Consider the following 71,732-nt stretch of genomic DNA (forward strand, 5'->3'; position numbering starts at 1 on the left):
TAGAGCCACTTTAGTACAAGTGATAAAGGGTTACTGCATTGTCTGGCCAGAATATATACCATTGACTACAGATTTACCTGTCATCTATAACGACCATTACAACTACATCTTATGTACTTATTCATAATGTATATGACTACATATCACTGATGCTATAATGTCTTATGCAGCTGTTATAAAGGCTTTCTGAATGAGGAATACAGTAAAGTGTTAGCCAGTACTGGCTGCATATTCGCTACACTAGTCAGTAAACAAAATGCTGTTTGTGTTCCTCAGATAAAGAAGGAGCTGAGGGAGAAGGGGATGTCTGATGACATCAAACTGAGATGGAAGGAGCAGCCCGATGGAAAGATCTTCCACAAGGAAGAAAAGGAGAAGAAGTTAGGAGGAGAAACTGAACCGAGTATCAAGCTGGAACTGTAAATACTATTACAGGAGAGACTAAGGGGACTTTTCTGACCAACATCCCATTGACAGTCAGACTAGCCAAACCCCTAAAACTAACCCTTACCGTAACCCTAACCTTAACCAACCCCTTAACCCTAACCCAACCTTAACTTCCCCTAATTTTAACCAATTTCGAAACTAAATAATGGCTTGCACGTTAGTCAAGTCCCTTTAGTTTTTCCCTACTACTACATAAAACAAATTAAAAAAATTGTATCCTGTTCTTTATTCTCAACAGCCAACAATATTTTAATATTTTTACTGACACATTATAATGTCAAATTGCATTTGGATTGTTTTGGCACTTATTGCTGCAATGAATTGTTCAAACTATAATTCCAAGAAACGTCTAAATGTTTCAGCTTTCTTGTTATTGATTCAATGTATTTATTTTTCTTGTGATTTCTCAGTTTCTAAGTGTAAACAACTATCTTAACATGAAAAGTGTGTGTTTGTATTTACATTATGTGGGTTAAAGGGGAAATAGATGTCTCTGTGTTTATTCAAGTAGGTTCAATGGGCACAGTCGCCACTGGGAGAACATGTGTAAGTTATAGATTTTTATGTAATCGATTAATTATATAATTCATTGATTGGTTGATTGATTGTAATATTATTTGCAGCATTTACAATTAATGATTGTTCAATTTGTTCATTATAATTTTTTTATTATGGTTATCTACACTTTTAAAATATAGCTTGTAATGTATTTTCTAACTCTTCTTACAGTACTATTATTATTAAAGTTATATGATTTAAAACAGTTTTACTATGGATATACAGTATATAAACATGCTAACAAATAATGTGTGTGTGCGTATGTATGTATACTACATGAGCAACAGAATGTGGACACCTTCTCGTTGAACACCTCATTCCAAAATCATGGGCATTAATATGGAGTTGATCCCCCATTTGCTGCTATAACAGCCTCCACTCTTCTGGGAAGGCTTTCCACTAGATGTTGGAACATTGCTGCGGCGACTTGCTTCCATTCAGCCACAAGAGCATTAGTGAGGCCGGGCACTGATGTTGGGCGATTAGGCCTGGCTCGCAGTCGGCATTCCAATTCATTCCAAAGGTGTTTGATTGGGTGGAGGTCAGGGCTCTGTGCAGGCCAGTCAAGTTCTCCACACCGATCTCAACAAACAATTTCTTTAAGGACCTTGCTTTGTGCATGGGGGTATTGTCATTCTGAAACAGGTTAAAGGCCTTCCCCAAACTGTTGCCACAAAGTTGGAAACACAGAATCGTCTAGAATGTAATTATAAGCTGTAGCATTAAGATTTCCCTTCACTGGAACTAAGGGGCCTAGCCCAGACCATGAAAATCAGCCCCAGACTATTATTCCTCCTCCACCAAACTTTACAGTTGGCACTATGCATTAGGGCAGGTAGCGTTCTCCTGACATCCGCCAGACCCAGATTTGTCCGCTTGTGTGGCCTATCACTTCACGGCTGAGCCGCTGTTGCTCCTAGACGTTTCCACTTCACAATAACAGCACTTACAGTTGACTGGGGCAGCTCTAGCAGGGCAGAAATCTGACAAACTGATTTGTTGGAAAGGTGGCATCCTATGATGGTGCGACGTTGAAAGTCACTGAGCTCTTCAATAAGGCCATTCTACTGCCAATGTTTGTCTAAGGAGATTGCAATACTGTGTGCTCGATTTTATACACCTGTCAGCAACGGGTATGGCTGAAATAGCCAAATCCACTAATTTGAAGGGGTGTCCACATACTTTTGTATATATATATATATATATATATATATATATATATATATATATATATATAGTGTAATTGTCTTACTCTTTAAACTAATGTTCATCAATGTTCCCTCAAAAATTCAGTGCAACTTCCGGCACACGTTTACTGTGAACACTGAGGCTGTACCCGCTTTAAGTTAGTTTTAACAGTGGTCAAGTAGGCTACTCTGGCGATTTGATCATAATGTAGGCCTACCAGAGTGGCCTACCTGTCACGGTTTCGGCCGAGGCTGCTCCTCCTCCTTGTTCGGGCAGGTTTTGGCGGTCGTCGTCCCCGGAGTACTAGCTGCCACCGATCTATGTTTCATGTTCGTTTGGTTTTGTCTTGATGTTGTACACCTGTGTCTAGTTAGTCCTCATTAGTGTCCTATTTAGTTCTCGTTGTGTGTGTATGCTGTTGTGTGTGATTGCTCCTCTGTTTGGTGTTCTGAGCTACGTATTCTTCCCTCCGTGTTTGGAGTGGTTTTCACACATGTTAGTGCGCCTTTTGGTTGACGCCTGTGTGTGCCTTTATTTCGCCTCCGGGCTTATTGTTCTCGTGTACTACGTGAATAACTCACTAAAGTCTTTTGGACTTAGCTTCTGCGTCCTGCGCTTGATTCCTGCACCACACCCACCTTCAGCACCCCTGACACTACCATCAAAAACAATGGAGAAAAATCATCTGATAACATTTTAACATGGAAATAGCTGTTCTATCATTCAGCCTACAGTAGCAGCCAATGTGTGGTGTTCATTGTAGGCCTACATTCCATGAGACTTTGAAAGAAAACATGCAGGGCTTGACATTAACCAGTTAATCCACTTGTCCTTCAGACAAGGAGGTGACTGAAAATGTTGTTGTGTTGTTTGATACAAGAAACCACTTTACAAAATAAAATACATTATTATTCCCACACCATTATTACAGAGAATCAGACAAATTATGCTACCCTCTGCCTATTGGCTACTTATTCAAGCTTGTCTCAAAATACAACACTGCCCCTTTAAGACAAAAAAAAGCTCTTTACCTGACTCGCTTTTCAAAGATGTCTAGAAATGCACACGATTCGTGCTCTTGTATGAAGCAATCACGTCCCTATTGCTGAATACAAATGATCTATAACTGGGCTAATAACTCACTAACTAGCAAAGAATATGAACAAATGTACAAATGTGCACACTTCGCAACGTGTAGCTCTCGCTTTGACCTCAAAACAAGTGCACCTACTCACGACCGCTAATGCTGTAAAAACAGTCCAGTTCAAAGTGAATGGCACAGATCCATATATGGCAATGGCCTATTTGCATATAGGCCTACTGCAGCTCTGATTGGTTATGTTGAACCTGTCTGTGTAGAGTACGGGCCTGAGTCGTGCCTGTCAATGCAATAGAATCCTACTCCGATGCGTTCTGCCTACAACAAAATCTCTTAATATAATAATATAATATAATATAATAATAATATAATAATATAATATAATATAATATATAATATAATATAATATAATATAATATGCCATTTAGCAGACGCTTTTATCCAAAGCGACTTACAATCATGCGTGCATACATTTTTTTGTGTATGGGTGGTCCCGGGGATCGAACCCACTACCTTGGCGTTACAAGCGCCGTGCTCTACCAGCTGAGCTACAGAGGACCACAGAGGACCACAACTCTTGCATAGTTTGTTTTGTTTCGTTATGTTGCACTGAAAATTGCTAATATTGCGTTGATTTGATCACAATTCCCACAGTAAAGGGAAACGTTGATAGTGTTAACTAAAGGGGAAAACTCTAGAAAGTTGAGAGAACTTCAATTTTCAGTCTGAAATGGTTGATTAGAAGTTGAGCGTCAGCAACTTTATAATACCATACTGTAATGTCATGTTTAATAAATAAAAACAAAGTACACTGAATTTAGCAACACTAGTCATCACAACCACAAAATACAACAGTGACAGAAGCGTTAAAATAACAGGGTATGAAATATGTTTTAAAAATATTTTTGTAGTAATATCCTTTGGCAGGGGCACAACTTTGGTTTTTAGAAGTGGGGGGAGGGGGACATAACTTGGTGGGGGGTCTGGGGGTCCACCCATTTCTGGGGCATCTAAAGCTCATTTCCTGCATTTCTACACAATCTAATATGACCCATGGCCCTTCTAGCTGTCTCTATTTAGAACAACATCAAGTAAGCAAAAATGCCCAGTCATCGAGCTAGGTAAGAGGATCATTATTAAATATATGTTTAAGTGATTGATAAGATTGAACTAGATCAATGATAATTAAATAATCAATATTGTGTTGCACATTTTACCAATAGCCTAACAAATGAACAACTCTTACAAATAAATTACAGACTTTTGATTGTCTTTATTAAGACATCCTCTACATCAAATTTCAGCCAGACCGCCCAGCCAACCCGAGCTGCCTGCATGCCCGACCCCCACCAGTCTAGTCAATATCTCAACTCTCTCCCCAACACAACTTCCTTCCCATCTTTTTTTTGTTTTATCTCTCAAGGAAAGGTTTGGGAAAACAAACGTTTTATGAAAACACACATACACCTACACATTAACACACAGAAACAGTACATCCTCCATATAATTAAATCTCATAGGTCTAATAGTACTGTAGAGCTCTTTTTACTTGCACACAATATAGCTGGGTCGCCCCGACCTGCCCCTAGGGGTCCACCACACTGCAGCGCCCCAACCCAACACACTCCACTCAGCTTTAGGATCTTAAGTGAAACATTCATTATTGATTTCAGGTGTGTTAGTCCAAGGCCGGAGTGACAACCAACAGTACGGCAGACCCCCAGGGCCAGGACTGAGCAGCCCAGCAGCTAGGGATAGCTTAAATAGGTATCTCTCCTGACGTGGGCATGTTTTCAATAGACGCCTTTTGTCGTACAGTATTCCATATAAGGCATCCAGACCTTATGAAAGTTGCATAGTATACCCTTAATCTTGTAATAAATCAAATCTAGCGATACATAACTTGACATTTCTTCCATCCATTGTGGGAGGATAACCAACCTTCCAATTAATGGCAATGCATTTATTAGCCACTATAAATGCTAGGTTACACATTTTCTTCTGACAACAGTTGCTAGTATCAACATTTCCAAGCAAACAAAAACAGGGAGAAGGGAGAATATGTAGATGTGCTGAGATAAAAGAACATACTCTTTGCCAGATTTCAGCCAGCCTCCACAAGACCATAACATATGCAAACATGTCCCCTTTTTTTTTTTACATCTCCAGCAGAATAATTACATAACTGAGTGTATGATATTCAGTTTCACTGGCATATAGCACGTTTTATGGATGGTCTTAAACTGCAGTAATTTATGTCTGAAATGAAATGAACATGACTGGGCATTCTAACATATCTGTATTCATTCTTCATCATCATCAATAGCGTCTCCCAAGACTTCCTCACATTTTTGTTTTACATGTTTTGTGTCATTGGGAAAATCCTCGATCAACCCTTGATACAGTTTGGAAATCACAGACTGGTCTTCCCTGGCTACCTGACCCTGATGAAACCCCTGTCACCATCTGATCGTGCTCAGATGAGGCTTGACAAATAATTACATTGGTGTACATTTATACATTATATTTACCATGAATAGAATCAATGGTTAAACAATTGAAATGACCATTATTCCCAGATCGCAGACTGTAGCCTACCCATCATCTCTAGATGGAACTTTGTATTTATTCACTGATTGTTATAATATACTGCAACATTTACCCGAGCTCTGTAGACTAATCTTCCCTGGCTGTCTGACCCTGCAGGGACACCTGTCACCATCTTATCCTGCTAAGACATGATAAGCAAAGTGTTGTGTACTGACTGTGCACCATGACAGTGTAGCCTGTAGAGCTGTTTATACTGTGTCAGCGTGAAAAGTAGGGAATTAGCTAGGGAAACTGACAGATCAATAACATTACATTAATATACAGACTAATAAAAACGTACATTGCGCTGAAAAAACGTCCGAATATCGGTCTTCAATCGTTTGGCAGCTGGTTTCATTGTTTGATTCAGGTCTAGTGTGATTGAGGCAAAACTAATAGCTAAAGTTAGTGAGCTAGCTCACTAACGTTAGCCTACTTTTAGCTAGCTCTGCTAGCTAATGGTACATCATCAAATGTCCTTCTGTTGAAACGGGACATAACAAAGGCTACAAAACATTTCCATACACCAACAACTGTTAGAGGCTAGCTAGAGCTGAATTGGCTGTGGTAGCTACTAGCTAGCTAACTAGCTGCTAGAAGTTAATTCACTTCAGTTGAGAGGGGATGAAACATTAGCTTACGTAACATGTCAGTTATATTACTAGCAGCACTGGGAATATTATTATTATTTTCTGTCAAAAAGAAGTTACCTTGCCAGCTAGATCAGTCAACTAAAGAACAGCCAGTTTCTGCTCTCCTTGTTTTTACAACTCTGAGAAAAAGCGCAACACAGACAGCAACTGCCTCTGTTCATCTCTCCCGTGCTGGTCCTATATGCCAGCCTTTCAGAAGCTTTCCCTTCACACATGCTGTCTGCATGCTCTGTGGTGGTCTGTGCAGCCCTAAATCCAGCTGGCTGAAACCGGAAAACAGCCTACCCAACCGCTTTGTGTTACAGTGCAATGACAAAACTGGAGGGGGAACAAATATGCAATTTCAGAATGTGGGGGGGGTCATGTCCCCCCCGTCCCGAGTTAAAGTTGTGCCCCTGTCCTTAAGATTAAGATGTTTTGATTTTTGGTCCTGTTTACAAAATTCGATAAAAATAGATTAAGAAACATAATTTTAAGACTCATCGGTCTTTGAACTGAGACGTATCAATCAAACATGTAAATAAAATACATTAATACATCTTCTTTCTCTGGAACACACACACACACACACACACACACACACACACACACACACACACACACACACACACACACACACACACACACACACACACACACACACACACACACACACACACACACACACACACACACACACACACACACACACACACACACACACACACACACACACACACACTACTCTCAGTCTACACCCCCCTGCTCACTCTCTGTCTGGCCCTCCAGTATAAAGTGTGACAGTAAATTGATGTCAGTCACTGTAGGATTACACTGCAGCACCAGAGTAACCATGCTATCCTGTCCTGGGAACACCTGGGATAGGCTCTCCCTAAGCCTGGAGGTCTCTGCTGCGCTCCTCTCCACCCCCAGCCCCAGCCCCTGCCCCGGCCCCAGACCAAGGCCCATCCCTGGGCCACCGCATCCAGCCCTAGCCTCCCCATTGCCCCTGGCCTGAATGGGATCTGGCTCCACAACAGCCCCTGGTGTCCAGTCACGGAACTGAAGGACCTCTGTCTGGGCCCTGGGAGCTCGGGGAGAGTGGAAGGAGGATGCCACGCCTGAAAACGAGTGAATGCCCGGGACAGGAGGCCTGAGAGAAGAGAAGAGAAGAGAAGAGAAGAGAAGAGAAGAGAAGAGAAGAGAGAGAGAGAGATGTTTACCTATTAAAGGGCAACTGCACATCCTGATTTGGCCTCGTTTTAGATGTGGTTTATTAAGAAATGCTAGCGGCCATGACTGAATTCAAACGTGAGTTGGTTTTGGGGTGTGCTTTGATGTGGGTGTCTCGTGTGTATTTGCAGGTGGGAAGAGTTTGCAAAATTATTTTGCCAATTCAGCCGGCTGGTGTGCTACTGTGGAAAAGTCGGTTTGACCGTCAAATAACACAATGTAAATGGACCAATATTTTAATGTTGCACATCTTTTAGTTGTCTCATTAAATGCCTTCAACATTTGTATATGAATTTCTACAATTGTGACCGGTTCAAGAAGCTAGGCATATGTCGCACGTCACTACTACACAGGAGAGGCATTTGAACGTTATATTTGCATTTTTTATCAAAATGTGTTTTCTGGCAGAAATGCCTTCTGGAACAAGTGAACTTTAATGTGCCCTAATAACAAACTTGTATGCCATCTGTAAATACAAATACAATTGTTGCCGAGTTGGTTTAGCCACGGAAGAATACAGGAACCTTCCAGCTAGCCATGATTGGCTGAGATAATGGATGGGCTGGACATGCCAAGAGATGAGTTCGGATTGGTCTGCCTTGTAGCATGCTTCTGTCTATAATATGAGTTGCTCAGTATGTGGGGATAGTTAATAGCGCTATCGCTATTCAGCGCTATCGCCCTGAAGTTAATAGCGCTATCGACAAAGATCAGTGGGAAAAAGTTGTGATGGACTACTTTCTGGAGGACAATCGTGCCATGCTGACACTCTCTGACTCTGAAAATGAATCAGACGATGAGGAAATCCCTGATTTAGGTAAGACATTCTTTATTGAACCAGACATTGTAGTCTTCCACAATCGCTGTCATCAGAAGAAACAGCGATCAACAGTGTTGTTTTCACGGAAGAAGTTGACCGAGTTTTGAAATCAGTGGAATGCCCGGTGGAAGCAGAGAGATGATTGTCAAATGTGGAGAGAGTCGAAAAAAGAACACAGGAGGCTGTTGTATAAAACACCTGTCTCCGGATTACATCTTCTAACCATTGACGTCACCAGACCCGGGCATTCGGGGCTTTAGCCCGAGTCTTTTGCCCTGCTGGGATGGTGTAAAACTAGCTAGGCTACACTCCAAACATGAGCCCCGGCCTGCCCAGCCTTTTTAGTGCTGCCTAAAACCAGCATTTCAGTGTACACTTTAGAAGGAGGAGTCAAAGTCATTTTCCAAAGCCATTTTTGATTCGTCCAAAGAAATTCTAGGAGGGAGAGAGGCAAAGATGAGAAAGAGAACCGGAGGTAAACTTTGTTAGATTGCTATTACTAATGCACATTTTGTTAGCCCATGATGATGTTATTCAGAGTTATTGACCTGACACTAAGCCAGATTTGAGTAACTTAGATTTCAACATGTTGACTCAAAAGCGGCACTGACAGATAACATTAAGCTAACTAATTAACGTGAGGGACTACCCAGTCTAGCTAGCAGTGCTGCTTCATTAGCAACCTAGCAAATGTTATGAGCAGGGTTTTGACAGTACAGTTATTGATTAGCTATCTGGACACTGAATCCAACTGCTGGAACTCTGTTCATCACCTGACAAAGTATCACTAACTCACCAATTATTGTCTAATCAGGTACTGTCCAAATATGCTAAAAATGACTAATAAAGATAGCTAGCTAACTTAAGGCTAACATGATGTTAGCTACTTTTGGTAACAGCAGTGCAATTAGCTAGCTATCTGTTGAAAAAAAAAAGCTGTATAGCTGAGTTAACATGTTTTCCAATTTATAGAAGATGGAAATACGGAATTTCTTCTTGAGAAAGAGGGCGAGACACGCAGCTCAGCAAACACAGAGACGGTTGTTGTATTTGCAAAAGTAAGTGAATAGATTCTGTGTATGTGTGTGTTTACAATACAATTCTTTAGCATCTAGCTACATAGATGGGTTAGCTGACAACGTCATGAAAACGATGTGCGCGCTTCCATGGGGCATAAATCAGCCTGTTGTGATTCTGGATGGCCAGATTGCTAGCAAGAATGACACTGCCATGTGGGGAATCGTAAGTGGCTTACTTCAGCATATTTCATCATGTTCTTGATACCATGTCTTGTTTTGAGGTGTTTTGACTGATTTCATGTCAATGCAAATATGGCAAAAATTCGCTAGCTAGCTAACCAACAACTGTAACGATGTATTTGAAACAACAAGTGGTCATTGTGCAAATGTATTTGTTTTCAATAAACATTGGAGACGAAATATAGCTTACATGTCAACAATCTAAGCCAACCTCATCTGTTTTGCCCTATGGTTGCACACATTTCGATTTTGTTGCTAAAGCGACAGGTATTGTGGTTAGTGAAGGGTATGACAGTTGAATGTTAAATCAGGTTTAAGATTGCGTGAACTGCTAATATCATTAAGGAACAGAATTATCTCAGATTTGACCTTTAGCTCAATTCAGGTAAACATTATTTGCCTGTTGTTTATATTGTGTGTGTCTGTGTGTGTGTGTGTGTGTGTGTGTGTGTGTGTGTGTGCGTATATTGCTTCTGTGTGTGTTTGTCTGTTCAGAATACTCCATATTGCTACGGCACTGATACTATGCAGTCTCTGTAATAATATAGGAGATCCAAGAAAGCAGAACTTCACACAGCAAGGAAGAGAGGGGAGCAGACAGGACAGAGAGAGAATACAGGAGAACATAGAGGGGAGGCCCACACAAGACAAACATCGCATATTCCTCTCAAGCCAGACGAAGTAGTTCTTGCTAAACATTACCTCTCAAGAAAAGAAAGATGCCACTTCTGACATGTCCTGTGCGTATATAAACTGTTAGGCCCTGAAATGTTCCTAATCACTAAAGGCAATCATACAGGCCACGCTGACCATCCCAGTCAGCAGCAGCGAGAGAGCTTTCCACTAGTGCATTAAGACGACTACATATCTGATTTAGGAGCCCAATGACCCAAGATAGAATGCATTTTGACAATTGACAAAGATATACAGTGCCTTTGGAACGTATTCAGACCCCTTGACTTTTTCCACATTTTGCTATGTTACAACCTAATTCTAAAATGGATTTAAAAAATAATAATCCTCTGTAAACTACACATAATACCACATAATGACAAAGCGAAAAAAGGTTATTCGAAATGTTTGCACATTTATTAAAATAAAATAAACATAAATACTTTATTTACATAAGTATTCAGACCCTTTGCTGCGAGACACAACATTGAGGTCAGGTGTATCCGGTTACCATTGATCATCCTTGAGATGTTTCTACAATTTGATTGGAGTCCACCTGTGTTAAATTCAATTGATTAGACATGATTTGGAAAGGTGGAAAGAATTGTCCGTAGAGTGCCGAGACAGGATTGTGTCGAGGCACAGATCTGGGGAAGGGTACCAAAACATTTCTGCAGCATTGAAGGTCCCCAAGAACACAGTGGCCTCCATCATTCTTAAATAGAAGAAGTTTGGAACCACCAAGACTCTTCCTAGAGCTGGCCGCCTGGCCAAACTGTGCAATCTGGGGAGAAGGGACATGGTCAGGGAGGTGACCAAGAACCCGATGGTCACTCTGACAGAGCTCAGGTTCCTCTGTGGAGATGAGAGAACCTTACAGAAGGACAACCATCTCTCCAGCACTCCACCAATCAGGTCTTTATGATAGAGAGGCCAGGCTGAAGCCTGCTTGCCAAAAGGCACCTAAAGACTATCAGACCATAAGAAACAAGATTCTCTGGTCTGATGAAACCAAGATTGAACTCTTTGGCCTGAATGACAAGCATCACGTCTGGAGGAAACCTGGCACTAACCCTACGGTGAAGCATGGTGGGAACAGCATCATGCTGTGTGGATGTTTTTCAGCGGCAGGGACTGGGAGACTAGTCAGGATCGAGGCAAAGATTAATGGAGCAAAGTACAGAGAGATCCTTGCTGAAAACCTGCTCCAGAGCGCTCAGGACCTCAGACTGGGGCAAAGGTTCACCTTCCAACAGGACAATGACCCTAAGCACACAGCCAAGACAACGCAGGAGTGGCTTCGGGACAAGTCTCTGAATGTCCTTGAGTGGCCCAGCCAGAGCCCGGACTTGAACCCGATCGAACATCTCTGGAGAGACCTGAAAATAGCTGTTCAGCAACGCTCCCTATACAACCTGACAGAGCTTAAGAGGTTCTGCAGAGAAGAATGGGAGAAACTCCCCAAATGCAGGTGTGCCAAGCTTGTAGCGTCATAACCAAGAAGACTCGAGGCTGTAATCGCTGACAAAGGTGCTTCAACAAAGTACTGAGTAAAGGGTCTGAATACTTATGTAAATGTATATTATTTTTAATACATTTGCAAACATTTGCAAACAAAACCTGGTTTTGCTTTGTCATTATGGGGTATTGTTTGCAGATTGATGAGGGGGGAAAAAAAACAACTTAATACATTTTAGAATAAGGCTGTAACCTAACAAAATGTGGAAAAGTCAAGGGGTCTGAATACTTTCCGAAGGCACTGTACATACTAACATGCTTGGGAAAGAGTGAAGTCATAGACAGGTTTGTGCCTACAGTTTCATTTTGTTTAATTTCTCAACTTTATGGATGGACTAACATCCTAGTACCGCGTAATGTAACTTGCAAACATTGTGAATATTTAGTTGGGGAAAGGATTGTATGCTGGTGTGTACATGTGTGTAAAATTGTGAAGTGTTGTTACTACAGGGGTGTTGGAGGGGGTGTATTTGTTTTTGTGTAATTAATTAGGTAGAAATATTGTCCTGTAGCTAATTGACCTTGGAATCTGGGATTTATTACCACAAATATCATAAAATCATGATTTAAGCGTGTTTGGTGCCTGCGTTTGTACATATTTTCTGCAAAAGTTGTGGCAGCTGTCGCTCGTTGTCTCTGATTGGGGACCATACTTAGGCAGCCTATTGGCACTAGTGGGTTGTGGGATCTTGTTCCGTGTTAAGGTCTGTTGTGTTGTGCTGCCTTGGACTTCACGTATCGTTTGTTTATTGTTTTGTCGTTGTGTTTATTCGTTAATAAACATGTATGCATATCCCGCTGCGCCTTGGTCCGTCCCGTCTGTAAACGAACGTGACAGAAGATCCCACCAAACAAGGACCAAGCAGCGTGCCCAGGAAGAGCGAATTGCCATGTCACAGGTGGGCAAATGGTGGTCATGGGAGGAGATATTTGCTGGGAAAGGGCCATGGGCAAAGGTAGATGCCCAGGCAGGAGAGGAGCAACGGCAGCACAGAGGAAGCCGGTCGAGGAAGAAGCCCGAGACACAGCCCCAAGAACATTTTTTGGGGGGGCTAAGAGGGTGGTTGGCGGAGCCTAGGGTTAGAGCAGAGCCAACTCCCCGTACTCACGCGAGAAGGCGTATGACTGGGCAAGCTCCATGTTATGCGGAGCTACGTACTGTGTCGCCAGTGCGCCGGCACAGTCCTGTACGCCCTGTGCTTGCACCACGCACGTGCCGTGCGAAGATGGGCATCCAGCCAGGACGGGGTGTGCCAGCTCAACGCTCCTGGTCTCCAGTACGCCTCCTTGGTCCTGCATATCCTGCGCCAGTTCTACGAGCTGTATCGCCAGTGCGCGTGCACAGCCCAGTGCGTCCTGTGCCAGCGCCCCGCACGTGTAGTGCGAAAGTGGGAAGCCAGCCAGGACGGGTTGTGCCAGCTCTCCGCTCCAGACCTCCAGTCTGCCTTCCCAGCCCGGCCCGGCCTGTTCCTGTCCCTCGCACCAAGCCAGTTGTGCGCGTCGCCAGCCCGGTCCGGCCTGTTCCTGCCCCTCGCACCAAGCCAGTGGTGCGCGTCGCCAGCCCGGCCCGGCCTGTTCCTGCTCCTCGCACCAAGCCAGTGGTGCGCGTCGCCAGCCCGGCCCGTTCCTGCTCCTCGTATCAAGCCAGTGGTGCGCATCGCCAGCCCGGCCTGTTCCTGCCCCTCGCACCAAGACAGTGGTGCGCGTCGCCAGCCCGGCCCGGCCCGGCCTGTTCCTGCCCCTCGCACCAAGCCAGTGGTGCGCATCGCCAGCCCGGCCCGGCCTGTTCCTGTCCCTCGCACCAGGCCAGTGGTGCGCGTCGCCAGTCCGGTACAGCCTGTTCCTGTCCCTCGCACCAAGCCAGTGGTGTGCGTCGCCAGCCCGGTCCGGCCTGTTCCTGCCCCTCGCATCAAGCCAGTGGTGCGCGTCGCCAGCCCGGCCCGGCCCGTTCCTGCCCCTCGCACCAAGCCAGTGGTGCGCATCGCCAGCCCGGTCCGGCCTGTTCCTGCCCCTCGCACTAAGCCAGTGGTGCGCGTCGCCAGCCCGGCCCAGCCTGTTCCTGTCCCTCGCACCAGGCCAGTGGTGCGCGTCGCCAGTCCGGTACGGCCTGTTCCTGTCCCTCGCACCAGGCCAGTGGTACGCGTCGCCAGTCCGGTACGGCCCGTTCCTGCTCCCCGCACCAAGCCAGTGGTGCGCGTCGCCAGCCCGGTCCGGCCTGTTCCTGCTCCTCGCACCAAGCCAGTGGTGCGTGTGTCCAGTCCGGCACGGCCCGTGCCTGTTCCACCGGTGCCTGGTCCGGCACCGGTCAGCTGCTCCACTCCGGAGCCAGAGCAGTCCGCTCCACCGGTGCCTGATCCAGCTCCGGTCAGCTGCTCCACTCCGGAGCCAGAGCAATCCGCTCCACCGGGGTCCAGTCCACCTCCAGTCAGCGGCTCCACTCCAGAGCCAGAGCAGTCCGCTCCACCGGTGCCTGATCCAGCTCCGGTCAGCGGCTCCACTCCGGAGCCAGAGCAGTTCGCTCCACCGTCGTCGGGTCCAATTCCAGTCAGCGGTTCCAGTCCAGACCCAGACGTCAGCCCCTCTCCAGGTTCGGGGTCTCCCACACCAGGGTCCAGACAGGGCTTGGTACTTCGTGGGAGGAAGGAGAGGGGAGGCAGCGTGCCGAGGTCCAGACCAGACCAGGGGCGCAACAGGGAGGCGGAGAATCGGTGGTTGTCACGCCCAGAGCCGGATCCGCCTCCGAGGCGGAATGCCCACCCGGCCCCTACCCTGTTATGTTTATGTTGTGCGGTCGGAGTCCGCACCTTTGGGGGGGGGGGGGGGGGTACTGTCACGCCCTGACTCAGGGGACGCTTAAATGTTGAGTCAGGGTGTGTATGTTCTATGTTGGGTATTTCTATGTTAGAATCTAGTATGTCTATTTCTATGTTGGCCGGTGTGGTTCCCAATCAGAGGCAGCTGTCGCTCGTTGTCTCTGATTGGGGACCATACTTAGGCAGCCTATTGGCACTAGTGGGTTGTGGGATCTTGTTCCGTGTTAAGGTCTGTTGTGTTGTGCTGCCTTGGACTTCACGTATCGTTTGTTTATTGTTTTGTCGTTGTGTTTATTCGTTAATAAACATGTATGCATATCACGCTGCGCCTTGGTCCGTCCCGTCTGTAAACGAACGTGACACAAATACCTTTTCCAACAATTTTTCTTCATGGAAAATTACGATATACACTACCGGTCAAAAGTTTTAGAACACCTACTCATAAACGGTTTATTAAATTGTTTAACTTGGGTCAAACGTTTCGGGAAGCCTTCCACAAGCTTCCCACAATAAATTGGGTGAATTTTGGCCCATTCCTCCTGACAGAGAAGGTGTAACTGAGTCAGGTTTGTAGGCCCCCTTGCTCACACATGCTTTTTCAGTTCTGCCCACAAATGTTCTATAGGTTTGAGGTCAGGGCTTTGTGATGGCCACTCCAATACCTTGATTTTGTTGTCCTTAACCCATTTTGGCACAAATTTGGAATTATGCTTGGGGTCATTGTCCATTTGGAAGACCCATTTGCAACCAAGCTTTAACTTCCTGACTGATGTCTTGAGACGTTGCTTCAATATATCCACATAATTTTCCTTCCTCATGATGCCATCTATTTTGTGAAGTGCACCAGTCCCTCCTGCAGCAAAGCACCCCCACAGCATGATGCTGCCACCCCTGTGCTTCACGGTTGGGATGGTGTTCATCGGCTAGCAAGCCACCCCCTTTTTCCTCCAAACATAGCAATGGTCATTATGGCCGAACAGTTCTATTTTTGTTTCATCAGACCAGATGACATTTCTCTAAAAAGTACGATCTTTCTCCCCATGTGCAGTTGCAAACCGCAGTCTGGCTTTTTTATGGCGCAGCGGCTTCTTCCTTGCTGAGCAGCCTTTCAGTTTACAGTGGGGAAAAAAGGATTTAGTCAGCCACCAATTGTGCAAGTTCTCCCACTTAAAAAGATGAGAGAGGCCTGTAATTTTCATCATAGGTACACGTCAACTATGACAGACAAATTGAGAAAAACAATGAATTTAATGAATTTATTTGCAAATTATGGTGGAAAATAAGTATTTGGTCACCTACAAACAAGCAAGATTTCTGGCTCTCACAGACCTGTAACTTCTTCTTTAAGAGGATCCTCTGTCCTCCACTCGTTACCTGTATTAATGGCAACTGTTTGAACATGTTATCAGTATAAAAGACACCTGTCCACAACCTCAAACAGTCACACTCCAAACTCCACTATGGCCAAGACCAAAGAGCTGTCAAAGGACACAAGAAACAAAATTGTAGACCTGCACCAGGCTGGGAAGACTGAATCTGCAATAGGTAAGCAGCCTGGTTTGAAGAAATCAACTGTGGGAGCAATTATTAGGAAATGGAAGACATACAAGACCACTGATAATCTCCCTCGATCTGGGGCTCCACGCAAGATCTCACCCCGTGGGGTCAAAATGATCACAAGAACGGTGAGCAAAAATCCCAGAACCACACGGGGGGACCTAGTGAATGACCTGCAGAGAGCTGGGACCAAAGTAACAAAGCCTACCATCAGTAACAAACTACGCCGGCAGGGACTCAAATCCTGCAGTGCAAGACGTGTCCCCCTGCTTAAGCCAGTACATGTCCAGGCTCGTCTGAAGTTTGCTAGAGTGCATTTGGATGATCCAGAAGAGGATTGGGAGAATGTCATATGGTCAGATGAAACCAAAATATAACTTTTTGGTAAAAACTCAACTCGTCGTGTTTGGAGGACAAAGAATGCTGAGTTGCATCCAAAGAACACCATACCTACTGTGAAGCATGGGGGTGGAAACATCATGCTTTGGGGCTGTTTTTCTGCAAAGGGACCAGGACGACTGATCCGTGTAAAGGAAAGAATGAATGGGGCCATGTATCGTGAGATTTTGAGTGAAAACCTCCTTCCATCAGCAAGGGCATTGAAGATGAAACGTGGCTGGGTCTTTCAGCATGACAATGATCCCAAACACACCGCCCGGGCAACGAAGGAGTGGCTTCGTAAGAAGTATTTCAAGGTCCTGGAGTGGCCTAGCCAGTCTCCAGATCTCAACCCCATAGAAAATCTTTGGAGGGAGTTGAAAGTCCGTGTTGCCCAGCGACAGCCCCAAAACATCACTGCTCTAGAGGAGATCTGCATGGAGGAATGGGCCAAAATACCAGCAACAGTGTGTGAAAACCTTATGAAGATTTACAGAAAATGTTTGACCTGTGTCATTGCCAACAAAGGGTATATAACAAAGTATTGAGAAACTTTTGTTATTGACCAAATACTTATTTTCCACCATAATTTGCAAATAAATTCATTAAAAATCCTACAATGTGATTTTCTGGATTTTTTTTCCACATTTTGTCTGTCATAGTTGACGTGTACCTATGATGAAAATTACAGGCCTCTCTCATCTTTTTAAATGGGAGAACTTGCACAATTGGTGGCTGACTAAATACTTTTTTTCCCCACTGTATGTCGATATAGGACTCGTTTTACTGTGGATATAGATACTTTTGTACCTGTTTCCTCCAGCATCTTCACAAGGTCCTTTGCTGTTGATCTGGGATTCGATTGCACTTTTGTCACCAAAGTACGTTCATCTATAGGAGACAGAACGCGTCTCCTTCCTGAGCGGTATGACGGTGTTTATACTTGTGTACTATTGTTTGTAAAGATGAACGTGGTACCTTCAGGCGTTTGGAAATTGCTCCCAATGATGAACCAGACTTGTGGAGGTCTACACATTTTTTTTCTGAGTTCTTGGCTGATTTCTTTTGATTTTCCCATGATGTCAAGCAAAGAGGCACTGAGTTTGAAGGTAGGCCTTGAAATACATCCACAGGTACACCTCCAATTGACTCAAATGATGTCAACTAGCCTATCAGAAGCTTCTAAAGCCATGACATTGTGATAGCACTTGATTGGTTTTGTGACTGCACTTGAAGAAAATAAACTTTCGAAGTTCTTGAAATGTTCCGTATTGACTGACCTTCATGTCTTAAAGTAATGATGGATTGTCATTTCTCTTTGCTTATTTGAGCTGTTCTTGCCATATTATGGTCTTGGTCTTTTACCAAATAGGGATATCTTCTGTATACCCCCCCGCCCTACCTTGTCACAACACAACTGATTGGCTCATATTCCTCAAATAAACTTTTAAGAAGGCACACCTGTTCATTGAAATGCAGGTGACTACCTCATGAAGCTGTTGAGAGAATGCCAAGAGTGTGCAAAGCTGTCATCAAGGCAAAGGGTGGCTATTTGAAGAATCTCAAATATAATACAGTTGAAGTCGGAAGTTTACATACACTTATGTTGGAGTCATGAAAACTAGTTTTTCAATCACTCCACACATTTCTTGTTAACAAACTATAGTTTTGGCAAGTCGGTTAGGACATCTACTTTGCGCATGACACAAGTAATTTTTCCAACAATTGTTTACAGACAGATTATTTCACTTATAATTCACTGTATCACAATTCGTATTCCTGGTCGTAATGCTGGTAGTTCTGGTGAGTTACCGCTGCGCTGATATCCAATAGTTTTTCCCGGCTGTATGTAATGATACAAAACCCTTTCTGAGCTAATAATGTAAAAAATGATACATAAAAAAACTAAATACTGCAAAGTTTCCTAAGAGCTTGTCGCGAGGCCGCCATCTTCGTTGGCGCCAGTGATCTGTGAGGTAATATTATTTGTATCTCAGAAAGCCATTTGCATTGCTAGTTATAGCCTGATGTTAGCTAGCTAGCTAACATCGAACATAGTTGGTTAGCTATTTTCAAATATTTTTTTATTTTTTTAGTTGGTTAGGTTTAGTTGTCTGCAGATTCATGCATAGTGCATGGTAGTATGAGTTTGGATTATGGTTAATTGTTTATCCATCTACATGTCTAAACAAAAGACTCCACTATGCAAGTAACCATTTCACTGTACCGTTTCCACCTTCTGTATCCTGTGCATTTGACAAATAAACTTAGATTTTATTTGATATAGTGTGTGTTTACCAGAGACGGTAATGTGAAGAACATCATGACATGCACCAAAGTCAGATTAGTATATAGGCCAAGGACTAGATAAAGTGTATTTTTACTACTACTTTCACAACTTTTAGTCTTAAAATCTTTTGTTGTTTACTACACTACCTTGCTCACTCTGTTTAGCACATGGCCTCACACGTGAATCCTTAAAGAGATGGGTGGGGCTAAGGCTTAAGAGGGTGTGAACGATGCTGAATGGGTGTACACAAAGAAGAGCTCTCCAGTAAGCGTACCAAAACATTCACGGGCCATTTTCTCAAAAGTGGTAGGGATATCGAATGTCAAACCAAATTGACCACGGGCATTACGATCGAGTAGCATGCAGCTGTGCTCCGAATTGATGATTACTTGGGTGGTGCCAGCTGTGGGCAGGATTGAAATAAACCTAACCCATGAAAAACTGTTACGGTACCCTTCATTCCATTACATACTATTTTTTCCTATCATCTCGCAAATCTAAATTTTGGACGAGACTGACTTTATGACCAAAATGATCCTATTTACACTTTGTAGGACATTTTAACACTAGAATGTTTCTGACTCATATCGATGCCTAATAGGCACATTTCAAAATGAGAAGTTTCTTTTTAGGGGCAGTCGCTCTTTAACGTGGGAGAAATGAAGAGAGTACAGTATAATGAAGGGTGTGTGTGTGTGTGCCTGTGTGTGTGTGTGGCTGTGTGTGTTTATGGCTGTGTGTGTTTATGGCTGTGTGTGTATGTGTGTATGTGTTTGTGTGTGTGTGTGTGTATGGCTGTATGTGTGTGTATGGGTGTGTGTGTGTGTGTGTGTATGGCTATGTGTGTGTTTATTACCAGTGCTGGGAGCGTAGGAAGTCATCTAGGTGGGGTCCTCCTCGGCCCAGCGGATCATCCGGTACCATAAAGTGATCCCCCACAAACGTGTACTGGAGGAGTCTGGGTAATAAACAGAAACTGAGATTATGGATGGATATGAGCTCAATTTGGCTGTATCAGTTTCAAATCAAAAGGGGTTTTGATTCATACACAAGGTTTACCTTAGTGGTCAAACCCACTAAGGGAATGACAATGATATTGTTGCAGTCTTACGCGAGGCACAAATCTATCCAAAATCTATTTATGAAAATATTTCGGATTTCTTTAGACAATTTCTAACATACTAAATGACAAAAAATATTCCATTGTATCCTCTCCTTCATTTCTTTCTTTCTTTCTTTCTTTCTTTCTTTCTTTCTTTCTTTCTTTCTTTCTTTCTTTCTTTCTTTCTTTCTTTCTTTCTTTCTTTCACCTTTTCTTGATGATGTCTCTCCATACATGAGACTCATCCAGCAGGTCTCTGAGGTTGTCGTTTGTCACGATCACTCCATCCGTCTTCTGGGCCAGCTGCAGCATGAACCTACAGAGAAGAGAGGTATGAAGGAAAAGAGGTATGAAGGAGGAGTGTAAAGGGGAGGTGACTTCATCCGTTTAGAGAATATTCACAAGCCTTCTACTGTAAATGTATAATTGTAACAAACTGTAATAATTATTATAAGTCACTTACTGCAGCTATCCGGTGAACATGACAATAAAAAAACAAAATATAATAATACTTTTTTATAAGCTGTTTATAAGCAGTTTATATGCAGATCGTCATGTAAAGTTTATAAGCAGTTTATAAGCAGATATTCAGATAACGTTTATAAGCGGTTTATAAGCAGATATTCAGATAAAGTTTATAAGCGGTTTATAAGCAGATATTCAGATAAAGTTCATAAGCAGTTTATAAGCAACATATATAGTTTAAGAGCAGTTTACAAGCTGATCTATTGTTTTGACAGAGGAGAGCAACTAGAACAACCTGTCGTCGTATGAGTTGATCCTCTTCCCCTGGACTTCTCTGGAGGGGGTGTAGGAGAGCAGACCCAGGTTCTGGAGCTCACTAAGGTAGTGCTGCTCTGAAAACAACAGACACACCAACCTCTCCTTTATAAACCTAGTACACACAGTCACACACATTTACCATCATTAATCAATGCCTTAGGCGGCTAAACAGGGTTGGGGGTCTATTCAGTTTTTTTGAAGTAACTGAATGGAAAACCGAATTGTTACAACTGATGATATGAAAGAGCTGGATAGATGTGAAGTCTGGGCTTCCAGACAGATAGATAGTGTTACCTTTGCCCCGGTGGTCTCTCTTCTGCCTCCACTGGGGCAGGAAGGTACTGATTCTGCGATGCCCGCGGTTCCAGAAGTGTTGCACGGCCAGGGCGATGCCTCGACACGAGAAGAAATGACCCAGCCCGTGACTATAGAGAAGGAGTGGGAGAAAACCTAATTAAATACTGTATAAATGTTTAATACTTTGTATTGTTCCGTTTGCTCTGAAGCTTTCTCTGGTGAGATAGTGTCAGCAGAGAGGAAGAGGCGAAGTGATACTATTAAGCTATATGGAATTGTTTTAAGAAGGTCATACCAAGGATTCCAAGATGGCGTAGCAGCAAGATACGGTCGCTTTTATTTTTCGTCCTGTGTAAATATCCCGTTTCTTGTTTTTTTTGTCTATATTTCTCAATTTTTTTACTTTCATTCTTTAACTAAATATACTCTCCTGCAACCCGCCTCACCCAACGTGGAAAGGATTCTATTATTTCTTTATAACTTTCATCAAGAACCGTAAGCTGAAACGTGTGTAGCCGCAATCTGAATTGGCTACCTGCTATTAGTTACCGTTAGCGTCTTCACCACTATCCACCAGCCAGCTCTAGCTAGCCTGGACAATTCGTCGGCCAGTCTGCACAGCGTGCTATCGACCCAGCGTGCTATCGACCCATAGCTTATTGGACTTTCTGCCGGAATCACTGGACCCTAGCGCCGGATCATCACAACCAGCTAGCTAGCTGCAACTAAATGGCTACCTGTTATTAGTCACCGTTAGCGTCTCCACCATTGTCCGTGGCCTACACTATCCACCAGCCAGCTCTAGCTAGCCTGGACAATTCGTCGGCCAGTCTGCACAGCGTGCTATCGACCCAGCGTGCTATCGACCCATAGCTTATTGGACTTTCTGCCGGAATCACTGGACCCTAGCGCCGGATCATCACAACCAGCTAGCTAGCTGCAACCTGTTGTTGGCTGATTACCATTGCCATATAGCAAGCACCAGTTAGCCTTGAGCTAGCCTGCTAGCTCCCTGCTAGCTGTGCTGAAGCACCAATTTGAACTGCTCTCGGACTCACATATTGCTGTTCACTGGACCTTATGATCACTCAGCTGCACAGCTGATGCCTGCTGGACTGTTCCTTTACACGGTACTCTGTCCTGTTTATTCTGTTTAGTCTTAGCCCAACGTTATCGCTATTTCCAGTTGTGTCTTAGCTCTCTCTAATAACACGTGACTGCTTTATGCCTCTCTCCCATGTCAATTATGCCTTGCCTATTGCTGTTTGGGTTAGTTCTTATTATACAATTTCAATGTAGAACCCCTAGTCCCTCTCAAACTGTCTCATATAGTTCCTTTGTTCCTCCCCCCATACACGCCGAGACCGGCTCAATCGATGCCTCCAATGACGCTATCTCTTTCATTGTTACCCAACACTTAGGATTACCTGAACTGTACTCATATCCTTCCATATCCTTTTCTGTACATAATGCCCTGAATCTATTCTACAACGCCCGGAAATCTGCCCCCTTTATTCTATGTACCCAACGCACTAGAAGACCAGTTCTTAAAGCCTTTAGTCGTATCCTTATTCTAGTCCTCCTCTGTTCCTCTGGTGATGTAGAGGCTAACCCAGGCCCTGCAGCCCCCAGTATCACTCCTACTCCCCAGGAGCTATCATTTGTTGACTTCTGTAACCGTAAAAGTCTTGGTTTTCTGCACATAAATATCAGAAGCCTCCTTCCTAAGTTTGAGTTATTCACTGCGTTAGCACACTCCGCCAACCCTGATGTTCTAGCAGTGTCTGAATCCTGGCTTAGGAAGGCCACCAAAAATTCTGAAATGTCCATCCCCAACTATAACATTTTCCGTCTAGATAGAACTGCCAAAGGGGGTGGAGTTGCAATCTACTGTAGAGATAGCCTGCAGAGCTCCATCATACTATCCAGGTCTGTGCCCAAACAGTTTGAGCTTTTACTTCTGAAAATCCACCTTTCCAGAAATAAATCTCTCACTGTTGCCGCTTGCTACAGACCCCCCTCAGCCCCCAGCTGTGCCCTGGACACCATATGTGAATTGATTGCCCCCCATCTATCCTCAGAGTTCGTACTGCTTGGTGACCTAAATTGGGATATGCTTAATACCCCAGCCATCCTACAATCCAAGCTAGATGCCCTCAACCTCACGCAAATTATCAACGAACCTACCAGGTACAACCCTAAATCCGTAAACATGGGTACCCTCATAGATATCATCCTGACTAACTTACCCTCTAAATACACCTCCGCTGTCTTCAACCAGGATCTCAGCGATCACTGCCTTATTGCCTGCGTCCGTAACGGGTCCGCGGTCAAACGACCACCCCTCATCACTGTCAAACGCTCCCAAAAACACTTCAGCGAGCAGGCCTTCCTAATTGACCTGGCCCAGGTATCCTGGATGGATATAGATCTCATTCCGTCAGTAGAGGATGCCTGGTTGTTCTTTAAAAGTAATTTCCTCTCAATCTTAAATAGACATGCCCCATTCAAAAAATACAGAACTAAGAACAGATATAGCCCCTGGTTCTCCTCAGACTTGACTGCCCTTGACCAGCACAAAAACATCCTGTGGCGTACTGCATTAGCATCAAATAGCCCCCGTGATATGCAACTTTTCAGGGAAGTTAGGAACCAATATACACAAGCAGTTAGGAAAGCAAAGGCTAACTTTTTCAAACAGAAATTTGCATCCTGTAGCACTAACTCCAAAAAGTTTTGGGACACTGTAAAGTCCATGGAAAATAAGAGTACTTCCTCCCAGCTGCCCACTGCACTGAGGCTAGGAAACACTATCACCACCGATAAATCTACAATAATCGAGAATTTCAACAAGCATTTTGCTACGGCTGGCCATGCTTTCCACCTGGCTACCACTACCCCGGCCACCAGCTCTGCACCCTCCGCTGCAACTTGCCCATGCCCCCCCCGCTTCTCCTTCACACAAATCCAGACAGCTGATGTTCTAAAAGAGCTGCAAAATCTGGACCCCTACAAATCATCTGGACTAGACAATCTGGACCCTTTCTTTCTAAAACTAGCCGCCGAAATTGTCGCAACCCCTATTACTAGCCTGTTCAACCTCTCTTTCGTAACGTCTGAGATCCCCAGAGATTGGAAAGCTGCCGCGGTCATCCCCCTCTTCAAAGGGGGTGACACTCTAGACCCAAACTGTTACAGACCCATATCCATCCTGCCCTGCCTTTCAAAAGTTTTTGAAAGCCAAGTCAACAAACAGATCACCAACCATTTCGAATCCCACCGTACCTTCTCCGCTATGCAATCCGGTTTCCGAGCTGGTCATGGGTGCAGTTCAGCCACGCTCAAGGTCCTAAATGATATTATAACCGCGATCGATAATAGACAGTACTGTGCAGCCGTTTTCATTGACCTGGCCAAGGCTTTCGACTCTGTCAACCACCGCATTCTTATTGGCAGACTAAATAGCCTTGGTTTCTCAAATGACTGCCTCGCCTGGTTCACCAACTACTTCTCAGATAGAGTTCAATGTGTCAAATCGGAGGGCCTGTTGTCTGGACCTATGGCAGTCTCTATGGGGGTGCCACAGGGTTCAATTCTTGGGCCAACTCTTTTCTCTGTGTATATCAATGACGTCGCTCTTGCTGCTGGTGACTCTCAGATCCACCTCTACGCAGACGACACCATTTTGTATACATCTGGCCCTTCATTGGACACTGTGTTAACAAACCTCCAAACGAGCTTCAATTCCATACAACACTCCTTCAGTAGCCTCCAACTGCTCTTAAACACTAGTAAAACAAAATGCATGCTCTTCAACCGAACGCTGCTTGCACCCGCCCACCCGACTAGAATCACTACTCTAGACGGGTCTGACCTAGAGTACGTGGACAACTACAAATATCTAGGTGTCTGGTTAGACTGTAAACTCTCCTTCCAGACTCACATTAAGAATCTCCAATCCAAAGTTAAATCTAGAATCGGTTTCCTATTTCGCAACAAAGCCTCCTTCACTCATGCTGCCAAACATGCCCTCGTAAAACTGACTATCCTACCGATCCTCGACTTCGGCGATGTCATTTACAAAATAGCCTCCAACACTCTACTCAGCAAATTGGATGTTGTCTATCACAGTGCCATCCGTTTTGTCTCCAAAGCACCATATAATACCCACCACTGTGACCTGTACGCTCTTGTTGGCTGGTCCTCACTACATATTCGTCGCCAAACCCACTGGCTCCAGGCCATCTATAAATCACTGCTAGGCAAATCCCCACCTTATCTTAGCTCATTGGTCACCATAGCAACACCCACCCGTAGTCTGCGCTCCAGCGGGTATATCTCACTGGTCATCCCCAAAGCCAACACCTCCTTTGGCCGCAATTCCTTCCAGTTCTCTGCTGCCAATGACTGGAACAAATTGCAAAAATCTCTGAAGCTGGAGACACTTATCTCCCTCACTAACTTTAAGCATCAGTTGTCAGAGCACCTTACCGATCACTGCACCTGTACACAGCCCATCTGAAATTAGCCCGCCCAACTACCTCATCCCTATATTGTTATTTATTTTGCTCATCTGTACCCCAGTATCTCTATTTGCACATCATCTCTTGCACATCATTCCAGTGTTAATACTAAATTGTAATTATTTTGCACTATAGCCTATTTTATTGCCTTACCTCCATAACTTGCTAAATTTGCACACTGTATATTAATTGTATTTCTGTTGTATATATTTTTTTTGGATTTTTGTTTTGTTTTACCCCATATGTAACTCTGTGTTGTTGTTTTTATCGCACTGCTTTGCTTTATCTTGGCCAGGTCGCAGTTGTAAATGAGAACTTGTTCTCAACTGGTTTACCTGGTTAAATAAAGGTGAAATAAAAAATAAAAGTATAGTGCAGTGCATTAGGAAAGTATTCAGGCCTTTAATTTTATTTGAAAATGGATTAAATAGTTTTTTCCCCGCTCATCAAACTACACACAATACCCCATAATGACAAAGCGAAAACAGGTTTTTCGAAATTTTTGCAAATTTATAAAAAATAAAAAACTGAAATACCTTATTTACATAAGAATTCAAAACCTTTGCTATGAGACTCGAAATTGAGCTCAGGTGCATCCTGTTTCCATTGATCATCCTTGGGATGTTTCTACAACTTGATTGGAGTCCACCTGTGGTATATTCAATTGATTGGACATGATTTGGAAAGGCACACACCTGTCTATATAAGGTCCCACAGTTGACAGTGCATGTCAGAGCAAAAACCAAGCCATGAGGTCGAAGGAATTGTCCGTAGAGCTCCGAGACAGGATTGGGTCGAGGCACAGATCTGGGGAAGGGTACCAGAAAATGTCTGCAACATTGAAGGTCCCCTTGAACACAGTGGCCTCCATCATTCTTCAATGGAAGAAGTTTGAAACCACCAAGACTCTTCCTAGAGCTGGCCGCCCGGCCAAACTGAACAATCGGGGGAGAAGGGCCTTGGTCAGGGAGGTGACCAAGAACCCCATGGTAATTCTGACAGAGCTCCAGAGTGCCTCTGTGGGGATGGGAGAAACTTCCAGAAGAACAACCATCTCTGCAGCACTCCCCCAATCAGGCCTTTATGGTAGAGTGGCCAGATGGAAGCCACTCCTCAGTAAAAGGCACATGACAGCCTGCTTGGAGTTTGCCAGAAGGACGCTCAGACCATGAGAAACAAGATTCTCTGGTCTGATGAAACCAAGACTGAACTCTTTGGCATGAATGCCAAGCGTCAGGTCTGGAGGAAACCTGGCACCATCCCTACGGTGAAGCATGGTGGTGGCAGCATCATGCTGTGGGGATGTTATTCAGCGGCAGGGACTGGGAGACTAGTCAGGATTGAGGGAAAGATGAATGAAGCAAAGTACAGAGAGATCCCTGATGAAAACCTGCTCCAGAGCGCTCAGGACCTCAGACTGGGGCGAAGGTTCACCTTCCAACAGGACAACAACCCTAAGCACACAGCCAAGACAACACAGGAGTGGCTTTGGGACAAGTTTCTGAATGTCCTTGAATGGCCCAGCCAGAGCCCGGACTTGAACCCGATCGTACATCTCTGGAGAGACTTGAAAATAGCTGTGCAGCGACGCTCCCCATCCAACCTGACAGAGCTTGAGAGGATCTGCAGAGAAGAATGGGAGAAATTCCCCAAATACAGGTGTGCCAAGCTTGTAGCCTCATACCCAAGAAGACTTGAGGCTGTTATCATTGCCAAAGGTGCTTCAAGACAGTACTGAGTGAAGGGTCTGAATACTTATGTAACTGTGATATTTAAGTTTTTATTTTAAATACATTTGCAAACATTTCTAAAAACCTGTTTTTGCTTTGTCATTATGGGGTATTGTGTGTAGATTGATGAGGGGGGAAAAAACAATTTAATCAATTTTAGAACAAGGCTGTAACGTAACAAAATGTGGAAACAGTCAAGGGGTCTGAATACTTTCCGAATGCACTGTATGTGCTTTGAATCATGTAAACTATAGCTCTGTCAGATAGAGCATAGCATTACCACTTATCCAGTTGTGGATTCAAGTAGGTATCTATGCCGCTGTTGTTTCTACACTGCTTTCAATGAAAGCGTTCACTAAATAACTAAATTAATGATTGCATGAATAACCTCCACATTTTGCCTGCTGTTCTTGTCTGTGGTTACATTTTCCACTTTTTGGGGGGGATCCCTTCATCCCCTCACCTCTCTCGTTCTCTCATTCCCTCGTACTTACCTCATGGCGATGTTGCTCCCGTCGATGATGACCATCCTGAGTCCCGGGTCTCCTGTTTGGTCGGTCAGCTTGAGGTCAAAGGGCGTCTGGAGGCCTTCCAGGAAGCGCTGTTGCCCTGTCACCACAGCCCCTGCTGCCATGGTCGGGAGACCCCGTCTATCAACAGCCACTGTTGTTAGGGCTGGGAGATCCCTTCCCTGTGCTGCTAGGGGAAAGAGACCCCGTTTCTCCTTCGCTCTGGTTGCTGAGGAGTTAATCACAGTAAGGGTGGGGGGTAAGGTGGTCTGGGTTGTCTGGGTGGGAGGGTAAACGAGTTGATGGGGAAACAAGGGAGGGTTGGTGGGTTGTGGGGGTAGTGTGTTGGGGTAGGTGGGCTGAGGAGGCCCTCTGACTAAAGGGGGGCTGGCTGGATGGGCGGTGTGTGTCTGTGTGGGGTTCTTCTGGTGACTGTGGGTCGGAAACGGAACCTGGTTCATCATGGTATTCCATTGAGCCAGATCTGGTTCAACCCTAACTGAACCATTGACGGTTCTGTTCGGCGCTTTCACTCCTCCTACCTCATCACTCTTCCTTTCACTCTTTCTTTCTTCTCCTCTCTTTTCAGTAGCAGTGGACTCCATCTCTCTACCGCTCTCCTCCTCCCTTCCTCCTGCTCTGTCCTTTCTCTGTACCTCTGAGACAACCTCATCCACCTCTCTTGGTTCGTCTCGTACCCGGTTCTGGGAATCAGCTTCTGTCTCTCTTGCGCCCTCCCTCTGTAGCTCTAGGAGTAGCTGGCGTGTGGACAGTTCAGGTAACATACTGTACACTTCTGCTACCTTCTCCTCTGTGTATCCACAACTGGCTGCAGCCCTCTTCAGAACTCCCAGGACAAAATCCTCCTTGTTCCCTCCCTCATCTCCCTCCATGCCGCCCTCGCCCCTCTCCCTGCCTCCCTTCATGCCGCCCTCGCCCCTCTCCCTGCCTTCCTCCAGTGAATCCTCAGCCAGGTTTGCATTAGACCCTCCACTCTCCCTGCCTTTTCTCCCCTCCTCTCTACTCCTCGCCCCTTCTTCCACACCTCCCTCCATCTCCACTCCCATCCCTCCATCTATACCTCTTCTCTTTCCTCTCACTCCTTTACCTTCCCTCTCCTCCACCTCTCTGTGCTCCATCTCCACTGGGCGGTTCATGGCCAGTCCGGTCTGGTCATGTTCTTGCTGGACCAGGTCAAGGATCTGGGAGGCTTCTCTGGGTCCGGTCCGGGCCAGGACCCTCAGTACCACATCTTCCGCATAGCCCATAGCCGTGAAGAACTTCAGCAAGAGCCCAAACTCCTCCCTACTCCCTACTGACAACAACATCTCCCCCTCTCCTTCTTCCACCTCCATCTCTTCCTCTTCTTCCCCCTGTTCCTCATCCTCTACCTCCTGTGGGGAACGTACTTGCCCCACCTCGGTTTGGAGGAAAGAGTGGAAGATGGGAAGTCGGGGTGCTGCGTCTTTATCTATCCCTCCCTGTGTCCAATCTTTGCCCATCTCTCTTTCTTGTACAGGTGAGGTAGTGAATGTATTTTGTTGAGAAAGCTGCCCAATATTTCGTAGACCAGGGTCTTGGTTGTGGGTGGAATGTTCGGGAGGTTTGGTCGTTGATGTGGAAATCCCCTGTATTCCCTCTATGTCCCTAGCCTCTCCAGCTCTGTTCAATACTCTGGTATCCTTAAGTGTTAGTCTGTCCAAGTCTGATTGGCTGTCCCATCGTCTCTGGCTATCAGTGTCCATTAGACCCACTGTGTCTCTAGACCCCCCAAGACTGAGGTTCGAGCCCAGCCCAGGAACTGTGTTCAAGCCCCCAGGAACGGGGTTGGATCCCAGCCCAGACTCCCTCATCAGATCCAGTAGAGTCTCCTTCACTGCCCCTGGTAGCACCAGGAGATCCAGAGTGTGCCTGTCCTCCCATCTCTCCACCAGCGATTTGAAGGCCCGACGGGAATCCAGGGTCTCGCCTGATCCTCTGTCGCCAGGCTCGGTTCGTCGTCCCTGCGTGCCCTTATAGTGTTCCACCAGGTCTGTGATGAGGGAATAGGCCCTGACCACTGGTTCTGCCAGCCCTGAGATGAGCAGGAAGCCTGGGGAACCCACCTGGAGGAAGGAAATGTGAAGAAATGGAGATAAGATTAACTTTAGTCTTAATCTTGCCATCTCTCTAAAGAGACTCAAACCCACAACCTCCTTCCTCTCTTCTAATGTGCATTTCCTTCCTTCACATCATCCATCTGATCATCTTTGTGTGTGTGTGTGTGTTCGTGCGTGCCTATGTGTGTGTGTGTGTTTGTGTGTATACAGCCTGTATGTGTGTGTGTTGTGTGTTTGTCTATTCTTACCAGTATGTAAGCAGAGGTGTTTCTGATCAGGCACTCCATGAACAGCCCTCGGGCTCCACAGAACACACAGTGAAGGACCCCTGGATATGGAACCTCCTGCTGGGCCTCCTGGTTCACAACTCCCTTCACAAACAACTGGAGGAGAGAGAGTGAAAGAGAGTGAGAGAGAGAGAGGAGCGAGAGGGAGAGGAGGAAGTAGGGAGAGGGGGAGGAGAGAGAGGGAGGGAGGTGGGAGAAAGAGGAGAGAGAAAGAGAGAGATGTAATACTATATTATGTTACAACATACAGTAGGTTTTGGAGTTTTCCCTGGTCAGATGACGTGATCAGAAAAACCCCATGGCCCAAGTTGTGACACATAGGAAATGACCACCTTGCATTACTGCAAAACACATTAGGTTAATCTCAACCTCAACACATGTTAACATAACAACAATAATAAGAGACATTTCTTACTTTGGCAGCCACAGCGTCCTTCCTCTCGCCTTTTAGTTTGAGCCAGATCTGTCCATCATGGGGTAACACAGCAGCCTCCTCTCTGCCGATCGTAAAGGTCACCCCAAATATCCTCTCAACTGTGGGATGGAAGGACTGTAGGGCACCGCGTAGCGCCCCGGAACACGCAAACTCATCCTCCACCTGCTCCTCTCCTCTTCCTTCATCACTCCATCCGTCTCTTGCTCTTACAGACATTGGAGAGAGATGGCTTAGGGCAGAGGCCATGGGACTGTGAAGGTGTTAGAACTCACTGAAACGGTGGGGAGGGAGGGAGGGAGAGAGCGAGAGAGAGAGAGACAATACACATGGAATTTCCGTCATGCCAATAAAGCATTTTGATATTGAATTTTAAAATTGAGAGAGAGAAGACAGAGAGAGAAAGATCCATGTCTGTTTATTTAAAATAAAATATGAATAACTTAATATAAATGTACTTATTATTATTTAATAGATTATGTCAACTGCATTGCTGGAGCTAGAAACGCAAGCATTTCGCTGTGAAAACATCTACAAATCTGTGTACCCAACCAATACATTTTGATTTGCCCATGTCACCCAATGACAATCATATTAGCATAGATCTATAGGTCGACGAGACGAGATTTGGACGGATGGCCTCGCGAGACTCATCTATAGGTAATTAAGCTGTATTCATAACCAAGTGGGATGGTGGTATTTACCACATATGACTGGGAAAACCCCACTTGAACGCCCCTCCAACTGGTAATTACCAGTGGCAACACGTCATTTATTTGACAAATAAAAAATAATATATATATTTTTTGTGCCTGTTTTGCATGTTATTTTGGCATTAATACATGTCACATATCAGTGTGCAAACAATGTAAAAAAAAAAAACATTCATTGAATTAATAAAGCTGCATACAAACATGGTCTATTTTTTGGTTTCTTGAGTATAAGGCAGCTGCAAAATGCAGGTGTTTCAGCCTAGCTCAGTGATTTCTGTGGTGGTGGGGCAGCCAGCAGAATATACAGAGTGTAGGGGTTGGTAATGTTCTCTAGTTGCGCCGTGATTGGCTCAATATTCTGTCACTCATGGGGACACTACCTCACCGCAAAATCTACGGGGAGAGCTCGAAAATTCAAGCCCCTTGGGTGCTGCATAGAGTTACATTAGAAGTGCCCATCCAAGAAGGCTCAAGATCATTGGCCACAGATAAAATGACGTCAAATCACGTTATATCTACAGTAGCTTTGATTGGACTGATCATATCAACATCATACTTTCAAAATCTTAGCTAGCAAGCTAGCAGTCATCATCATGAATCAAGTCGACAATCTACTGGCAAATCTTTTTCAATCCTTGTCATATGAAGAGAAATTATGAAGAGAAATTATAGATAAAACGTATCGGTGCTCATCGGCCATTGGACAACAAGTTGGAAATCACAAATTCAACAATGAGTGGTTTGGAAGGAATCAGTGGCTAACTGCAAGCATTGCAGCCTATAGCCTGTTTTAGAGAAATGTCATCATCGAATATTGTAAGAGCTTTCATTGTCTGCTTATATGCCCCCTTTATTTATCCTACGGTTCTGACTTGGTGTACAGGGAGAACACTGTAAGAACGGCCCATGTTCTGAATTCTGTCGCTGTACATTTTAAAAGTGCTGAACAAATGGTTATATTGACTACGTCCGTCGTAGCTCGCTCATTAATGGCTTAATCGAAATTACGGATTGCCTCTTATCCGCTTGTCGTCCCCTTATGCCATAGTTTGTACATCTCAATTGTCAGTAGAAACCACATTTGTTTAAACAAGTCAGCCATATCAGCTATGTTTTTTTTAAAGGCAGTAAATGAGGCTGAATAAACTGTTTCGCTGCCAAACAAGGCTCTGTTGATAGCCAGGTGTAGCAGTGGTAAGGTGTTGGGATTGCTGTTGGGAATCTGCTGTTGGGAGAGCTTTATGTAGGCCCTAACCGTTTGTGGGCACCGTTTGTCACTTTTATAGTGAAAATAATGTATTGTTTAGTGTTGTGTTGTGTAGTGGCTTTGCTGGCATGCATCTAAAAAAATAAAAAAATAAATGTGTTTGCCCCACCAAGATTTACATGCTAAAATCGCCACTGGTAATTACAAGTGGGAAAGTCGTCTATCATTCCTGAGCTCCTGCTGGTTTCACATTCATGTGGGAAATGGGAAACTGGGAAGTCCTACATGATTGTGTTCAAGTGCTTTTGAAGTCGGAACAATTCTTCAACCAATAAGATTTTAGGTAGCTTGTTAAGCTAGCTAACGTTGCTACTTAACATTGACAATATGGTCTAGCTACATTATCCATACTGATAAGGTTGCAGTTTCAAAAACGGATTTGTCGTCATCTTTTGGTTGAAAAGGTCAAAGGTCAGTGGTGAAACGTCACAACACTATTTTGTTTTCCACTTGTACTGGGACTTAGAGGACACTTTTCTGATGTCACCTACTAAGGAAAATACCTTGATAACAGCATTTTCTGGAGTTAAATACAACAACAAAACATTATTTATAAAAAGCAATCTATTAACACGGTTTATGAAAACTATAATTTGTTTACAAACATGATTATGTACTTTTAGTTTATGGTTGTGGCAGTTTGTTGTTGGCCATTAGCCAATCGCCCGTTTCTCAACGAGTTCAAAGCACGTGAATGCATCTGTTATTTACGACTTAAGTAATTAGGCCTACCACCACTTGGTTATAAACGCAGAATAATAACAGGTACATTGACTAACACACTCTCTAAATACAATATCGTCCACAACAACAGCTATAATAGTTTTCTTTCATTTACAAAGTTAATTGTAGGCAATAGGCTACATTTAAATAATATTATGAACCAACTCAACACAATAATTCACTAACCTCATTCATCCTTTTCCCGAAGTTGCTTCACCGTCGCTTCTCTCAGTTTCGATTTCTAGTATTTGAATAACTTGGTTTTATCTTCTGCGATCATAAAACAATGAGTCACAAGTACCGTGAACACAAAAAACGACGTGACAGTAGCGGTTGGTAATAGTATACGAGAAAGTTTGTGAATTGAGTGACAGAGTTAGGCTACTGTAGAAAGTTCTGTCTGAAGTTTTATGGGCTTTAAAACAGACACTATACAGACACAACAACATAAAGGCTGGAGTATCTGCGACATACGTAAAGTCAACTCACCTTCTATATCGTGTAGCCAGAGTAACACGCACGATTTCAATTGGTTATTATCGGTAAAATCCCCGACATTTACCTTTTAATAATGTATTAAATATATTTGGTGCTTTTCGAATTAGGCACTGTAGGCCTACATAAATATCAGATACGAAGTGACTTTACACACTTGTACATAACAACAACATGCGATTGTAAATAAACATAAATGCGCAGATACACTAGGCTGTACGATAAAAACAGAGAGCGTTAACGGTCGTCACTAGTTAGCACATCCACAAAGTCACGAACCCCGCCTATTTCTACAATTTATCTCCTTAAATGTGTACTTTAAACCTTACCTTGACTCTAAACACACTGCTAATCGTATGGCTAAACCTTAAATTAAAACCAAATAGCAGATTTTTGTTTTCATGAATTTTTACGATATAGTCAATTTTGACTTTGTAGCTGTGCTGTCTAGTGGAAACCAGAATAAACCGAGCATTAAGGGATCTTCCATTTACGTCACGTGCGACATAAAACTACCCTTTCCATAGATAGGTAGTGTCGATGTGAACTAAAATGTAGTCTAAATCCATAACAATACATAAAATAGACTATGTATTGGAATTGAAAACGATTATTCTAGAAAATAAACGTTATTTTCAAAATACACTGCATTAGGACATTTTTCAAAATAATAATAAAACATGTCCTTGTCAAGAAAAGGCTACGAAAAGATGCACATTTTACAACTACCACTAATCAGGTGTCACGCAATCAGCGCGTCATCCCTCTGAGTCTGTGAACTCTTGATGGGAAGTGAAATAAGTTTATGAGAAGCACACCGCCATTAACAAAAAATCTCGCAGAAAATGAACTGATATATTTTTGACACAACAGGTTTGGTCATTTTCGCTACTATTTCATTGCAAAATAGTGTTTTTAATAACTCCTGTTGTTGTAAAGAACATGAAAACCACAAAGGTAAGCCAGGTTCTGTTGTCTGTCTGAACAGGGAATGTTCAGATGTTTTATTTTTCTTGAATGGTAGATTACAATTGAGGAAGTTAAAGAGTACGAAGGAAAATATCATTATAGTTGAGAGATTGAGTCTTTACTCTCTCTCTCTCTCTCTCTCTCTCTCTCTCTCTCTCTCTCTCGCTCTCTCTCTCTCTCTCTCTCTCTCTCTATCTCTCTCTCTATCTCTCTCTCTATCTAACAGTAAACATTACACTCACAAAAGTCTCAAAGGAATAAAGACATTTCAAATGTCATATTAGTGTTATAAGGATGTGCAAATAGTTAAAGTACAAAAGGGGAAATAAATGAACTTAAATATGGGTTGTATTTACAATGGTGTTTGTTCTTCATTCTTCACTGGTTGCCCTTTTCACACATATTTCTGCTGTGATTGCACACTGTGGTATTTCACCCAATAGATATGGGAGTTTATCAACATTGGATTTGTTTTCTCTCTCTCTCTCTCTCTCTCTCTCTCTCTCTCGCTCTCTCTCTCTCTCTATCTCTCTATCTCTCTATCCCTCTCTCTATCTCTCTCTCTCTCTCTCAATTTCAATTCAATTTAAGGGCTCTCTCTCTCTCTCTCTCTCTCTCGCTGTCTCTTTCTTTCTCTGTCTTTGTTTCTATTTCTAGCTTAATGGTATTCTTTCTGGTTGTCTGTCCTTCTCACCTTTGCATTTTGCTCAGTAGCTACAGTAAATCAGTTACTTTGTGGCGTATTGTAGCATACGTTCTGTACATTCTATTGTACATCATCACACATGCTTTAACAATCCATTGTTTCCCTTATGGTCTAGTTGCAGTATATCTCCTTGGCCTCCTGGTGAAAGATGGAACTGTCCAGTTGTCCGGCTCCATTGCTGATTGGTGATGACAGCCTGCAGAACTGGTGTGTGATTGGCTCAGGAGGGTTTGGACAGATCCACAAGGCCAGACATGTAGATTGGGGGTTGGACGTGGCCATCAAGTTGCTGCATTATGATGATGGGTAAGTAGGACTATTGCCTATTTCACAACTTTGCAAAAAAGTACATTCTTGAGTTAAGTGCATATTCATATTGTAGCGACCATAGTTAACTCAACACCTATTGATCTCGTCAAGGGGTTCGGATCTCTTGGCGTAACGACTGTTAGGTTGACAGTCGTTGGAACCGGGTTCGAGTCCCGGCCCGGGCAAATCCCTAATTTGCCTCAATAACATGTTGCCTATATCTCTGTCAATTATTTTCTCCCTCCACACATGCACACACACCTCTACCTACCTACCCATCCCACACACACACAAACACATACATACACACAAGCTCCAGCTCGTCTCTGCTCAGAGAGGCAGACCTCATGCGCCAGGGGGGGAGCTCGTATGTCCTCAGGATCCTAGGGGTGTACCAGGGATGTCCCCCCTGCTCCGGCCTCTCCAGCCACCTGGGCCTGGTCATGGAGGTAAATAATACCTACTGTGAATAAGTCTGACTTACTGACTCAGATCCTCTGGATCAAAATATACACGGTTGGTAATTAATTAATTAATAATAGCTTCTTTTCATCTATACTTTACTCGACAGTTTATGGAGAGGGGATCCCTGGCGGCCCTCCAGGAACGTCTCTCCGCCCCCCCACCCTGGCCTCTGTCCTTCCGCCTGGTCCACCAGGTGGCTCTGGGAATGAACTTCCTCCACCACCTCGATCCGCCCCTGCTGCACCTGGATCTCAAGCCCAGTAACGTGCTGCTGGATGACAGCCTCCACGCCAAGGCAAGTCCCTGGCTCCTGGGTTTGATACATCTTCACTATTATTGGCTATTAAGGCCTTGCGACAGCCTAGTGTCCTGTCCAGGGTGTGTACTTGTCCATCAAGCTGCCTCACGCTACAGGAACAGGAGATAGGCTCCTGCCCTATGGGCCATTCTGTCTCGGATAAGGCTTACTTATTATCTTATTATTGACCTGTAATTGTTTCATATAGAGCAGGGGTTCCTAAACGTTTTCACTCCGGACCCCCCTTCCAGCATTGGGGAACATCTCGCGCCTCCCGCTGCGTGAAGCGCCACGTCTATTTCTATGGGCACAAGCACTGTTAATGACACAAACTGTTCACACCCCTCTGCAATTCTATACATTTTGCCATGTCTAATGTGTATTCATCTCTCTCTCTCTCTCTCTCTCTCTCTCTCTCTCTCTCTCTCTCTCTCTCTCTCTCTCTCTCTCTCTCTCTCTCTCTCTCTCTCTCTCTCTCTCTCTCTCTCTCTCTCTCTCTCTCTCTCTCTCTCTCTCTCTCTCTCTCTCTCTCTCTCTCTCTCTAGCTGACAGATTTCGGCCTAGCCAGGGTTTACCACAGCGTTTCCAAAGCGAACAGGAAGGACACGGGAGAGGACGGCGGTACATTAAGTTACATGCCACCAGAGGCTTTTGACATGACATACAAGCCCACCCACGCCTCGGATATCTACAGGTGTGTATACACCATTGAATCAATTGATATTTCTCGAGGCATCATTCAGGATAATAATAATAAAACAGTTTACAGCAGGTATAAAACGTGCAGCAAAATGCTTGTGAACTGAATGGATACATAAAGTTTTCACACCCCTTGACGTTTTCCACATTATGTTGTGTTACAGCCTGAATTTAAAATAGATTACATTGAGATTTTGTGTCACTGGCCTACATACAAAGTGGAATTATGTTTATCGAAATTTTTACAAATTCATTAAAAAGGAAAAGCTGTAATATCTTGAGTCAATAAGTATTCAACCCCTTTGTTGTGGCAAGCCTAAATAAGTTCCGGAGTAAAAATGTGCTTAACAAGTCACATAATAAGTTGCATGGACTGTATGCAATAATAGTGTTTAACATGATTTTTGAATGACCACCTCATATCTGTACCCCACACACAATTATATGTAATGTCCCTCAGTCGAGCAGTACATTTCCAATCCCTCGCAAATAATTGAATATTCCTTTGAGCATGGTGAAGTTATTAATTACACTTTGGATGGTGTATGAATACACCCAGTCACTACAAAGATACAGGCATCCTTCCTAACTCAGTTGCCGGAGAGGAAGGAAACTGCTCAGGGATTTCACCATGAGGCCAATGGTGATTATAAAACAGTTACAGAGTTTAATGGGGATACCTAGTCAGTTGCACAACTGAAAGCATTCAACCCAACCCATCTGAATCAGAGAGGTGCGGGGGGCTGCCTTAATTGACATCCATGTTATAGGTGCCCAGGGAGCAGTTGTTGTGGGAGTTAACTGCCTTGCTCAAGGGCAGAACTTTCCACCTTGCCGGCTCTGGGATTTGAACAAGCAACCTTTTGGTTGCGATCCCAACGTTCTAACTGCTGTGCTACCTGCCGCTCTTCAATGGCTCTGATAAGAGAAAACTGAGGATGGATCAACAACATTGTAGTTACTCCACAATACAAACCTAATTGACCGACTGAAAAGAAGGAAGCCTGTACAATATTCCAAAACATGGATCCTGTTTGCAACAAGGCACTAAAGTAATACTGCAAAAATTTGGCTAAGCAATTAACTTTTTGTCCTGAATAGAAAGGGTTATGTTTGGGGCTAATACAATACAACACATTACTGAGTACCACTCTCCATATTTTTCAAGCATATTGGTGGCTGCATCATGTTATGGGTATGCTTGTAATCGTTAAGTGTTACAGGAGGGGGTCGCAGTTCCGGAGCGACCCACTAGGTGTAATCCTCCGACAACCTTAGGCACCTCCTCACTCACAGTCTGGACTAATCATCATCCTATTGGTGTCACCTGTGTCTACCTGTTCACCTGTGTATTTATGCCCTCACTTCCCTGTGTTCCCTTGCTCAGTTTTCTCTGCTAGTTTCACTATGCCAAGCAGTGCTAATCAGTGTCTGATCACGGGATGTATGGACAGGTACGTGAGAAGTGTTCTCCCTGTTTATTTATTATTTCAGTCACAGTTAGTATTTCGTATTTTGGCTGGCAGCCTATTTTTTGGAGTCTTATTTGCTCCGCCTTTCTTTTTCGTGTAAAGTCCGTTATTTTGTATTCTGGCTTCGGGACCATCAGTAAAGATCCTTGTTTCGCCATCTCTGCCTACTGCCTACTGTCTATCCTGCACCGCACCTGGGTCACACCTCACACCAACCCTTACAGTTAAGGACTAGGTAGTTTTTAAGGACAAAAAAAGAAACGGAATGGAGCTAAGCACAGGCATAATCCTAGAGGAAAACCTGGTTCAGTCTGCTTTCCACCCGACACTGGGAGATGAATTCACCTTTCAGCAAGACAATAACCTAAAACACAAGGCCAAATATACACTGGAGTTGCTTACCAAGAAGACAGGGAATATTCCTGAGTGGCCTAGTTACAGTTTTGACTTAAATCTGCTTGAACATCTATGGCAAGACCTGAAAATAGTTGTCTAGCAATGATCAACAACCAATTTGACAGAGCTTGAAGAATTTTGAAAAGAATAATGGGTACATGTTACAAAATCCAGGTGTGGAAAGCTCTTAGAGACTTACCCAGAAAGACTCACAGCTGTAATCGCTGCCAAAGGTGATTCTAAAATGTATTGACTCAGGGTGTTGAATACTTACCTAATCAAGATATATTCGTTAAAAAAAATCTTTATTATTATTATTACATTTTTTACAAATCTTAAGAATTTTTCTTCCACTTTGACATTACAGAGTATTTTGTGTAAATCGTTGACAAGAAATTACAATTTGAATTAATTTTAATCCCACTTTGTAACTCAATAAAATGTTGAAAATACTTTCTGATGGCACTGTAGTAGGAGAAAGATACGGTACATGGCTATCATGATGATTATTGTTCTCTTTCTAACAGCTATGGCATACTACTCTGGTCCATTATCACTGGCGAAGAGCCATATCCTAGTGAGTGACTAGTCCTAACACACAAATAAATACATTTACCCATCAAAGATCTACCCACTTTTTCTTTCCTCTAATTCACCCCCCTCCCTCTCCTCCTCCTCCCCTCCCCCTAGATGCCCAGTCCAGTTTGGTGCGGTTCCGGATCCCCCAGGGGGATAGACCCTCTCTGGCCACTTTGGACAGGGTCCAGGTCGAAGGGCTGGTGGAACTGGTGGACCTCATGAAGAGATGCTGGGATATGAAGCCCACCCTGAGACCCTCATTCCTAGGTAAGACAAGAGCCTGGAGGGGGGTGGATATGTTACAAATCAAAATTGCAATATGTTATGAATTTGTTGTGTTTATGATCCCGGAGTATATCACATATTTTCTTGTGACCTGTGGCTCTATTTTTTTGGGTGTTCAGACTGCCTTGCTGTGACAGAGATGATTTACGAGAAACACAAACAAGGGATAATTGATGCCGTTCATGAAGTGCAGAAGAAACTGGTACTAAAGATGACCCTGTCGTTCAAAGCTTTCAGTACCATAACAGTACTAGTCACCTTTATTAAACAACTACGTCTACCTCGCATTCTAACTCCCACCTCTGTTTGTCGGTCTCTCTCTTTCTCTCTCCCTCTAGAACTCAGAGAGTGATCAGAGTATAACATCCACTGTCGCTGACCTTCATATCTCACAGCCATCAGGTACAACCCTTTAAAACAACTCAAAAATCTTATATTACCACTGCAGTTATCATTCATTCATTTGTTAATTCGTTCATCTGTTCATTCATTCATTCATTCATTCATTCATTCATTCATTCATTCATTCATTCATTCATTCATTCATTCATTCATTCATTAATCTGTTCATTCATTCATTCATTCATCTTTCACAGGAATTCAAAAACACAAAGTGGAAATCTCTGATCGTGTGAAGACTGAACCTCCCCGAAGACAGGTATGCGGTGTATGGTGAAGTTGGCCTTTGACACTGGTCAGTTTTGCATTTTCCTCAGTAATGGTTAAGGTTAGGATTGGGGGAGAGGAAGCTGATCCTAGATCTGTACCTAGGGGAAACTTCCCCCCTGAGCCAGGTATGGATCTAAAGTTAATAAGTGTATATATTTTGCATCAGATGCTCAAATAGGAAAATGGAAAATTGGTTTCTGATAAATATAAATAAATAAATATTATACAAACATTATACAGGACCTATTTTGTTATTCCTATATTGAAGGAAAAGCATCTTGTTTATGAGAAAACAGAAGGGCCTACACAGTAACATGAGTCTGCATACTTGTGTAACGTGTAACATAACAGTGGTGGTGTTATGAGTATAATCGACCAAGGTATATAACTTGACTTCCTGTTCTTGTTTTGCTACAGGAAACGGCTGGTGGTTTGACCTCGAAACAGAAATATAAAGGTACAGTGGCTTGCGAAAGTATTCACCCCCCTTAGCATTTTTCCTATTTTGTTGCCTTACAACCTGGAATTAAAATAGATTTTTGGGGGGTTTGTACCATTTCATTTACACGACATGCCTACCACTTTGAAGATGCAAAATAATTTTGTGTGTGAAAAAACAAGAAATAAGACAAAAAAACAGAACGTGCATAACTTGGTCTTCATGGTGCCGCTTGCTTGGTGGTGCCCCTTGCTTAGTGGTGTTGCAGACTCTGGGGCCTTTCAGAACAGGTGTGTGTATATATACTGAGATCATGTGACACTTAGATTGCACACAGGTGGACTTTATTTAACTAATTATGTGACTTCTGAAGGTAATTGGTTACACCAGATCTTATTTAGGGGCTTCATAACAAATGGGATGAATACATATGCACGCACCACTTTTCTGTTATTTATTGTTTAGAAGTTTTTGAAACAAGTTATTTTCTTCATTTCACCAATTTGGACTATTTTGTGTATGTCCATTACATGAAATCCAAATAAAAATCAATTTAAAGTACAGGTTGTAATGCAACAAAATAGGAAAAACACCAAGGGGGATGAATACTTTTGCAAGGCACTGTATAACGGTTATTTTGGGAACAGGTTGTCGTTGGTGGTTGCTTAGTAATCAATGAGGTTGAAAGGGGAAACCTTTCTGGCCATTAATGTTTGAATGTTTGATAACAAAATGTATTATCCCTTCACAAGATTCTTTGTTTATTCTTTTCTCTCATAGAGTATTCGTCCCTTCAACCCCCATCGCAGCCAGTGAGAAGGTCAAATGCAGATCCAGTCCATTCTTCAACCAATCTCAAACCAAAACCTGTACCCAATCATGACTGCAAACCAACAGCTTCCCCCTCTGCGTCTAATCAAAGTCCAGCGGGACATTTTCAGGTACAGAGTCATGTTTCTGTATGGAAACGTGTTCCCAAAATAACCGTTATACAGTGCCTTGCGAAAGTATTCATCCCCCTTGGTGTTTTTCCTATTTTGTTGCATTACAACCTGTAATTTAATGGATTTTTATTTGGATTTCACGTAATGGACATACACAAAATAGTCCAAATTGGTGAAGTGAAATGAAAAAAATAAGTTGTTTCCAACAATTCTAAAAAATAAATAACGGAAAAGTGGTGCGTGCATATGTATTCACCCCCTTTGCTATGAAGCCCCTAAATAAGATCTGGTGCAACCAATTACCTTCAGAAGTCACATAATTAGTTAAATAAAGTCCACCTGTGTGCAATCTGTGTCACATGATCTGTCACATGATCTCAGTATATATACACCTGTTCTGAAAGGCCCCAGAGTCTGCAACACCACTAAGCAAGGGGCACCACCAAGCAAGCGGCACAATGAAGACCAAGGAGCACTCAAACAGGTCAGGGACAAAGTTGTGGAGAAGTACAGATCAGGGTTGGGTTACAAAAAAATATCAGAAACTTTGAACATCCCACGGAGCACTATTAAATCCATTATTAAAAAATGGAAAGAATATGGCACCACAACAAACCTGCCAAGAGAATGCCGCCCACCAAAACTTACGGACCAGGCAAGGAGGGCATTAATCAGAGAGGCAACAAAGAGACCAAGGATAACCCCGAAGGAGCTGCAAAGCTCCACAGCGGAGATTGGAGTATCTGTCCATAGGACCACTTTAAGCCGTACACTCCACAGAGCTGGGCTTTACGGAAGAGTGGCCAGAGAAAAGCCATTGCTTAAAGAAAAAAATAAGCAAACATGTTTGGTGTTCGCCAAAAGGCATGTGGGAGACTCCCCAAACATATGGAAGAAGGAACTCTGGTCAGATGAGACTAAAATTGAGCTTTTTGGCCATCAAGGGAAACGCTATGTCTGGCGCAAACCCAACACCTCTCATCACCTGACTGGGAAACTGGTCAGAATTGATGGATGGCGCTAAATACAGGAAAATTCTTGAGGGAAACCTGTTTCAGTCTTCCAGAGATTTGAGACTGGGACGGAGGTTCACCTTCCAGCAGGACAATGAACCTAAGCATACTGCTAAAGCAACACTCGAGTGGTTTAAGGGGAAACATTTAAATATCTTGGAATGGCCTTGTCAAAGCCCAGACCTCATTCCAATTGAGAATTTGTGGTATTATTTAAAGATTGCTGTACACCAGCGGAACCCATCCAACTTGAAGGAGCTGGAGCAGTTTTGCCTTGAAGAATGGGCAAAATTCCCAGTGGCTAGATGTGCCAAGCTTATAGAGACATACCCCAAGAGACTTGCAGCTGTAATTGCTGCAAAAGGTGGCTCTACAAAGTATTGACTTTGGGGGGATGAATAGTTATGCACTGTTTTTTTGTCTTATTTCTTGTTTGTTTCACAATAAAAAATATTTTGCATCTTCAAAGTGGTAGGCATGTTGTGTAAATCAAATGATACAAACCCCCCAAAAATCCATTTTAATTCCAGGTTGTAAGGCAAGAAAATAGGAAAAATGCCAAGGGGGGTGAATACTTTTGCAAGCCACTGTATAATAATTGAACAGTGAAGTGAACACTAAAATGTTTCATTCTTCTGAATCAATGAAACCAAAGTCATGACTAAAGCTCATGTCGTAGGCTACAATGTGACCAAGTTATAAACTTTGGACATAGGAGATACCATACCCGGTCTCAGAGATGCCTAACTCTACTGAGTAAATCAGCTTTTTGTTTTCTTTCACCTTATTAGTGGAACGATCTTCAAAATGTTCTTAAATTTGATTTTTCGTTGCCTCTAGGGAAATTCAGATAGCTGATTAAAGAAGGACCTTAATACTGATGAATGTGTTGTTTTTTTAAAATCATTTTTTTCTTTCTGCTTACATTTTGATGTGTGTATTTTCTATAATTTATGTAATTCAGGGCTCATCTGTAAAATATACCTTGGTCTCAGTATGACTCCCTGATAAAATAAAATAAATAAAAATGATAATATTTACTCTCTAATTTCTCCTTTCAGCGCCAGCATTCCACTCCAGTTACCCCATCCAATTATTCCACAGGTATTACTTTCAGTCTATTTTCTTTCTATGTGTCTATTGGTTAAAGGTATAGGCCACCCAAGTTACATATTGGTTTCCTTACCCTGGAACCAGTCTATGGACACGGTATGACAGCAATCCATGCTTTGGTTTAGTTTCCCTGGCACTGTTTCCGTGTGTTAACATTTTAGCATTTGTTGCACAAATCCCATTCAAGTCATGGGAACGATATTAGCATTTTCCACAGATTATGTTCAAATCATCAATAAATTACTGTTTTGAGCTTCACCATACATTGTAGATACTTTCAGTATGATTTGGACATGATGTGCAGGAAATTATAATATCGGTCCCATGACTTGAATGGGATTTGTGCCACAAATGCTAAAATGTTAGCATGTGGAAACAGTGCCAGGTAAACGAAACCAAAACATGGATTGCCGTCATACCTTGTCCATAAACTGCTTCCAGGGTAAGGAAACCAATACGCCATTTTGTAATTTGGGTGAACTATCCTTTTAAGAGGTGTTTAAAATGTCTACGCTTTTTCTCAAGTCTTTCCATGCTGCCATGCATCCTTTACAAAGTGTCAGAAGGAAGCATTTCCTCTTCTTGAAGACATTTTGAAAAGGAGGAAATGAGAGAACTGTTGAGATAGAGCTGGGTGAATCTTAAAAGTATTTCCTTGATTACTTGCCTCCTAAGCACGCATTGGAGGAGAAGGTCTGAAGGGAGGGACATGGGACCTTCTCCTCCAATGCTTGTTGTGGATGACGTGAGGAATCAAGGACAGACTATTAAGATACACCCATAACCAATTTCTCATCCAGATGGAATATACATCAACATGAGCAATGTGACAGGATTCCAGTTGGGTGACAATAACTGCATGTTCATCGGGTCGCAACATCAAAGTAAACGCCACAGAAACCCCACAGCCCCATCTAGAGTTAACTTCCCAGCAGCGCAGCCAAGGAACCCTAAAGCTCCTGAGCCATGGTGAAGTCAGTAACACTCCCAGCTCTATGCCCGTGAACGAATCCCTGCCGGAGACCGGGGTTCAATCCTCGACCGACTCTCACACTTTGTCTCTCATCTTAACCTGTCATCTCCTCTGTTTCTAATCTATCTGTAATAAAAACACAAAATATTGAGATTCACTCTCCTTAAAAAAAATGAAATTTTAAAGGATAATTCTCCTTTTTTTAAATTACTTTTTTGTAACATTTTGAATGATGAAATCCTGTGCAGCTAGAGAGCATGGATTGATCCATCTTTGTCCTTTTCATTCTGTTAAATTTGCCCACGAGGGACTGGTCTGTACTGACACTTTTATATCTTTGTACTAAAACAAGTTCTCAATTTGTTGTGCTTCAGGGAAGTCAATAAAAAGCTCAGCTTTACAGAATGACCATCAGTGTTTTCATCTGTCTTACCACTAGAACAAGTCTATTTTTCCCTTTATAATGTTTATTGTGTTTCAATAGAATTTATATGAATAGTTTGGCGTGTATGGTTCATATATCTGCACGTATTAAGCTTATAATCTTATAGTAACATTTCTATAAACACACACATCTTTAAAGAATGAACAAACACCCCCTCCTATATATTCTTACATGCCTCCACTCGGTATTCAAGCAGCAAGAGACAGTGTACGGTGTGAAACCCATAGGTTCCTGGCAACACACACACACACACACACCCCTCGCCAAAACTACCATCTGCCACCGGATCCGCCAGGGCGAGCTGCAGGAGCGCTTACCCAGAATCCTCCACTCGAAGCGTTGAAGGTGTCCGCGCTATTTACAGGACTAACAGATGCACAGCTTTTGAGAAGGTAGAGGTTTCCCTTAATTACTGATTCAGGGACAGATTTGATGTAATCTCCCTAACGGTTGAGGTTAGGATAGGGAGCATAGAATCATAGAAACTGATCCTAGATCTGTGGTTAAGGTCAACTTCTATAATACAGTTACAGGGTCACTCACCCCTTATGTTTACATTTGGGATCTGGGCCTGCATTCATGAAGTATATCAGAGTGGGGGGGGGGTTCGATGCCAGCTGCCCAGCTGTTATCAGGGCTACCTGTCATCAGCATCTGGCTCCGAGGAGCATTCCTCGGAGACGAGGCCATACCCCCAAACTATTCAATAAAATGCAATATTGCATTCTGTCTCTGTTGTTCATTCAGTTAAGCCTGTACTCGATTGAACTTTACTTACAAAGATTTCACTGTCTTTTATTACCTTTAGAACAATTATTATTATGTAATTATTAGCATTTCATGCTTCAAAGGAAGTTGAATACAATACACAATACATAACTACACAAGCATGAAACGTACTGTACAATATACAGTATCATTCATATGCTGGAGCAGTGTATACAAGTGTTAATGCAAAATGGTAACATTCAGGATTTTGTGATACAATCTCCTCCTCAGTCTGTCTTGCGCTCTCTCGCTTTCACTTCATTTATCTTTCTCCTATCCTCCCCCACTTCTCTCTCTCTCTCTCTCTCTCTCACGTCCTCTCTATCTATCCCATCACTTGCCTACCCCTCTCTTATTCTCTCACTCCTATCTCCCCACATGCCTCCTCGTCCCTCCCTCCCTCCCTCCCTCCCTCCCTCCCTCCCTCCCTCCCTCCCTCCCTCCCTCCCTCCCTCCTTACAAAGGAAACACCAGAAACCCTGAGAAGGTGGAGTATTTCCATCCCCCCATCAGGTTCCCTCTCTCCAGTTTGAGATAAGCCTTGTCTCCTCTCTCCATGGTGACCAGGCCAGCGTTGGTGGCTGCTTCCCTGGTCACGTCTTGGTCCCCGGCAAAGGCTGAGATGACCGGGTGTCCATTTAAAACCAGACTCACCTGAAAGAAAGGGATGGATGGAGGGAGGGGGAGGCGGGGAAAGGGAGGTGGAGGGGTAGAGGGAGAGAGAGCAATATAGAATAGAGAGAGAGATAGACGGTGCAGGAGACAAGGAACAAGATCAATCGTGGTTTTTTGGCATGACCTTACCTTCCTATGCCCTGACGTTGTTTTGGGCATCAACTTTGTATTTGTGTCCTCATGTTTGTCTCACCTGAATCGTCTGTCGGTTATAGACCTTGACCACGTGGAAACAGAAACTATACACTCCTTTTCTAGGAGCCACGAAGATGCTCCGTGCTGGATCAAAATGGCTGCCCACATTCACAAGGATCTGAGAGAGAGAGGGAGAGAGAGAGAGAGAGAGAGGGAGAGAGAGAGGGGGAGGGAGGAAGAGAGAGAGAGAGAGAGAGAGAGAGAGAGAGAGAGAGAGAGAGAGAGAGCGAGAGAGAGAGAGAGAGAGAGAGAGAGAGAGAGAGAGAGAGAGGGAGAGGGGTGGGGGGAGAAGAAGTAAGAGAGAGAAAGAGAGAGAAAGAGAGCGGGCGGAGGCAGAGAAAAAGAGAGAGAGTTTACCTTAAGCTCTCATTGATGTACAGTTGGTGGTGAAATTCGTCACTCACTCGGGTAAAAGTTGATTTTATAATTGTGGCTAATATAGGTATTCAGTCTCCTGGATGGTAATGGTTTATGGTCACACTCACTAACCTGGTCAAAATATATGGTCATAGTACGGTTGCTCATCTCCGAGGGTTCGTGGTTGGTGTTCCTGACAGTGGAGAAGGCCACTCGACCGGTCCCCGACCGCACCGACATCCCCAGAGCGTTACCCGACGGTTCCGACGAGGGGCTGGAGTCACAAACCACCAGGCACTTCCCCTCTAACACGATTGGCTCAGTGTCATTCTGAGCCCTGGCCCCTGGGGGACCCCATTGGAGGAACATAATTAATCCAAGGAACAAGGTGGGGTTTACGGACATTATGGGGCGGGGCAAAGATGAACAAGGAAGCGGAAGGCAGGGCATATTTTCTGAAATGGTTGTGAACTCTTGGGTGTTTTTGGGATGTTGGTTTTTCTGTTTTGACAGTTGAAAATGTTAGTTTCCACACACGGTTTCAGTAAAAAAAAACTATCCTTTGTGAAGATATGACAAATTCCAGTAAATGTCTTTACAGTCTTCTTGTCTCAACAACACAGTAATCAGCTAAATCACAGTTTAAATCCTTCCGGAATCTTCAGTTTGCTCTGAGAAGGTTGAATCTCAGAGGGTCAATTGATCCAAACCCACTGAATCTGAATAGTGGATGCCGATCCCTTGGAACCCACCTTTGGGCTGTGGCTGTGACCCAACCCCTCTTGCAGCCAAGTTTGTCCAGGTCCCCAACCTGTGTTACCAGATTAGTAACACACGTCTGAGTGTTCCAAAGGAACAAGTGTGCATCTCTCTCTGTCGCTCTGTCAGTTGGGAGCAGTTGAGTCAGGTGGTCAGGTGGTCCTCCCCAACCTTGACCCTGTAGAAGACAAATATATGCATTCGCTGTGGTCATCTAATACATTATGGACAACAGTATCCTAGATTATACAACGGGTGGGTTTAATCCTGGATGCTGATTGGTTAAACCACATTCCAGCCGTGGTCTATTCCACAAGTTACCACCGGCTAAAGCTATGACGTTGAAATGCCTATTTACTCTGTTCCATCTCACTGCGCAATCCACTGTCTCATCAGCCCAGCCAGGCAATTTATGAATTTGATCTCCACTATAAAAAGCATCTAGACATTATCTCCTATTTCTTTTAGACTAGAATTTGGTTTTCAACAGCAGAGATTTGTATAAACCTTGCTTTCTGTCTCTCCAACATCTGCAACATTGTTTCAAGATAAAAATTCGATCTCCAGCTGTCCCATAGTAATGAACGTGTCGGGAGTCAGGACGAGATGGACTGACAGGCAGTGTTTCTCAGCCAGTCGAAATCATGAATCAGCTGGCATCATTTTTATGGATACAGTGCATTAGTAAATTATTCAGACAACTTCACTTTTTCCACATTTTGTTACGTTACAGCCTTATTCTAAAATGGATTAAATAGTTAAATCGTTTTTTCCACTCATCAATCTACACACAATACCCCATAATGACAAAGCAAAAACAGGTTTTTAGAACTTTTGCCAAAAAAATAAAATAAACGGAAATATCACATTTACATAAGTATTCAGACCCTTTACTCAGAACTTTGTTGAAGTACCTTTGGCAGCGATTACAGCCTTGAGGGTTCCTGGGTATGACGCTACAAGCTTGGCACACCTGTATTTGGGGAGTTTCTTCCATTCTTCTCTGCAGATCCTCTCAAGCTCTGTCAGGTTGGATGGGAAGCGTCGCTGCACAGCTATTTTCAGGTCTCTCCAGAGATGTTCGATCGGGTTCAAGTCCGGGCTCTGGCTGGGCCACTCATGGAAATTCAGAGACTTAGAAGGTGATCCTTCACCCCAGTCTGAGGTCCTGAGCGCAGGTTTTCATCAAGGATCTCTCTGTACTTTGCTCCATTCATCTTTCCCTCGATCGTGACTAGTCTCCCAGTTCCTGCCGCTGAAAAACATCCCCACAGCATGATGCTGCCACCACCATGCTTCACCATAGGAATGGTATTGGCCAGGTGATGAGAGGTGCCTGGTTTCCTCCAGATGTGACGCTTGGCATTCAGGCCAAAGAGTTCAATCTTGGTTTCATCAGACCAGAGAATCATGTTCCTCATGGTCTGAGAGTCCTTTAGGTGCCTTTTGGCAAACTCCAAGCGGGCTGTCATGTGCCATTTACTGAGGAGTGGCTTCCGTCCGGCCACTCTATCATAAATGCCTGATTGGTGGACTGCTGCAGAGATTGTTGTCCTTCTGGAAGTTTCTCCCATTTCCACAGACGAACTCTGGAGCTCTTTCAGAGTGACCATCGGGTTCTTGGTCACCTCCCTGACCAAGGCCCTTCTCCCCCGATTGCTCAGTTTGGCTGGGCGGCCAGCTCTAGGAAGACTCTTGGTGGTTCCAAACTTCTTCCATTTAAGAATGATGGAGGCCATTGTGTTCTTGGGGACCTTCAATGCTACAGACATTTTTTTGTACCCTTCCCCAGATCTGTGCCTCAACACAATCCTGTCTCGGAGCTCTACAGATCAATTCCTTCGACCTCATGGCTTGGTTTTTGCTCTAACATGCACTGTGAACTGTGGGACCTTATGTAGACAGATGTGTGCTTTTCCAAATCATGTCCAATCAATTGACTTTACCACAGGTGGACTCGAATCAAGTTGTAGAAAGGTGGATCAATGGAAACAGGATGCACCTGAGCTCAATTTCAAGTCTCATAGCAAAGGGTCTAAATACTTATGTAAATAAGGTTTTTCTGTTTTATTTTTTAAAAGACATTTCCTAAAATTACTAAAAAACCTGTTTTTGCTTTGTCATTATGGGGTATTGTGTGTAGATTGCTGAGGATTTTTTTTATTGAATCCATTTTAGAATAAGGCTGTAACGTAACAAAATGTGGAAAAAGTGAAGGGGTCTGAATACTTTCCGAATGCACTGTATATACAAAGAAATGTAAATAGAAAACAGGTCAAACGAAACAAAATGCAGATAGTTTGCTGTCTTTCCAGCTTCAGTTTGAAGTGATTGTGTTAGCTGTGTTGTTGGCTAGCTCCCCTGATGAGAGAGCACATTTTCTATGCCAGGTGAAATCGCGTCTCATTAGCTCATTGTTATCCAAATAAATGTCACTACAAAACAGCTTAAACAAACACAAATGCAGCTAATTTGCTGTTATTCTGGCGGCACTGTTTGAGGTGACTATAAATTAGCAGTAGTTGGCTAGCTAGCAAGCAAGCAAGGGATAAGAACATTGCCAGCCAGTATGGCAATGGAACATTTAGAACGAACGACTGGGTCGCGTCCATAGATACAGAACAAAAATACTTAACGACTGGGTCGCATCTCTGGCAACCGAACTGATAGAACGACCGACCAGCCGGCTTGGGTAACAACATTAGCTTTGTGTCAGGACTATATCTCGTGGAAGGATGACATAGTATGAATAAATTAATCAAAATAATGTTTTTAATGAAAATACACTACTGGTCAAAAGTTTTGGAACACCTTCTCATTGAAGGGTTTTTCTTTATTTTTACTATTTTCTACATTGTAGAATAATAGTGAAGACATCAAAACTATGAAATAACACATATGGAATCATATAGTAACCAAAAAGGTGTTAAACAAATCAAAATATATTTTATATTTGAGATTCTTCAAATAGCCACCCTTTGCCTTGATGACAGCTTTGCACACTCCTGGTATTATCTCAACCAGCTTCATGAGGTAGTCACCTGGAATGCATTTCAATTAACAGGTGTGCCTTCTTAAAAGTTAATTTGTGGAATTTCTTTCATTCTTAATGCGTTTGAGCCAATCAGTTGTGTTCTGACAAGGTAGGGGGGTATACAGAAGATAGCCCTAGTTGGTAAAAGACCAAGTCCATATTATGGCAAGAACAGCTCAAATAAGCAAAGGGAAACGACAGTCCATCATTACTTTAAGAACTTTGACAGTTTCTTCAAGTGCAGTCGCAAAAACCATCAAGCGCTATTTTTTTGGGACATTTTAGTCATTTAGCAGACGCTCTTATCCAGAGCGACTTACAATTAGTGAGTGCATACATTTTTCATACTGACCCCCCGTGGGAATTGCTATGATGAAACTGGCTCTCATGAGGACCGCCACAGGAATGGAAGACCCAGACTTACCTCTGCTGCAGAGGATAAGTTCATTAGAGTTGCCAGCCTCAGAAATTGCAGCTCAAATAAAGTTCAAGTAACAGACACATCTCAACATCAACTGTTCATAGAAGACTGTGTGAATCAGGTCTTCATGGTCGAATTTCTGCAAAGAAACCACTACTAAAGGACACCAATAAGAAGAAGAGACTTGCTTGGGCAAAGAAACACGAGCAATGGACATTAGACCAGTGGAAATTTGTCGTTTAGTCTGGAGTCCAAATTTGAGATTTTTGGTTCCAACCGCCGTGTCTTTGTGAGACGCGGTGTGGGTGAACGGATGATCTCCGCATGTGTATTTCTCACCGTAAAGCATGGAGGAGGAGGTATTATGGTGTGGGGGTGCTTTGCTGGTGACACTGTCTGTGATTTGTTTAGAATTTAAAGCACACTTAACCAGCATGGCTACCACAGCATTCTGCAGCGATACGCCATCCCATCTGGTTTGGGCTTAGTGGGACTGTCATTTGTTTTTCAACAGGACAATGACCCAACACACCTCCAGGCAGTGGCGGCTCCTGAAAAAATTCTCAGGGGGGGCAATTTTTCTGATGATTTAGGTGACCTACACACATTATAAAAAAGATATGTCCAGCAACAACATGAAGACAGGGGCAGCATATAAGTCAATGCCAGAAGCATTTATTGACTGATCTCAAAAGTGTTGGCTTACAAAAGCAAAATAAGTTATCACAGTAAAAATAATCAAGGGTGTTCTTTCACATTCCTCAACACTGCATAAACAATATGCATTTCCATAAACAAATGAAATATCAGCTGAAAATACAGCATCTTGGTATTTGTTCAGATTGCAGGATCAACAAGAGCTTTTACCACATTTTTTGCCTCATGGTTGAATTGGAAATATGTGCACCTGAGCATAATTCACAACAAGCAAGCAGGAGCTTTTGATAGAGGCTACTGAAAACATTGATGCAAGTTATTGGTAATAAGAAATTTTTATAGACTTCCATATTCTGCCCTCTTGTATAGATTTGTGAAAATGAACAGTGATAGACATTTTGCCTGAAAACAGAATTTGAAAATAATTTATAGAAAAGGTAAACACAGCTAACTGTATGGCTTTGTAAAAATGAACAACCATATTCTGGCCAATTGTATAGATTTGTAAATATGAACAACCATATTCTGGCCAATTGTATAGATTTGTAAAAATGAACATGAACAGATTCTTTTATTTTTTTTACTTTTTTTTAAATGAAAAATAACTATTTTAAACAACATCAACTGTGAACTGATTTGGGCGTGTGTGTGTTAAAGAGACAGACAGGGAGGGACAAAGAGAGAGAGAGGCTACATTACTTGTACTGAAACTGTTCTCTTCTCTCTTTCAATGCAGCAAAGCGGTCAATGACTTTCTCATTGAAATCAGGCATGCTGAGGACTAGTTCCCTCTCCATGGAAAGCATGGCCAGTGCATTCAGACGTTCCTGGCCCATTGAATTTCGCAGGAATGTCTTAACTCGTGTCAAAGTTGAGAAACATCTCTCAGCTTCAGCTGTTGTCATGGGAGTAGTTATGAGGATGTTCAACAGAGTCACAGTCTCAGATAACGTCTCCTGGAGGTTGTAGCTCATGAGAACCTGGTACAGTGCCAGTGCACCACAGTTTGACTTTCTCGTTGTCGGCAAAAATACCGTTCAGTCTCTCCAAAAGCACACTGGCGATTGAGACTGAGGTTGATTCCGAGATGGGAAGGAACTCAAAAAAGCGCTCCTGCACTTTGTGGTTGCTATCTATGTACCTCAGCACAAGCACCAGCTGTGTCTGTGTAGAAACGTCCGTGGTCTCGTCAGCTTGGATAGCTACGAAGTTCGCCGACTTCACCTCCTCCACAATATGTTCCCTCATGACCGCTAGCATACACTCCAGTAGCTCGTCTTTGATGTGAACTTCTTTCAAAGAGACAATCGAGTTGCACTGAACGTTAGCCATCTTGATAGTAGTACGTGAATTGATTGACGCTGCTACCCGCTCTTTTCTTAGTTACGTTCATGGTTATGTTACGTATGACGAAAGCGCGTAAGTGCAAGCCCTCAGAAACCCATAGAGATTGTATTGAAAGATCTGATATTTGAAAAAAAATTTTTTACATGAGAGTCTATGAGAGACTTCTGGGGCGATTTTCAACCTGACTGAAATCGCCCCAAAAGGGGGGGGGGGGGGGGGGGGGGGGGGGCATTTGAAGCACGACTTTAGCCTGATTGGACATTTAGTGGCAGATCAGACGTCTAGATTAGAACACTGATAACTACTGTTGCCGTGATATAATTGATTAGAAAAAAAATCCCTTCCTTTTCCCGTTTGGCAGTGCGTCGCCCATATCGCCCTAATGAACACACCGCCCCTGCCTCCAGGCTGTGTAAGGGCTATTTTACCAAGGAGGAGAGTGATGGAGTGCTGCATCAGATGACCTGGCCTCCACAATCACCCGACCTCAACCAAATTGAGATGGTTTGGGATGAGTCGGACCGCAGAGTGAAGGAAAAGCAACAAACAAGTGCTCAGCATATGTGGGAACTCTTTCAAGGATGTTGGAAAAGCATTCCAGTTGAAGCTGGTTGATAGAATGCCAAGAGTGTGCAAAGCTGTCATCAAGGCAAAGGGTGGCAATTTGAAGATTCTCAAATATAAAATATATTTTGATTTTTCTAACACTTTTTTGGTTACTACATGATTCCATATGTCCATATGTGTTATTTCAATGTAGAAAATAGTACAAATAAAGAAAAACCCATGAATGAGTAGGTATTCTAAAACTTTTGACCGGTAGTGTATGTCAATCATTATTTCAATATATTGGTAACCCCTGGTATAAAAGTGATAATGCCCTAGAAGCCGGTGTTTGGAGTGTACAGTATATTGGCACGGGTGTTGTTAGTCTTAGAATCATGGTATTCTAAACTAACTCTGGAAGTAGGCCGAAATGAAATGCATTGATGTCATTTATAGTTTGTTGTCAGGTTTGTGTAATGATATTAAAGCAGCTTCTAAGGAGTAGCTGTACAGGTTGTATAGATGGAGATAAAAGTGAGGGATGAGGAGGAGAGAAGGAGGAGGTGAGGTAGAAGAAATGAGGCTATCAAAGCCATCTGGACACAGGAGGGGAGGGAAGGGGAAGGAGAGGAGGGGGAGGAGGAGAGGGAGGACAGGAGGGGAGAGGAGAGGAGGGGGGAGGAGAGGAGGGGGGAGGACAGGAGGGGAGAGGAGAGGAGGGGGAGGAGGAGGGGGGAGGAGAGGAGGGGGGAGGACAGGAGGGGAGAGGAGAGGGGAGGAGAGGAGGGGGGAGGAGAGGAGGGGGGAGGACAGGAGGGGAGAGGAGAGGAGAGGAGGGGGGAGGAGAGGAGGGGGGAGGAATGCATCATCACTACTGAGCAACCATTTGTAGGATACACACTCCCCTCACATTCCTACACAAACACACACGCACACACAGTGTAGTGCTGCATACACACTTGAACGCACACACAATTGTGTGTGTATTCAAGCATGTAGGCAATTCCATATATTCATACATATATGACATTGCACCTATAAACACCTATAAACTACACCCAATGGTCTATATAAGTAATGTCCTTGGAGCTTAATGGATTGTAAAGATAATAGCTGGGTGACTATATCTGACTCCACCATAGAAGTACATTGTCGAAAAGCATATGTTTAAAAACGTACAAATCTATCTACATTCTTAGATAAGGCTACTTTCACCTTGGGGAAAAGTCTCTTTATTCACAAAGTGAGATTATTACAGAAAGATGTTAATCAAACAGAGCAGTAAAGTGACAGAAATATGCTATTACGATAATAACAATAATTTCAAACATGTCTTCAAAAACATTACCCCCACATTACCAATTTTGATCAAATTAAAGATAAAACATTGGGAATTAAAACTTTACAGCAGTTGAAATCTAAATCTTAAATCTTACCTTTTGCAATAATTGTATTTCCTGATATATATTTTCATGTAGCGACGAGGAAATTACTCTGTCAGATTCTCCTTTCACTGTTTCTTTTCTCTCACTTTTCCCTCCCTGTCTCTCGCTCTCTACCCCCTCCCTCTCCCTCCTTTCCTCTCTTTCATTTCCCGCTCTCTAACCCTGCCCTCTTTCTCTCTCTCAGGGAACCCCTGTGTTCAAACAGACGTTTAATCGTGTCACGAGCATCATACAACGTCTGTTTTATTTTGCCCGCAACCGCTTACCTGTTCCAAACTCCTCCCTTTCCTCCCTTTTCTCTCTGTCCTCTCATATAAATGATATATATATATATATATATATATATATAGAAAGCTAGTAAGAAAACAATCTCAAGGGGATTTTTAGTTACACCTGTTGCACATTAAGCTTTGAAAAATAAAAAAAGCAATTCTACCAAATGTGGATAGAAAATCATTATTTAACTTTTATGCTCATGTCATTGCCAAGTTCTGATTGATCTCAGATATGCATTATTGGTTCTGTCGATCAATGAAGGTAGTATTTTTCAGAAGTATCTCTCAAGTCTCTGAGAGAAGATCCCCTGTCAGACAACAGTCTCAGAAGTGATGCGAAACAGAGCCAACGGATGATTGACGGCTCCTCCCAGCCAACGACAGGGCCGCGGGCGGGACGTTAGACCTCACAGCTTCCTGTATAGGTCCTGCCTCCCCTTCCACGGAACAGATAACCAATGGGGCGGTGTTCTTCCCATCGTCATGGAGACAGGGGTTAAAATACGGATACAGTGTCTCAATGAAGCCACATCCCCTGTAACTATAAATATGAGCCTTCGCCTCCACGTTGTAAAAGGAGACCAATCCCTCCTCGTAATCCACAAACACGCCAACCTTCTGCGGCTTCTTTCTCAGGTGAAGGGGGACAGATGGCCCGGCGCACGCGCTAAGATGGCTGCCTTTCCTCCGGCACACAGCCCAGTAGCCTTGGTCCGGCCTCACCGTGACACTCCCCTTCCTGTTGACAGACTCTTTAGCCACGCCCACATCCCAGTCCGTCTTGTCGCCCACCTGAAGGGATGGGGTAGACAGACAGCACTTCAATTTAAAATGTTTCCTCTCCCTGCACTGAAATGTTGAGAGGGAGAGTCATGCTTATTCTCATATTATGTTCATAGGATTTTTGGTTGCACCAAAGCTCACGTTGGTTAGTTTAGATTAGTTTGCTTTTTAAATCGTTTACCTACCTGGACTACCCAGTAGCGCCTCCCGGTGGCAAAGCCTTGTTTTCCCAGCACACAGACGCAAGAGTCAAACCTCCGAGGGTCAGCAGGAAGGGAGCTGTTCTGCTGGTATCCCAGACTCACCTGCTTCCCATCGGAGGACAGGACGAGCCACGAGGCGGCTGTGACTGGATCCAGAGTGACGTCCACTGTGGAAGGTCAAAGTTATGGTAAGTTATGTAAGTTATATGTAAGATATGTACGTTTTGAAATATGATATTTCAATGGTATGTACTTGAGTCATAACCTAATTTACACAATCATGTATCAATTGATTAATTGATTGATTGGTTAATTTATTGACTGATTCAATTATTAATTCATTCATTTACACACAAAAGCATAGACTCACCTGCATATTGCTGGGTTCTCCTCAGCTCTGGAATGAGATGAAAAAGTGTTAACAATAAAAATGGAAACCTTGTTGCCCTTGTTACAACATGAGTGAATATAGTATATAAGGTCAGCAGTAGAAATACTAACCAACTTCACACAATCTCTTTTCGAAGTCTCTGCAGGTGTCCACAAGCTGAGATATAGCAGCCCTCATAGTGTCCACACATAGATCAGAGTATACACTGATCTCAGACCAGTCCTTGGTGGTTGGAGGAGTGGAGAGAGACGGAAAACACTACAAAAGAGAAACACATCAATTAAGATGGAGTATAGCATTCCATTAAAATAAATTCACTTCGATTCAAATGTATTTATCCCCTCAGAGCAGAAATTAAGAAAGGCAGAGTCATTGTACAACATCACATGTTATATCAATGTATCAGCATTAAGATGAGGAACACTGACCTGTAGGAGGTGGAGGTGGTCCTCAGTGTGTGAGAGCTGCTCCAGCTCAGCGCTTCTTCTCTGTAGCTCAATGATTTCTTGCTCCAGCTCATTGATGAGCCCTTCAGCACGCCTCTTTGCTGCGTTCTGCTTCTCCTCAATCACCACGATGAGCTCAGCCTGGCTTCTCTTGATGGAGCACACCAGTTCTCTAAAGACTAGTACACTGCCCTCAATCTCTTTTTCAGCACTTATCTACAAGATCAAACAAAGGAGAGAATAATTGAATATTAAAGGCAATGGTTGTGAATGAAGTTTCTTGCTAATGTACTGTATATTCATCAAAAAAACATATTGTTTTAATTCAACAGCAGAGGACCCAGAGTTGACCCCTGGGGTACCCCACATAGATGAAAACAATAACAGTCAGGATGCTTATTATAAGAACTCCCTCTACTGAGCCTACAATATATTTAATATATATTATTTAAAGGTGCTACTTGTAGAGTGAATTGCAACAACACTTAAGCTTGATATAAACAAATCTTCCCCCTCCCCCGCATCCAATTTCCCCGCAACCCAGTGGAGAGGTTAGTGCTATCCGACGTCCCAAGAAGTCAGGATAGCATGGACCATGGTGGTTGAGTCCCTGAATCTATGTCAAAGATGATGCAACAAAAATAAAAATAGAAAACGAATGTTTTTTTGTTTGTTTTATCTTTTACCAGATCTATTGTGTTATGTTCTCCTACATTAATTTCACATTTCCACAAACTTCAAAGTGTTTCCTTTCAAATAGTATCAAGAATATGCATATCCTTGCTTCAGGTCCTGAGCTACTGTCACGACTTCCTCCGAAGCTGCCTCCCCTCCTTGTTCAGGCAGGTTTCGGCGTTCCTCATCACCGGCCTACTAGCCACTGCCGCTCCATATCTCATTATTCCATTTGTCCTGTCTTGTCAATTACACACACCTGGTTCATATTCCCCTCATTAGTACGTGTTTAAGTGTTCCCTCTGCCCCCTTGTCCTTGTGGGTGATTGTTTATTGTGACGATTAGTAGCTCGTGGAGCTCAGTATTTTGTATTGCCGGGGTATTTTCCCCGTGTGCATGTTTGTTCCAGTGCGCCTGTTTTGCGCACTGGACTGGTTACGCTGGATTACGGAATAAACTCTGGATACTGTGATTTACTCTCCTGCGCCTGACTCCTTCAAATCACGCATCACAGCTACAGGCAGTTAGATTTGGGTATATCATTTTAGGCGGAAATTGAAAAGAAGGGTGTGATCCTTAAGAGGTTAATAAACCCGATTGAAATATTACAACTTCAGAGGACCCAGAGTTGAGCCCTGGGGTACACCGCAACAGTCAGGATGCTTATCCTAAGAACTCACTCTGCTGAGCTCCACTGAGTGTTTGATCTCATCCATCTTCCTCAGTCTGTCCTGAACCATTTTCAACAGATCTCCTTCAGTCTTCTTCATCTGAGTCTGTGAAGAAAAAACTGTGGGATTACTAGTCTGCAAAACTTTGGCAAATTCATTGGATAATACTGAAAATCCCATGTGTTGGAGAATGTTTTTACAAGATACAATTTGGTAACACAATATTTAAAGCCTGCAGGCATTATGTTTTATTATAAACTGAGTGGTTCGAGCCCTGAATGCTGATTGGCTGACAGCCGTGGTATATCAGACCGTATACCACGGGTATGACAAAACATGTATTTTCACTGCTCTAATTACATCGGTAAGCAGTTTATAATAGCAATAAGGCACCTCGGGGGTTTGTGGTATATGGCCAATATATCACGGCTAAGGACTGTATCCAGGCTTATGAACAGTCTGTAGCCGTGCTATATTGGCCATATACCACACACCCCTTCGGGCCTTATTGATTAAATATAATATGTAAGGCTTATTAAATGTTATTTTTCCCTATGTAGGACATGTTCAACTTACCCTCATCTTCTTGCTCTCTCTCTCCATAGGGATAGTGTTGTGGCCCTTGTGGTCGGTCTCGGTGCATCTCACACACACCGGTGTCTGGTCGTTCCTGCAGAACAGCTCCAGGGGCCTCTCGTGCTTCCGGCACAGGCCTGGCGTGGCGAAGGTTGCTGGGTCAGTCAGCCTGTGCCTCTGGAGGGCCGGCTCTCTCTGGTGAGGCCCCAGGTGGTTCTTGCAGTACGACCCCTGACACACCAGACAGGACTTAACAGCTCTCTGGTTCATCCCGGTACAGACATCGCAGGAAACTGCATTGGGCTCAGGACTGAGCCCTGGTGAACACTGTGACGCTAATACTCCTTCATCCGCCTGCTGGGCTTTGACCTTCATAATATATATAATATAAATAATAATATAAATATAATAATATAATAATATAATATATACATTTAATATATGCCATATATCACCTTTAGGGACCTCTTGAAGTGCTCAGTGATGTCCTTAAAAGCACGATTGATGCGTAGCTCTGGCCGACGGCGGAAGCTCTCCTTGCAGAGGGGGCACTCGAAGTGCTCGCGGGTGTCCCAGTAGCATTTGATGCAGGCCAGGCAGAAGTTGTGGCCGCACGGGATGGACACGGGGTTGGTGAAGATGTCCAGGCAGATGCAGCACTGGAACTGCTCCTCGGACAGGAGGGAAGCCATGCCTTCAACAAGACAGAATGGACTGTTTTTAAGGGAGCACTTTACCACTTTTTATCATACATATTTTCACATATATCGACACCAGAGGAGGCTGGTGAAGGGAGGAGGGATCATAATAATGATTGGAATGGAGAGAATGGAAGGGTATCAAACACATGGAAACCAGGTGATGTGTTTGAGACCATTCCATTAATTGCATTCCAGCCATTACTATGAGCCTGTCCTCCCCATTTAAAGTGCCACCACTGGTAGACACTGGTATGGTGCTGGAGAATTAATGTTTAAAAGTAGTGAAGTGTACCTTTAAGTACAGGAATCCTAAAGGCTTGGAATTTCATTTAGTGTGTTTGATTATTCAAAGGATAGAGAGGAAGAAGTCAAGGGAGTGTACTATAAAACTAAGCAGATGCTTTTATACAAAGGGAAGCCATGCCTTAGGAGGAAGTTACAGGAATCAGGAATCAAGTAAAAAAAACATTTACTCTGTTATATCACCTTTTATGCATCTTTTTGCATATGTACAATTATGTTAAATGAACCTGGACCTGAATCAGTTTCTTTATTTGCATAAGATGTGTTCCTCTGGGACTACTAAACAACAACCAAATGAACCTGACAGGAACATTTACTGAAAAACTGCAGCTGACATTTGTGTCATCAAAGTCTCACGTCGCCTCCAAAATCACGTCGTTGTCACGCCCGTTTAGGGAAGCCTGGTCCTCGACAAGGCTAGTGTCAAACCATAAAGTGGTTTGGCAGCACACAAACTCTAACAAAACAAAACAAAACAAACCAGTTGCTCATTGTCGCATGACAGGAATGTCCTTGTCCCTAGTTTTCTCCTATAGTGACTCAACAGTTTTTGGATCACGCCCTGTGAAATTGCACAACAGTTCTTCTATTCTTGTTTTTTTTATTTTATTTGCAAATTACCAACAATGGAATGCTGCTGAGCAGGTGCAGGAATGACGGTGCAGGAAATACAAACAGTCTAATGTATGGGTTTTGTATAATTTCAGCAAGTGTAGCATGCTTCTTAAGAAGTCAATCTCTTTGAAGAAAGCATATATATATATTTCTATACCATATCTGTTTTAGATAGATAGAGGATTGTATTACACAAAGAAGATATGATTCAATGTATCATGTTCAAGGAGGTGATACAATTGTGCAATGAGTAAAATTGCCAAGACTTCAAGACTTTATGGTAAAATGAATTCTAAATAATTAAAGTTATTTACATAATGGTCATTATCCTATAATATATAGAATAATAATATTCTATATTATGCAATAGTCTTCATTGATGTGACTCACCTGTGAGTAAGCAGAACCAGGTAAGCAGAAAAAAACTTGTTTAGTCCGGTCCTACTCAACACGTCTGTTCAGTATGTTGCGATACAGGTGATCTCTTCCTGTTATAGGTGGAGACATGGTGATATTCAACCACACCTATCCAATCAGGGACCAGACGGTCACCTTAACCCCGCCCACATCTGCCCTCTTTTTACCTGTGTTTTGTATATTGTATGACATCACATTTTATGTATGTTTCTGCACACTGTATGTATAAAGATATTCAAATAAACCTAAACCACTGCTCTGGGTAGGAGCTGTCCTTAATGTATATATTTTCTATAGAAGCAAACGACAATCACAAGTGAAATATTCATCCTTTATTAGAATTAGAAACTGTGACCTTCTAAACCCCACCCACATTTGCCGTCACTGTTCTGGATGGGAGTTAAAGTTAAAATGTGTGTTGATATAGAAATAAAAACATTCACAAGTGAAGTAGTCATCCTTTATCAGAATTTGCTTCTAGATTACAATGATCAACTGTCACACCCTGATGTTTCCCCTGTCTTTGTGCTTGTCTCCAACACCCACCAGGTGTCTCCCATCTCCCCTCATTATCCCCTGTGTATTTATACCTGCATTTTCTGTTTGTCTGTTGCCATTCGTCTTGTCCCGTCAAGTTCTACCAGCATGTTCCCGTGTTTCCTGTGCTCTAGTTTTGGTTTTTCTTAGTCTTCCCAGTTCTGACCTTTCTGCCTGTCCTGACTCTGATCCTTCCCGCCGTCCTGTATCTGCCTGACTCTGATTTGGATTACGACCCTATGCCTGTCTTGACCTACCGATTGCCTGCCGTCCTGTATCTGCCTGACTCTGATTTGGATTACGACCCTATGCCTGTCTTGACCTACATTTTGCCTACCCCTTGAACTATAATAAACTCTGAGACTCGTACTTTCTGCCTCCTGTGTCTGCATCTGGGTCTTAGCCTGATCTGTGATAGTACAAACTGGCCATGACTGACCCAGCAGACTCAGACCAGCTCCACAATGCTGTCTTCCAGCAAGGAGCCACCATTGGAAGACACGAGGAGTTACTGCAAAGCCTTATGGAGGGACTCCATACCCTGGCAGAATGCCATGACCATGCGTTCGATACATTGCTGGAGCAATTCCATGGATTCCCTACTAGGCAGCAAGCCACACCAGTAATCCCCCAGACTCTCAGCAACCTTGCCACCAGCGGCACTTCTTCCCAGCCTACCCCGGTGTCCCGAGAACCTCGCTTACCTCCTCCGGAGCGCTATGCTGGAGATTCTGGAACCTGCCGGGCCTTTCTCTCCCAGTGCTCCCTCATCTTCGAGCTGCAACCTTCTTCGTTCCCCTCGGAACGCTCAAAGATAGTGTACCTCATGATGCTGATGTCCGGGAGGGCATTCACCTGGGCTACGGCGGTGTCGGAGCAACAGTCCGCCATTTGCCTCAGTCTGGAGGAGTTCATGGCGGAGGTACGTAAGGTGTTCGGTTCCCCGTTGTCCGGGAGAGAGGCTGCTCGTAAGCTGCTCCAGCTACGTCAAGACTCCCGTAGTGTGGCAGACTACGCAGTGGATTTTCGCACGTTGGCAGCTGAGAGTGCCTGGAACCCGGAAGCATTGTTCGATATGTTCCTTCAAGGATTATCGGAGGTGATTAAAGACGAGCCCGCAGCCCAGGAGCTGCCTCGTAGGCTTGACTATCCGGATCGATGGGCGGCTACGGGAACGTAGGAGGGAGAGGGAATCTGTTCCCTGTTGCCCTCGCTTGTCCTCGATTCCCACCTCGCCTCCGAGGAATCCCGGCAATCCCCAAAGTCTACATTTCCGAGTGAATCCGATGTCACCTGAGTTCTTTTGGGAATCACTGAGGGCTGCCGACTTGCCTCCTCCGGAGCCCATGCAACTGGGCAGGGCTAGATTGTCTCCTGCTGAGCGCTTACGCAGACGAAACACTAAGAGCTGTCTGTATTGTGGAGCTACGGGACATTTCTTATCTACCTGCCCATTAAAAAGACCAGGCTCATCAGTAGGTACGAGCACATTGGTGAGCCATACGGGGAGTTTCCAATCCCTTACTACTCGTAACCCCCTCTATGCTACCCTGTTGTGGGGAGGCCAGTCCAAATCTATCCGGGTGCTTATTGACTCTGGGGCCGACGAGAGCTTTATGGACACTACCCTGGTGTCGGAGCTGGGCATCTTCACTCAACCCCTTTCCATTCCGATGGACGTCAGAGCTCTGGATGAGCGCTCTATTGGCAGAGTCAACCACAGTATGGTTCCTATCCACTTGCGAGTGTCAGGCAACCACAGTGAATCCATGCAGTTTCTGCTCCTGGTCTCCTCACGTACACATGGTTTTGGGGTTTTCATGGCTCCAGAGGCACAATCCCCTTATCGACTGGGCTACGGGGTCCATCATGGGTTGTCATGCTCATTGTCTGAAGTCGGCGCAGCCTGCCCCGGGATGTCTACCTGCTGGCTTGGGAAAAACCTTGGATCTCTCCGCCGTTCCCGTGGAGTACCAGGACTTTCGGGAGGTTTTCAACTCTGCCCGAGCCACACCCTTGCTTCCCCCCTCTCTGCACTCACCTCTCCTAAGGTTCCATTCATATGGTCTCCAGCAGCTGAACGGGCGTTCTCAGACCTGAAACAGCGATTCACTACAGCCCCCATCTTAATCAATCCGGACCCGTCCCGTCAGTTCGTGGTGGAGGTCGACGCCTCGGATGTCAGAGTGGGGGCTGTCCTGTCCCAGCGTTCTGCCCAGGACCAGAAGCTGCAACCCTGCACCTTCCTTTCCCATCGCCTTAACCCCACTGAGAGGAACTATGGGAAATCGAGGGAAATCGAGAATTGCTCGCTGTCAAGATGACGTTGGAGGAGTGGAGGCACTGGTTAGAAGGGGCGGAATAGCCATTCTTGGAGTGGACGGACCATAAGAACCTGGAATATCGCCGCACCGCCAAGTGCCTCAACTCTAGGCAGGCGAGATGGGCCCTGTTATTCACTCGTTTCCATTTCACTATCTCCTACCGCCCGGGGTCCAAGAATGTGGAGCCTGACGCACTCTCACGTCTGTACAGCCCTGCTACTACACCATCGGACCCCGAGACCATCCTCCCTACTTCCTGTCTAGCGGCTGCTACCATCTGGGAAATCGAGAGTCTGGTCCCCCCCCCCCCCTGTGCTCCTGTTCTGGAATGGGCACATTACTCGAGACTCACCTGTCATCCTGGCTCCTCTTGGACCTTGGCTTTCGTCCGACAACGTTTTTGGTGGCCTACCATGGTTCCTGACGTCTCTGCATTCGTTGCCGCCTGTACTGTGTGTGCGCAGAACAAGACTCTGCGGCAAGCTCTGGCTGGCCTCCTTCAACCACTCCCTGTCCCTCACCGCCCTTGGTCCCATATATCCTTGGACTTCATCACGGGCCTCCCTCTGTCAGGTGGCAACACCACCATCCTTACGGTGGTGGAAAGGTTTTCCAAAGCCACCCATTTTATTCCTCTTCCTAAGTTGACTAAGGAGACGGCCCAGCTCAAGGTGCAGCACGTCTTCCGGATCCATGGACTGCCGGTCGACAGGTGGCAAACTCCTCAATGCCATTGGATGAATCCCGGAACATATTCCTGTCTGTGCTAGCAAAACAGTCCTGTAGTGTAGTGTAGCCCCTCTGCTGTTCGTCTTCTGTTGCCCCGCACTCTCCGTATACATCCCACTTTTCATGTGTCTAGGATTAAACCTATGTCTCACAGCCATTTGTCTCCTGTTTCCAGGATATAATGTTGCTCCCAGACAAGGCCCAAATCCCCGTCATTCGCATTAAGAAAATAAGGAAATAAAGAGGGCGGAGATCAGGGTGCCTTGTGAGAATTCGTCGTCGAGTGGGTAACCCACCTCTTCCATCTGTTCCATTGGCCAACGTGCAATCACTGGAGAATAAACCGGATGAGCTCCGTTCGAGACTATCCTACCAAATGGACATTCAAAACTGTAATATCTTATGTTTCACGAGTCGTGGCTGAATGACGACACAGATAATATCCAGTTGGCTGGGTTTTCCGCGCATCGGCAGGACAGAACCGCTACGTCTGGTAAGACGAGGGGCGGGGGTGTGTGTCTATTTGTCAATAACAGCTGGTGCGCAATGTCTAATATTAAGGTAGTCTCAAGGTATTGCTCGCCTGAGGTAGAGTACCTCATGATAAGCTGCAGACCACACTATCTACCAAGAGAGTTTTCGTCTATATTTTTCATAGCTGTCTATTTACCACCACAAACAGACACTGGCACTAAGACTGCACTCAACGAGCTGTATAAGGCCATAAGCAAACAATAAAATGCTCATCCAGAAGCGGAGCTCCTAGTGGCCGGGGACTTTAATGCAGGAAAACTTCAATCCGTTTTCCCTCATTTCTACCAGCATGTGCTACCACACAAAAAGACGCATACAAAGCTGTCCCTCGCTCTCCATTTGGCAAATCTGACCATAATTCTATCCTACTGATTCCTGCTTCAAACAAAAACTAAAGCAAGAAGTACCAGTGACTCGCTCAATACGGAAGTGGTCAGATGATGCGGACGCTACACTACAGGACTGTTTTGCTAGCACAGACAGGAATATGTTCCGGGATTCATCCAATGGCATTGAGGAGTTTGCCACCTCAGTCACCGGCTTAATCAATAAGTGCATCGACGACGTTGTCCCCACAGTGACCGTACGTACCCCAACCAGAATCCATGGATTACAGGGTAGAGCTTCCGCTTTCAAGGAGCGGGACTCTAACCAGGATGCTTGTAAGAGATCCCACTATGCCCTCAGCCGAACCATCAAACAGGCAAAGCGTCAATACAGGACTAAGATTGAATCCTACTACACCTGCTCTGACGCTCTTCGGATGTGGCAGGGCTTGCAAACTATTACGGACTAAAAAGGGAAACCCTGCCGCGAGCCCATCCAGTGATGTGAGCCTACCAGATGGGCTAAATGCCAGCCTTTCAAAGACATGAAGTGCTTTGAAAGGCTGGTCTTGGCTCACATCAACACCATCATCCCGGAAATCCTAGACCCACTCCAATTCGCATACCGCCCCAACAGATCCACAGATGATGCAATCTCAATCGCACTCCACTCTGCCCTTTCCCACCTAGACAAAAGGAACACCTATGTGAGAATGTTGTTCATTCATAGTGCCCACAAAGCTCATCACTAAGCTAAGGACCCTGGGACTAAACACCACCCTCTGCAACTGGATCCTGGACTTCCTGATGGGCCGCCCCCAGGTGGTAAAGGTAGGCAACAACACATCTGCCACGCTGATCCTCAACACGGAGGCCCCTCAGGGGTGCGTGTTTAGTCCCCACCTGTACTCCCTGTTCACCCACGACTGAGTGGCCAAGCAAGACTCCAACACCATCATTAAGTTTGCTGAAGACACAACGGTGGTAGGCCTGATCACTGACAACGATGAGACAGCCTATAGGGAGGAGGTCAGAGACCTGGAAGTGTGGTGCCAGGACAACAACCTCTCCCTCAATGTGAGCAAGACAAAGGAGATGATCGTCGACGTCGACGGGCTGTAGTGGAGCGGGTCGAGAGTTTCAAGTTCCTTGGTGTCCACATCACCAACAAACTATCATGGTCCAAACACACCAAGAAAGTCGTGAAGAGGGCACGACAATGCCTTTCCCCCTCAGAAGACAGAAAAAATGTGGCATTGGGTCCCCACATCCTCAAAAAGTTATACAGCTGCACCATCGAGAGCATCCGAATCAGTTGCATCACCGCCTGGTATGACAACTGCTCGGCATCCGACCATAAGGCGCTACAGAGGGTAGTGCGTACGGCTCAGTACATCACCGGAGCCAAGCTTCCTGCCATCCAGGACCTATATACTAGGCGGTGTCAGAGGAAGGCCCAAAAAATTGTCAAAGACTCCAGTCACCCAAGTCATAGACTGTTCTCTCTGCTACCGCATTGGCAAGCAGTACCAGAGCGCCAAGTCTAGGTCCAAAAGGCTCTTTAACAGCTTTTACCCCCAACCCATAAGACTGCTGAACAATTAATCAAATGGCCACCCAGACCATTTGCATTGACCCCCCCCCCCTCCCCCCTTTGTTTTTACACTTTACCCCTACCTACATGTACAAATTACCTCCACTAATCTGTACGTTGACTCGGTACCGGTACCCCCTGTATATAGCCTCATTATTGTTATTTAATTTTTTACTTTAGTTTATTTAGTAAATATTTTCTTAACTCTATTTTCATAAAACTGCATTGTTGGTTAAGGTCTTGTAAGTAAGCATTTCACGGTAAGGTCTACACCTGTTGTATTCGGCGCATGTGACAAATAACATTTGATTTGACTTGTTTGATACTTTTTGGACCACAGTGATAATAATAATAATAATAATACATTTTTTATCTTTTTGTGTTATCCTCAATGATTTTAAACGCATTGTGTCCACATGAGTGGTTGTATTGTGTTTTTAAATGGTCAAATAAATCAACTCAAATGAATAATTCCCCCTCCTCCCCCCAAAAGGTATGCCTTAACACACATTATTAATACAAACTAAAATTACACAGTTCACATGATGTCAGATTATATCTAAAGTGAGTATTGAGAAAGTTACCAACCTGTACGTTTCTATAAAAAAGTACAGTATGTTACCGTAAATTCCAAAGGAACTTTGGTTTAACAGTACATTACAATTTGACAGCAATATACTGTTAAAACCTTTTTTTTATAGTAATGTACTGTTAAACAATAGTTGGAATTCACTGTACCTTTTCTACAGTAATTTACAGGTAACTGGCTGCCAGTAAGTTACATTAACGTTGTCCACATTTTGTTGTGTTGCAAAGTGAGATTAAAATGGATTTAATTGTCATTTTTTTGTCAACGATCTACACAAAATACTCTGTAATGTCAAAGTGGATGACATTTTTTAAACATTTGTAAAAGATTATGGAAAATAAAACACTAACATACTGTATCTTGATTAGATAAGTATTCAACTCCCTGAGTCATAACATGCTAGAATCACCTCTGGCAGTGATTACAGCTGTGAGTCTTTCTTGCTAAGTCTCTAAGAGCTTTCCACACCTAGATTGTGTAACATTTGCCCATCATTCTTTTCAAAATTGGTCAAACTCTTTCTAATTGGTTGTTGATCATTAGACAACCATTTTCTGGTCTTGCCATAGGTTTTCAAGCAGATTTAAGTCAAAACTGTAACTCGGCCACTCAGGAACATTCACTGTCTTCTTGGTAAGCAAGTCAAGTGTAGATATGGCCTTCTGTTTTATGTTACTGTCCTGCTGAAAGGTGAATTAATCTCCCAGTGTCTGGTGGAAACCAGACTAAACTAGGTTTCCTCTAGGATTTTGCCTGTGCTTAGCTCCATTTAGTTATTTTTTTCTCCTGAAACACCCCCCCCCCCCCAGTCCTTAATGATTACAAGAATACCTATAACATGATACAGCCACCACTATGATTGAAAATATGGAGAGAGGTACACAGTAATGTGTTGTATTGGATTTGCCCAAACATACCACTTTGTATTCAGGGCAAAAAGTTAATTTCTTTGCCACATTTTTTGCAGTATTACTTTAGTGCCTTGTTGCAAACAGGATGCATGTTTTGGAATATTTTCTTTTAGATTCTCATATGCATCTGTGATAGAATGCTACTTCAGGTTTGCAAACTAGTGAACGTCAAGCAGCCATGCTGGGGTTCAAGCTATTGCCACACAGCGCCACCATTAGGACAAATTGGACACATCCTTCCTAGGATTAGCTACTTCTGCACTCCTTACCACACTTGCCAAATATCAGAACTCTTAACGTGTAGATCGGTCATTCGATGCCAAAGGAGTAGCGTTTTAAGTGTTTTTAGCAAAATTCAAAATCCATCACGGCGGACATTATGGGTCTTTGAGGAAAATGTGTTTATTGTGAGGAGCGGGACCTATACACCAAATTTCAGGACTCTAGCTCAAATGGGGTGAGGGGCGTGACCTTTCAAAGTTTGAATCTTCAATCGCTTGTTATAGTGCCACCATGTCGCTAATTGGCATGGTGTTGCATGAGACCATGTGGACTATAGGCCTTTTCTATCATGCCAAGTTGCACGCTCCGAGGCCTTACCATCTCACAGGAATGTGCATGTTAATTTTCCTTGACGGAAGAACCGGTTTAAAATAATGAACCCCAACAAATACAAAAGGATTCCAGTTTAATCATAATCATCAGCAGCATCAGCATCATAATCATAATAATAATAATAATAATTATAATACATGAAGCGACAATATTCATATGCACAGTGTTGTATGTCTGCATACTGAAGTTACTCAGAAGATATTTACCTATGAAGGAGCAGAGCGATAGGCTCCAGTGAATGGTTAGTGTCAGAGGCTTCATTCAACCACCTGTCTCATGTCTCTGGAACCAATTTGAGTCCACTTGAAGCACTGAGTAAGACTAATAACAATTAATAAGATTGGGGTAACATTTTGGTTCAAGTCATTCACTGCAAATAGAGTTAAAATCTTTTATGAATCTATTAAAACATTTTGTATATTTTCATTGGTCTATATTTACACATAGAAATCAGTAAAAACAACAACATTAAAGTTCAAGGAAAACGTTCAATAACAATACCCCCCCCATTCTTATTGATAATTCAGTTTGGATTCAGAAAATGAAATTCAAATTCAAAGATATGAACCTGTTGAGTGGGTCTGGTCTTAGGACTGATGTCTCCCACTTGGTGTGTGTGTCTGGTGTCGTCTCGGTCAGTGGTTGCCTCTCCTCTATGCAGTGGTCCTTTAGAGGACTGAGATGCAAAGTAACCCTCCAAACGACGCATTACAGTATCTTTCCACTTCCACAAGTGAAACAAAATGGCCACTGCTGCCGTGATTCCAAGTCATCCATCAGAGATTCCTAATGACCGGTCATTTCCCTAGCCTCGCTCACCATGCTAATAGACTTGCTTACCATGGTAATAGGCACTTCCCATATTAGCCTATCAAATACCAGTGTCCAGTGATGAACACGGCTACCAAGGTGAGCTGGGTGACCTGTGTTCGCCAGAAGACTGTGTTAGCCCTCTAAGCTAAAGCCCATAGTTTAGGTATTAGGCTGCCAACATGGGGTGTTGATTGATGACTGAAAAACATCAGCACTGTGCTCCAGGGTGAAGTTTCCCCTAGGTACATATCTAGTATCAGGTCCCGTGTAGCTCAGTTGGTAGAGCATGGCGTTTGCATCGCCAGGGTTGTGGGTTCGATTCCCACGGGGGGCCAGTATGAAAAATGTATAAACTCACTAACTGTAAGTCGCTCTGGATAAAAGCGTCTGCTAAATGACTAAAATGTAAAATATAGTATCAGCTTACCTTAACAATTAGTGGAGAAAATACTAAACTGACCCAGGATCAAAGTACAGTTGAAGTCGGAAGTTTACATACACCTTAGCCAAATACAGTTTTCACAATTCCTGACATTTAATCATAGTAAAGATGCCCTGTCTTAGGTCAGTTAGGATCACCACTTTATTTGAAGAATGTGAAATGTCAGAATAATAGTAGAGAGAATGATTTATTTAAGCTTTTATTTATTTCATCACATTCTCAGTGGGTCAGAAGTTTACATCAACTCAATTAGTATTTGGTAGCATTGC

The 71,732-nt window shown here is 43.8% G+C and overlaps 4 protein-coding genes across 8 annotated transcripts; 1 reads left to right on the top strand and 3 right to left on the bottom strand.

Moving 5' to 3' along the window:
* Window positions 1-7,170: 7,170 nt before the first annotated feature.
* On the bottom strand, window positions 7,171-34,206 carry khnyn (KH and NYN domain containing). Of its 2 annotated transcripts, XM_084155739.1 has the most exons (10): window positions 33,706-34,206; window positions 30,799-31,090; window positions 30,345-30,479; window positions 29,106-30,102; window positions 27,983-28,226; window positions 21,233-21,363; window positions 20,916-21,012; window positions 20,364-20,471; window positions 19,910-20,011; window positions 7,171-7,666 (listed from the first exon to the last, which is right to left on the bottom strand). In XM_084155739.1, the coding sequence occupies exons 2-10, from the start codon at window positions 31,063-31,065 to the stop codon at window positions 7,261-7,263; spliced, it is 2,487 nt and encodes an 828-aa protein (XP_084011865.1). In that variant the 5' UTR covers window positions 31,066-31,090; window positions 33,706-34,206; the 3' UTR covers window positions 7,171-7,260. The 2 variants fall into 2 exon arrangements, with proteins under 2 accessions (XP_084011865.1, XP_084011864.1); XM_084155738.1 differs by having other exon boundaries at window positions 27,983-30,102; window positions 33,706-34,205.
* Window positions 34,207-34,782: 576 nt separating this feature from the next.
* ripk3 (receptor-interacting serine-threonine kinase 3) lies at window positions 34,783-45,752 on the top strand. 4 transcript variants are annotated; one of them, XM_084155843.1, is made up of 14 exons: window positions 34,783-34,887; window positions 35,805-35,995; window positions 36,312-36,447; window positions 36,570-36,758; window positions 37,307-37,455; window positions 39,856-39,905; window positions 40,019-40,174; window positions 40,312-40,394; window positions 40,531-40,594; window positions 40,789-40,850; window positions 41,279-41,318; window positions 42,081-42,241; window positions 44,319-44,361; window positions 45,171-45,752. In XM_084155843.1, the coding sequence occupies exons 2-14, from the start codon at window positions 35,838-35,840 to the stop codon at window positions 45,341-45,343; spliced, it is 1,464 nt and encodes a 487-aa protein (XP_084011969.1). In that variant the 5' UTR covers window positions 34,783-34,887; window positions 35,805-35,837; the 3' UTR covers window positions 45,344-45,752. The 4 variants fall into 4 exon arrangements, with proteins under 4 accessions (XP_084011969.1, XP_084011971.1, XP_084011970.1 ...); XM_084155845.1 differs by having other exon boundaries at window positions 34,802-34,887; window positions 40,807-40,850; XM_084155844.1 differs by having other exon boundaries at window positions 34,829-34,971; window positions 40,807-40,850.
* A 1,260-nt stretch (window positions 45,753-47,012) lies between these two features.
* Window positions 47,013-48,233, bottom strand: LOC311112733 (cerebellin-1-like; the record flags this gene model as incomplete). Its single annotated transcript, XM_084155860.1, has 3 exons — window positions 47,013-47,210; window positions 47,425-47,544; window positions 47,916-48,233. 3 exons carry the CDS (start codon window positions 48,231-48,233, stop codon window positions 47,013-47,015), a joined length of 636 nt encoding a protein of 211 aa, XP_084011986.1.
* An 8,358-nt stretch (window positions 48,234-56,591) lies between these two features.
* On the bottom strand, window positions 56,592-60,705 carry LOC311112903 (zinc finger protein RFP-like; the record flags this gene model as incomplete). Its single annotated transcript, XM_084156042.1, has 8 exons — window positions 56,592-57,059; window positions 57,236-57,420; window positions 57,624-57,650; window positions 57,755-57,902; window positions 58,073-58,306; window positions 59,447-59,542; window positions 60,014-60,382; window positions 60,469-60,705. The coding sequence occupies 8 exons, from the start codon at window positions 60,703-60,705 to the stop codon at window positions 56,592-56,594; spliced, it is 1,764 nt and encodes a 587-aa protein (XP_084012168.1).
* Between the last annotated feature and the right edge of the window lie 11,027 nt (window positions 60,706-71,732).

The sequence above is a fragment of the Coregonus lavaretus genome (genome assembly GCF_964263955.1).
Source record: "Coregonus lavaretus genome assembly, chromosome: 39".
Lineage (NCBI taxonomy): Eukaryota > Metazoa > Chordata > Actinopteri > Salmoniformes > Salmonidae > Coregonus > Coregonus lavaretus.

Excerpts from the sequence above, each read along its gene's own strand:
- khnyn (XM_084155738.1), bottom strand. The coding sequence starts at position 31,065 with ATGGCCTCTGCCCTAAGCCATCTCTCTCCAATGTCTGTAAGAGCAAGA. Across the intron at positions 30,103-30,344 it reads ACACCTCTGCTTACATACTG|GTGGGTTCCCCAGGCTTCCT; the intron begins GTAAGAATAGAC and ends TCCTTCCTCCAG. Across the intron at positions 20,472-20,915 it reads ATCAACTCATACGACGACAG|GTTCATGCTGCAGCTGGCCC; the intron begins GTTGTTCTAGTT and ends TCTTCTCTGTAG.
- ripk3 (XM_084155843.1), top strand. The coding sequence starts at position 35,838 with ATGGAACTGTCCAGTTGTCCGGCTCCATTGCTGATTGGTGATGACAGC. Across the intron at positions 40,595-40,788 it reads TCATATCTCACAGCCATCAG|GAATTCAAAAACACAAAGTG; the intron begins GTACAACCCTTT and ends CATCTTTCACAG. Across the intron at positions 41,319-42,080 it reads CTCGAAACAGAAATATAAAG|AGTATTCGTCCCTTCAACCC; the intron begins GTACAGTGGCTT and ends TTTCTCTCATAG.